We start from the raw sequence: 62,625 nt of genomic DNA on the forward strand, positions 1-62,625 counted from the left end.
GAAAACCGGCCTGGCCACGCCTTCCCAGAACCACCCTGGTCTGTCTCAACGCGTCGCAGTGGGGCCCTGAACCCCTCCAGACCAGCTCCCCCGACCCCACCTGGCCGTTCTGCGCTGGGACTTGGTGCCGGTTCCAGCCACTGCCCAGCCCTAGGCCGCTGGCCCTCCAGCCTGCCCTTCGGAGCTCACGGGCCGCATGCTATGTCCTGGCCATACCCTGACTCCCCCCCCCCCCCCCCCCCCCCGCCACCCAGCTCAGGGGCCACGTGCTTTGTCCTGGCCGTGACCCTGACTCCCACCCCTCCGTTTTTGGTGGCAGGGTTTGCAGGCCTGTCTTATCCCAGCTTCCCAGGTGACTCCGTTGGTCAAGAATCCACCTGTTAATGCAGGAGATCCTGGTTCGATCCCTGGGCCGGGAAGATCCCCTGGAGAAAGAAATGGCAGCCCACTCCAGTATTCTTGCCTGGGAAATCCCATGGATGGAGGAGCCTGGTGGGCTGCAGTCCATGTGGTCCCAAGAGTCAGACACAGCTGAGATTGAACCGTCAACTTATCCCGCAGAACAGAGCCTTCCACACCCTCTGCCGCCAGGCTACTGCGCTGTGGTTCTAGGTTGCTCCAGGCTCGTGAGGCCTGCTAACGAGGATGACTGCCCATGTGTCTCCCCACTGCTGGACATGAGCCTCAGGGCACATTCCCAGAGGGGGTCGAAGGTCCCAGGGGAAAGGGATGTCCCGTCACTTCAGATGCCGCTGGACCGGCCTGGGCTGCCCCCACGTGTGAGCGTGTGAGCCCAGCCTGTGCCCGCCTCTGGCCTGAGTGGTCTGCCTGGCAAGGCCACTTGCTTGGCATCGCCCTGGCATGAGTGTGCATGAGTACGCGTGTGCATGAGTGTGTGTGCGTGCGTGTGTGTGTGTGTGAGTATGCGTGTGCGTGAGTGTGCGTGTGTCCAAGCACATGAGTGTGCGTGTGCATGAGTGTGCGTGTGCGTGTGTATGCGTATGTGTGTGCGTGAGAATGCGTGTGCATGTGTGCGTGAGAATGCGTGTGCATGAGTGTGCGTTTGTATGAGTATGCATGTGCGTGAGTGTGCGTGAGAATGCGGGTGCCTGAGTGTGCGTGTGTCCGAGCGCATGAGTGTGCGTGTGCGTGCGAGTGCGTGTGCGTGCGCGTGCATGCGCGTGCGTGCGTGTGCGCGTGCGTGTGCGCGTGCGTGTGCGTGTGTGTGCGTGTGCGTGCGTGGCCTGTTCTCCCGCTGCCTGTTGACCATCGTCTGCATTTTGCACAGGCTCCTCTCCCCGCCTGGCTTGCTGGGCGTCCTTAAATGTTCCAGTGTTGGCACATCAGCCCCTAGGTGTGCCCCGCCCCGTCATTTTCACCTCGCCCGCTCAGTTTTACGGTGGGCAGGGATGCGAGTCTATGTCATCGAGCCTGTGTCTTTTATGTGTGTGGAGTTGCACGTCCTCGTGCCCCGTCTGTGAGGAGCTGGCCCGGGTTTCAGAGCTCAGTGCCCCTGTGGTTTCACTCGTCAGTGCTGGCGTTTGCTGCCTTGCAATTTCGTTTTGTAACGGGGGGCGGTGTGCAGCCCACGTCCCTGTTTCTATGTGACGCCCCCAGCTGTGTCCCTGTGTCTATTTATTTTCGGAAAGCCCACCGCTCCCCTACCTTCATCATATACTAAGTCTCCAGATGAGCTTGGAGATTCTGCTCCTGAATTTTCTATCAATGCAAGTCACGTTCATAATTTAAAATTTTCTAGGAACCATAGTAAAAAATAAATAAAGAGAGACAGGGGAGACTAGTTTTAATGTTTTTAATATTTATTTTTACTCATTTGGCTGCACCAGGTCCTGGTTGCCACCCATGGGATCTGGTTCCCTGACCAGGGATCGAACCCAGGCCCCCTGCGTTGGGAGCACAGAGTCTTAGCCTCTGGACCACCAGGGAAGTCCCTGACTGTAATATTTTCACCTGAATCTACCCAAACATCCCTTGCAGTGCGGTCGGTATAGGCACGTGGTACCGGTGCGTTGGCCGCTTTGGGTCGGGAGACGGCGGGTGCGGCTCTGCATCAGGACATCAGCCCCCAGGGCCAGCGGCAGCTGGGACACGCGCCAGCCTGGCCCCCCGCCCGTCCGCTCAGGGCTGCCCTTGCTGCAGCCACGATGCGGGGGCCCAGGGTGCGTGTGTCTGGCGGGCCTTCTCGCCGAGCCGGGGCTGCCTTCCCCAGAGAACAGTCTCCCCTCCAGTGGGAACTGTCCTGTGGGGGTAGCTGGCATTTGGGTGAGAAAGCAGCAGAAATCCCTGTCTGTTCGGGAACTTGTCCCAGGAGAATTTGTCTCTCTCGTTTTACTGATTGGAGGTCTGTTCATCTACCAGGGATCAGGAGACGATTCTTCACTGAATATGGAATTTTCTTCTGCTTCTACCAACCAGCTTTGACGTAGCTTCTTAGGAAATGACAAACTGTGAAAATGAAAATAGAAACCAGTGATATACCTTCTTATTGCTGCCTCATCTGCTGAGTGCCCGGCTCCTCCAGAGCGGGGATGTGGATTCTGGAGGAAACGGGGCTCTGTCTGTGCTGACATCTCTGGCCTCACGCTCAGGAGACTGTAATTGCTTTTCCGCAAACCTGGCTCTTTCTGTTTGCTCCGAGTCACTCTTTCCGCCCGAGGTCTGTCCTTCCCCGTGCGCCGTGCCCAGCCGAGCCGCAGACGGGCCTTCTGGGCGGGACTCTGTGCTCTGGGCCCAGCGTCAGCCTCGGGGGCCCAGTGCTTCCTGCCGGGATTCCAGACTCTGGCTGGCCACTGGGGCGACCACAGGGCTGGCCCTCAGTGCGAGGGGGGCTGGGAGCCCAGCAGGCGGGGCTGGGGACACCATTAGTCAGCCGTTAGTCAGCCCTCGCAGAACGGGCCCTGCAGGTTCTCACGGCATGCGGGGCAGGGCCGCAGCGTCTGCACAGGAGCCGGTCTGGGGCAGGGCTGCCCAGCCCTCCCTGCCCAGCGGACACCCCTGGCCAAGGGGGGCCACCAGCACTGTGGTTCCTGCCTCTTCCTCAGCTTGGCCTCCGAAGGCAGCCCTAACCCAACCCCAAGCCCAACCCTGAACCATAACCCTAACTCCTCAGCTCAGTTCAGTTCAGTCGCTCAGTCGTGTCTGACTCTTTGCGACCCCATGAATCGCAGCGCGCCAGGCCTCTCTGTCCATCACCAACTCCTGGAGTTCACTCAGACTCATGTCCATCGAGTCAGTGATGCCATCCAGCCATCTCATCCTCTGTTGTCCCCTTCTCCTCCTGCCCCCAATCCCTCCCAGCATCAGTCTTTTCCAGTGAGTCAACTCTTCTCATGAGGTGGCCAAAGTTCTGGAGTTTCAGCTTTAGCATCATTCCCTCCAAAGAACACCCAGGGCTGATCTCCTTTAGAATGGATCTCCTTGCATTCCAAGGGACTCTCAAGAGTCTTCTCCAACACCACAGTTCAAAAGCATCAATTCTTCAGCGCTCAGCCTTCTTCACAGTCCAACTCACACATCCATACATGACCACTGGAAAAACCACAGCCTTGACTAGATGGACCTTTGTTGGCAAAGTAATGTCTCTGCTTTTGAATATACTATCTAGGTTGGTCATAACTTTTCTTCCAAGGAGTAAACATCTTTTAATTTCATGGCTGCAGTCACCATCTGCAGTGATTTTGGAGCCCAAAATAAAGTCAGCCACTGTTTCCACTGTTTCCCCATCTATTTCCCATTAAGTGATGGGACCAGATGCCATGATCTTCGTTTTCTGAATGTTGAGCTTTAAGCCAACATTTTCACTCTCCTCTTTCACTTTCATCAAGAGGTTCTTTAGTTCCTCTTCACTTTCTGCCATAAGGGTGGTGTCATCTGCATATCTGAGGTTATTGATATTTCTCTGGGCAATCTTGATTCCAGCTTGTGTTTCTTCCAGTCCAGCGTTTCTCATGATGTACTCTGCATAGAAGTTAAATAAGCAGGGTGACAATATACAGCCTTGACATACTCCTTTTCCTATTTGGAACCAGTCTGTTGTTCCATGTCCAGTTCTAACTGTTGTTTCCTGACCTGCATATAGGTTTCTCAAGAGGCAGGTCAAGTGGTCTGGTATTCCCATCTCTTTCAGAATTTTCCACAGTTGATTGTGATCCACACAGCAAAGGCTTTGGCATAGTCAATAAAGCAGAAATAGATGTTTTTCTGGAACTCTCTTGCTTTTTCCATGATCCAGCAGATGTTGGGAATTTGATCTCTGGTTCCTCTGCCTTTTCTAAAACCAGCTTGAACATCAGGGAGTTCACGGTTCACGTATTGCTGAAGCATGGCTTGGAGAATTTTGAGCATTACTTTACTAGCGTGTGAGATGAGTGCAATTGTGTGGTAGTCTGAGCATTCTTTGGCATTGCCTTTCTTTGGGATTGGAATGAAAACTGACCTTTTCCAGTCCTGTGGCCACTGCTGAGTTTTCCAAACTTGCTGGCATATTGAGTGCAGCACTTTCACAGCATCCTCTTTCAGGATTTGAAACAGCTCCCCTGGAATTCCATCACCTCCACTAGCTTTGTTCATAGTGATGCTTTCTAAGGCCCACTTGACTTCACATTCCAGGATGTGTGGCTCTAGGTGAGTGATCACACCATCGTGATTATCCGGGTCGTGAAGATCTTTTTTGTACAGTTCTTCTGTGTATTCTTGCCACCTCTTCTTAATATCTTCTGCTCCTGTTAGGTCCAGACCATTTCTGTCCTTTATCGAGCCCATCTTTGCATGAAATGTTCCCTTGGTATCTCTAATTTTCTTGAAGAGATCTCTAGTCTTTCCCACTCTGTTGTTTTCCTCTATTTCTTTGCATTGATCGCTGAGGAAGGCTTTCTTATCTCTTCTTGCTATTCTTTGGAACTCTGCATTCAGATGCTTCTATCTTTCCTTTTCTCCTTTGCTTTTCGCTTCTCTTCTTTTCATAGCTATTTGTAAGGCCTAACCCTAACTCCTAGCCTGACCCTACAATCTAACACTAACCCCTAGCCTGACCCTAAACCCTAAACCCTAAACCCTAACCGTAACCCTAACCCTAACTCCTAGCCTGACCCTGAGTCCCGGGATGCTTCCAGAAAGCCCTCGTGTGGAGAACCCCTCCCGTCTCGCACTGAGCGGCAGTGCCTGGGTGTCCCACCGGGCGCCTTACGCTTGTGCCAGCCTGTGTGTGTCCTCTCGGGAGCTTCGTGCATGTGGAAGCACGTGTGTGTGTGCGGAAGTGCGTCTTCTCCGGGGCTGCCTTCCGCACACAGGCAGTGTCTGTGCCCACAGGCCGGCGGCTTTTTTTCAGTGTTATGATGATAAACCACATCGCGGGCTCTGCTCTCACAAGTGTCCCCCAGTTACGTTAACTCCAGGGGCTTCACACAGCTGATCCTAGAGCAAAACTGAGACTTTACACTGGACTGTTTTTATTACCCGTGTTCAGAGGAAGCTGCAGTAAGATGTTGCTAACACGGGCTTCCCAGGAGGCTCAGCCAGTCTCGGGTTCGCCTGCAATGCAAGAGACTCGGGTTCAGTCTCTGGGTCGGGACGATCCCCTTGGAGTAGGCACTGGCAACCCACTCCAGTATTCCCTCCCGGAGAATCCCATGGACACAGGAGCCTGGCGGGCTGCAGTCCGTGGGGTCGCCAAGAGGCAGACATGGCTGCGCGTGCGCGCACGTCGTGGCACAAAGGCCGCCCCTGCAGCCACTCCTCAACACCGGCCGGCGGCGCAGAGTCCGTGCACAGCGTTGTGCAGCCCTTCCCACCACGGCCTCCAGAACGTTCCGTCTCCCCAAGCTGACGCTCTACTCTCTCCCCGCCCCCACCCCGGCCCCCACCGTCCACTCCCGTCTGTGCAGCTGACGCCCCTGGGGCCTCGTGCAGCTTTGCCCTGGGCCTGCCCCCTCCACAGGCATCGGGTCCTCAGGACGCATCCTCGCCGCAGCTTCCTGGGTCAGGTGTCCTTCTTGCGGAGGCGCGCCGTGCTGACCTCGAGCCCACGGTGCTCCCTACGGCACCCGGAGGGCAAGAGGAGGGGCCGCTGAAGCTGTCGGAAGCCGACGCTGTGGCACTAAGGGGTGTGCCCAGGCACGCCCACCCTCATTCCACACACAGCGGCCACAGCCCTGCCCTGCTGCCTCCTCCCTCCCGGATGGAGAAGCCGGATGGTGAGCGCAGGTGATCAGATGCAGAGCGACCTCAGGGTCCAGTGCCTCCGCTCTCTGGACACCTAACTCCACAGGGGCGGAAACGTGTGTCCACACAGGGATTCGTCCCGACTGCTCATTCCAGCCTGTGGACGCAGACGGAAAGGGGAACCACCCACGCGGCATCAACGCACGGGCACACAACACATTGCCCACTCAGTCAATGCGGCGAAGTCCCGACACAGGCCGCGCGTGGCGGCCTCGAGAGCTGGACCTCAGAGAGGGCTACGTATTGTGTGATTCCACCTGTAGGCAACGTCCAGAGCGGGCAGATGTGCAGACCCGTGGTGACCAGGGCCCAGGGAGGGTGGTGCCCGCGAACGGGTTCCTTTGGGTGATAGAGGCCCGGCTTTGGAAGGTCTGAAGCTCTTGGAGTGGCACCCTGTGTGAGGGAGGCCCCCTGGCCTGTGAACTACGCCTCCATAGGACGCCTTCCTGTCATGCTTGTGGCAATGGCTCCTCAGCCCTGTGCACGCCCTGGAAACCTCTGAACGCACAGGCTAGGTGGTAAGTTGGGTGGTGATGAATTGTCTCAATAGAGCGCGCGGGCAGGGGCCTGGGGCGAGCTTGGTGTTTCCAAGGGAGGTGAGGCAGCCTGTTGGCTGGGGCTGGCGTGGGAGCCAGGGCTCAGCTCCCGGGTGGGGCCGTGTGTACTGCGAGGGTACAGCCTGAGGCCTGAACCACACGGGGTCGCAGGAGTCCCCCCTGCGGAGGTGAGGTCAGACCCAGGTCCGAGCCAGAGGGGCACAGAGCAGGTGGCCTTGGGTGGTGTCGTGGGCTGGGCTGTGTCCCCAGGTCCAAGTGTTGAAGCCCCAACCCCAGCACTCAGAATGTGACCGTGTTTGCAGGTGGGCTGAGCGAAAAAAGGTCACTAGGGTGGGGCCCCAACCCAACAGAACCCAGGACCTTTTGAGACAGGAGGTCGGGACGCAGACACACAGAGGTGAGGATGCGGGGAGATCATGGTGGACGCTCGCCAAGGAGACAGAAATGCCCCAGCCTCAGGCTTGCAGCACCCAGCCCATCAGGAAGGGGCTCCCGCCACTGAATCCCGGGGTGGGGGTGCTAGGTGCTGGGCTTCCGTGAGGAACCGTGGGCGCATTGCTGAAGCAGAGTCCGCGCTGGACGTGGAGCGAGAGGGGAGGGGCCCGCAACAGTGGCTCGGGATTCAGATCCGCTGGTAGGTGGGGACCCCGCACGTTAGACGGTAAACCGGGCTGGAGTGGAGTGGTCCGCTGGGGGCTGTCCAGGGACCCCCAAGACCGTCCCTAGCCGCTGCCAGGGGGGTTGAGGACCCAGCAGCCCTGGGCGGTCCCCAGCTACTTCCGCACCCCCTTCACAGGCTCCAGCACCAGGCACTGTCCGCACAGGCAAGTGAAAACAAAAACCAGAGGCGCCTGGGGCTGAGCAAGGACCCCGTGGTGGGAGCGGCCCGGAGGTCAGCCCCGAGGTTCCCAGAGCAGCTCCGCCATCGTCGAGATGACCCGCGGGGCCAGCAGTGTGCTGCAGGCGGCGCGGCCCCTCTGGGGAGGACCCTGCCCCTTGCCAGCCGCCAGCAGGGGCTCGGAAGGGTCTCCTTGGATCCATGGGTGGGGAAGCAGAGGCGGCCATGCAGGCAGGGAGAATGGAAATGGTGCCGGATTCTCCGAGCCCTGGAGTGGGGGCAGGGTGTCAACGCCCCAGACAGAGCCCCAAAACGCCTCCCGGTGCCCCACCCCAGCTGCCCTGACAGCACGCGTTGGGCTGGTCCGCAGTGGCCAGACTCTTGGGTGGCCCTGGCCCGGAGCGTACCCCCTCACTCGGCGCCCCCCCGAGCCTGAGACGTCGCCCTCGGCTCTGGTGTCCTCCCTAGAAACCCTGGCCAAGCCAAACATGCCGTGTGGGGCTCTGTCCTGACTCAGAGCCACGTGGCCACGGGCTGGGCTGGGCTCTCCTGTCCCTGAGCCTGGCCACATGCCCCGGATGCATCCCCGTGGGGCCCAGGCCATACCCAGTAAGAGGTCTCGGAGGCACCGGGGTCTATAGGTCCCACGCCCACCCCCACGCCCCACCACGCGCCTCGGACAGCCACTCCTCCCCGCTGTCCTGCAGGCCTCAGGGGACTCACCTCGACGGGGCCGTCCCCCACCCCCCGCCCTAGTCCACCCCCGGCCGCTGGCCGGAGACAGGTCAGCGTCCATCACCCAGGCTGTGAGCAGAGAGAGGACTGGCCAGGAAAGAGGAGTGCTTACAGGTTTTATTTTTTAAAGACAGGCCTGGGGAGTCTTCCAGCCACACCTTCTCCTGGAGCCGCGACGCCCCGTGAACGTGAGGGTGCTCACGCCGTCTCCAGCAGCGGATGACAGGACAGGGGACGCCGCACAACCTCCCCGGGGCTCGAGGCCCCTGTGTGGCCAGGATGTGGGCCAGCCCCCCAGATGTGGTGGGGAGAAGCCCCAGGGCTCAAGGGAGGCGTCCAGCCGGCAGCCTCAGAGGCAGGTGCTGAAATCACACGGCTGACCCAGCTGAGCCTTCCCGAGGTTCTGACCCACAGGAACCACGAGAGATTCAAGAATGACCACACTGATGTTGGACCATAAAGAAGGCTGAGCGCCGAAGAACTGATGCTTCTGAACTGTGGTGCTGGAGAAGACTCTTGAGAGTCCCTTGGACTGCAAGGAGATCCAACCAGTCCATCCTAAAGGAGATCAGTCCTGAATATTCATTGGAAGAACTGATGCTGAAGCTGAAGCTCCAATACTTTGGCCACCGGATGCGAAGAACTGACTCACTGGAAAAGACCCTGATGCTGGGAAAGACTGAAGGCGGGAGGAGAAGGGGACGACAGAAGATAAGGTAGCTGGATGGCATCAGCGACTCAATGGACGTGAGTTTGAGTGAACTGCGGGAGTTGGTGATGGACAGGGAGGCCTGGCGTGCTGCGGTTCGTGGCGTCTCAAAGAGTTGGACCCGACTGAGCGCCTGAGCTGAACTGAAACTGATGTGTTCAGTCACTAGGCTTCAAATTGTTCTGCAGCAACAGAGGGTCATTTCACAACAGACTGGAGTTCAGAACAAGATCCACAAGAAAGCTGAAACCTTCAGTTTCATCAGAGGTGTCACGGCAGTTCAGTGGGGAAGATTCAATTGTTTCCACAGATGGTGCTAGAACAATTGGGCAAACTTTGGTCTCTACCTGACACCAGACATGCAAATGAATTCACGACGGATCACAGTCCTGAAGACAGTGCTGAAAATACAAAGCTTAGTGAAGAGAGAGAGAGTATGGTCCATGGCCTTGGGGTGAGTAGGCCAAGATTTCTTGGAGAGAACAAAAGAAGCTTGAGGTAGAAAACGAAAAATCAGTAAATTGGGACTTACCCAAATTACAAACATCTGTTTCTTTTTATTTTATTTTATTATTATTATTATTTTTTTTTTTGCCACATGGGATTTCAGTTTCTGAACCAAGGATTGAACCCAGGTCTCCTGCACTGCAAGGCAGAATTTAAGCCACCAGGGAAGTCCCCTAACCAAGTTCAAAAGCACTTCAACAAGGAAGGAGCCAGCAAATGCTTTGGGAGCAAGTGGACGCCCACAAGCCATCAAAAACGTCGGCCAACCTCTTGTACCTTATATAAGAACGAGCTCAAAGTAAAATCATGGACTTAAATTTAAAACATAAAACTGAAACTTTACGGGGAAAAGAGAAGCGCTTCGGTGCCCAGAGCTCAGCAGCAAATGCTGAGACTTGGTGCGCCTCCCCGTGCTGCTGTGTGGCGCCCCGCAGGGCGCCCGCTGGGAGGACCGGGTTAGCCTTCAGCTGCGCATCCTGCCCAGGAGGCCAGGCCCAGCTGTCCACGGGGTGAGTGCTCTGGGGTGAGACGGTCCAGGACCCCTCAGGGAGTGCCGGCACCTCAGGGCGCTTGTGCAGAGTCATGGCTGCAAAAACCAGCCTTTGGCAAGAGCTCGCGGGACCGGAGGGAGTCCTGGCAATGCCTGCCCCCTGGTGGTCCCGCTCGGGGGCCCCGGGCCCGGCTCGCTCAGCCCAGCGGGTCAGCGGCCAGAAGTGCTCAGGCTGGGCTTTCCCCGACTCCAAGCCACTGCTGACGGAGGCGCGGGAGCTCCTGCTGCCCCCGACTAGAGGGGCCCAGCATGGGTCCCTTCAGTCGGCTGCCTGGGGCGGGCAGAGCTCTGCAGAGGAGCCCCCCGCGGCCTGTGGCCAGAACGAGGGGCAGGAAGGACTGAGCCGAGACCCCGGGGCCTTCCTGCCCTTCCTTGGATGCCCAAGGCTGGCCGCCCGCAGCCACGGCCACGCTGTTCACTCCCAGGGGGTTTCCTCACTCGTCCCTGGCCTGATGACCCCAGGACGGACATGGGGCTGGGATACCGCGGGGCGCGGGGCCCCAGCCTTTGGAACCCCAACACCCAGCCTTCCCTGGAGGGTAGAGGTGGTTATGGGGGAGGGCGAGCCTGGGTCTGGGTCACCGTGAAGCCCCAGACTTGCCTGCACTTGGTGAGGGGCCCTGGCCCTGGTCAGCAGCGCCCACTGGCTGAGTCACTGCAGTGCCGCAAGCCCCTCGCCCTCTGCGTTGCGGGCAGCTGTCCCCACGGCCCCCTTGCCGGCCTGTCTGGGCAGAGGGCACCCTGGGGTCCAGGGCGGGCGGGGCTGAGGCCCACAGCACAGGACAGCCACACCCCGACCCGGGCCGAGGCCTGCCTGCTGCCTCAGGGCCCTCGCTCAGGCCTTCCTTTGTCCTCCTGCCCTCTGAACCCTGCTTCCCGGTCTGTGCCCAGGCACGGTGCCCGCCCCCAGCAGGGCTGAGCAGGCGGGAGGCCCGCAAAGCACGCTGTGCCCCTCACCCTCAGGGTTTGGGGGTGGGGGAGGGTGACACCTTCCTGCACACCAGGAACCCCCTGGGAGAAGAGGACCCCCGGACCCCAGCCTGGGCACCCCCCACAACGGCCCCAGCATCACACTGACAAGCGGGGACCTCAGAGGGGGACAGTCCTGAGCCAGAAGCTGGCAGGCAACGCATGGCCGACGGGGCGGGATGCGGGAGGTGGCCGGGCAGTGGGGAAGGGGCGGGGCGCGGGGGTGCTCACCGTGGGGGCCTGAGCAGCGTGCCCCCATCCGTCGGCGCCGTGGGTCCTTCTCTTGGGCCAGCACTGAGCCTGACCAGGGCCTGCCCTGCAGGGTGGCCCCACACCCGGGCACAGACTGCATGAGTGAGTGACCCAGGGCACCACCCTCGGGCCAGTGGGGATGGGCTGCGGGAATCACAGCCCCTGTGTGCCGAGCGGGGATGGGGGGGTCTGTCCTGAGCCCCATGCTGTCACTGAGGACGGGGGCCCCAGCCTTGAAGGGTCTGAGGCTCTGAGCGGGCTGGGACGCAGGGAAGGGGGCGTCCTGCACGTCACGAAGGTGCTGTCGGTGGGTTAACTCCACTTTGAGCTGACTATGGTCCTTCTGTGTCCCCGTGAAGGGCACTGTGTTTCTTCTCCTCTCCCGGTGGCCCTTTCTTCAAAGAGGTGGTCTGACCCCCCAGGGGCCAGTGTGGCCCGCAGCCCAGAGATGGGGTGGCGATGGCCAAGCTGTGTCCAGCTCGGCCTCTGCCCTCGTCCCTGGCCTCAGACGGACCGAACGTTCTGGAGTGTGTTGCCAGTGGTCCCCAGTGCCCTGGACAGGCTGCCGTGTCTCGCATCCGACCCCTCCGGGCGTGGGGCTTATACAGAGGCACCAATGCCCACGTGGCCGCAGATGCCCACGCGTCTACGGTGACAGGAAGGACGATTCAGCAGCAGCTAAGTGTGGCCTCTGGAGAACTTCCGAAATAAAAACAGGTTTTTTTTGTTGTTTTTCTGAAAAGCGTCAAGCTATTTGTAGCCCAAGCTGGTTGAGCAGATTTTTCTGGGTGTAGCTTATTTTTTCACTCGTTACCTTCTTTTTCTTGTGAATTAGAAAGTAGCGTTCTTCCCACCAGGGAGCGTCTCACTGCCAGCCCTCCTGCTCCGGCGGTGGGGGCGGGCTCAGACCTGCTCCCCCCGGCCCAGGAGGCTGGGTTTTCCTTTAAAAAGGAAAATCATGGACTTAAATTTTCGCGACCTGTGGTGGGCAGGGGCCGTGGAAGGGTTGCACCAGGTGGTCAGTTGGCAGCACCCAGGCTGGAGAAACCGGAAGCGGCCCCCCTGCCACCCCACCTGGCAGAGCAGAAGGCGGGCCTGTGGATCACCGGCCGAAGCCTCCGCGCTTGCTCGGGCAGCGGAGCCGTGATCTGTGCCTCAGGGTCTCTCAGCTGGAGGGGCGGCCCTGCCTCTGTGGCAGGGTTCGGGGTGTCCCCTGGACTCAAGCACAGGTTGGAGGGGAGCAGACCCCACCCGCTTCCCGCCCCGCAGCCCGCGGCCACTCACCCCTGGGTATTCCACCAGGGGCCTGACCCGGGCCTGCCCTCGGGAGTCCTGGGGCGGCTCCAGGCCCTCTCGCCGTCAGCTCCAGGCGGGGTTTCCAGGCCCAAGACTGAGCTGCAGCCCACCTTTGCTGACCCCCACGCTCCCCTGGAGCACACTTAGAAGAGAAAAGAGCTGCCTCTGTGGTGTCCCACCCTCCCCATCTCTGTCTACAGGATTGTTCTAAAACCTGTCACCTGCCAAGCTGGGCCCTTCTGGCAGTCCAGTCCCCTCAGGGCCGAGTTCAAACTCCCTGACCAAGGGCTGCCTGGAGCCCCTCCCAGACACCCAGGACAGGGCAGATTAGCCCGTCCTCCGGATCTCAGGCTTGCCTGGGCCAGTTGGTGCTAACTTTTGAAGTGTCCGTTCTCACTGCCGGATGCAACCGCTTTGCTAAGCTCCAGGTGCCCTGAGATGGGGTTTCCACAGAGGCCCCCAGGGCAGCTGAAGGCTCAGAAGTCCTGCCTTGCACTCCAAGCGTCCCCTCTGGCCCCACGCCTTTACCCACAATCCCGAACTCCCTAAAGCTCTGAAAGAAAGGCTTTCAAACTCTGGTGACAAAGCCAATCCTAAAGCAATATATTCGTTCACCGTGGTCTCTATTTATTCCAGTTCACGGGAGCAGTTGTGTTTCACTGCCAAAATCTTAAAAAAAAGATTCAGTATTTTTTTTGGCGGCATGGCATGGGGGACCTTAGCTTCAAACCAGGGATGGAACCCGAGCCCCCTGCAGGGAAAGCACAGTGTCTCAACCTCGGGGCCACTGGGAAGGCCCTCAGCACAAGAACTTCAAGGCACAGCTCCAGGGCCCTGTGAGGCATGAGGTCATCTGGGAGCGGGTGCAAGTCCTGAATTCCAACGCTCTGGCCCCAGGGCCTGGGGCAGGGTGGGGAGTGGACTGACCCTACAGCTCGTGCTGGACCGGGTGGAGGCCCCGGGGGAGGGGACCCCGACCAGCCGGGCGACAGTGACGGCGCTGCCCCCTGACTTTCACACTGTGAGGGGCCACAGTCTGCCCAGGGCTGGCACTCAGAGATGGTGGAGCCCACAGGCCAGCAGAGGCCCCAGGGCGCAGGAGGGCGGGGCAGGGTGGGGCTCCCCCCTCCCCCGTGGAGGGGCCCTCACCTGGGGGGCTGCTGACCACAGGCCCGACGTCCCTCCCTGAGGGACTGAGAGCCCCAGACGTGCCTCCTGGGGGCGCTCCCGGGAAGTCCAGGCTGAGGGCCCCTGGGAGTGTCACTGGGAGCGTGGCAGTGATGGAGACACAGGAGAGGCCTGTCGAGGAGACCGGCCTGGGGAGACCTCAGCCTACGTGGGGTGCAGACCCTGCCCGCCTTCACAGTGCCCGGGGCCCCTCTCAGGGTGGTCTCAGCGGGCCCACCTGTGGGCGTGCAGGGCACAGGGTGCTGGGGTGGGCCTGGGGGTGCAGGGCTGAGGGTGGGTGCCAGGCCCCCTGTCCGGGATGGCAGCTCATCCTCACCCCTTACCCAGGATCCTGGAACTGGGGCAGCCGGCTGCCCGGGTGTGAGCGCTTGCAAAGCCGGGCACAGCCGCCAACAGCTGCAGGAGAGGAGCCGGGGCTGGCCGGGCGCCAGGCATCAGGCTTTCCGCGGACAGGGCAGGAGTGGGGCTCCGCAGGCCAAAGCCCCTGGCATCCATCCTGATGAGGTGGGGGGGGCATGCCCTGACCTCAGCTGCGCAGAGCCTACCCGCGGAGCGTAGTGGCGGAGCATGTATGAGGCCCGAGCCTCTGGGGGCGGGCTTTACGCGGGGGGGGCCACACCAAGGATGATCAGAGGTCAGGTGTGGACGGGGGTCCCACGACAGGGGAGGAGTCAGAGCCGGGGTCTGGGTAGGGGGCCGGGGATTGGGCAGGGACGGTGTTGGGGGGCCGGGGGCCCTGGGCAGGGAGGAGGGGGGTGAACAGCGGCCGCGGTCACGGGGCCGGGCGCAGTGCGGGTCTCGGGTGCCCCGGCGCCCGGCCGGCGGGAAGGGAGGGCGTCGGCCCAGGCCGCGGCGCGGGGCGGTGGGGGCGCCCGGGTCCCTCCCCCGCCGGCCGCGCCGGGTCGCGCGTGGGCGCGGCGGGCGCCGATTGGCTGGCGGGCGCGCGGGCGGGGCGGGCGGCGGCGCGGAGGGGCCGGTCACCCCGCAGCCCGGCCTTGGCCTCGGCTCGTCGCCGCCCCGCCCGCGCGCGCGTCCCCCCGGCGGCCACCATGAGCACAGGCCTGCGGTACAAGAGCAAGCTGGCGACCCCAGGTGAGCCCGGCGCCCGCCCGCCCGCGCGCGCGCGCGCCTTTGTCCCCGCCGCCCGCGCGCCTCTCATCGCGTGTCTTGGTCTCTCTCCCGCCCGCCGGCCCGCCCTGGACCCCGACCCGACCCCCGACCCGACCCGCGCCCGCAGAGGACAAGCAGGTACGCGTGCGCCGCCGCTCCCCCGGCCCGCTGCCGCCCATTGTGCCAACAGCGCCGCGGCGCCCGCGCGACCCCGCCCCCGCCCGCCGCCGTCCCGCCCTGTCGCGACAGCCGATCGTCAGCCCGGGCGCTGCGGGGCGGCGGGGGCGCCGTGCGCGGTCCTGGATCCCCACCCTGGCTTGCGCCGCGTGGGCCCCTGCCCGATGGGGGATGGGCCGGGTGCCCCCTCCCACTGGTCCGGCGCCGGTCTCTCCTTGTTGAACTGGCCCGAGACCGCGGGCGGGGGGGTCCTGAGGGAGCCCCTGGTCATGGAAGGCCAGGGGCGGGGGTAGGGGTCTGCGTCCAGCAGCCAGGGCCGACCCCGAGTGGCCCCACACGGACACGGCGGGCGGGCGGCTGCTCGGGCCACCCCACCCAGCGGCTCTGCATCCTCTTCCCGCTGAGAGATGTGAGTGGGCTGACCTGGGGCCTCTTCCCCAGACTGGGAGCCTCCAGGGCCTGGTCTGAGTCATCCCCCTGCCCAGCATGGGTCTTCAGACGTAGAGGGCACAAACTGATTCACCCAAGGGCTGGCCTGGACCCCCACCCTCCAGGTGCACAGGGCTGGACAGAAGGCTGCCTGGACACCCACTGCGAACCTGGCTGAGGTCAGGTTTAAACATCGAGGAGGCCCCGTGGAGGGGGGCGCATCGGGGGAGCTTGGGGCCCTGGGGCAGCCCCGCTGGCTGAGGTCTCTCTGCTCGAGCGCAGCCGTGTTTAGGGCAGAACAGGAAGGCTGACTTGGGCACCAGGGTGGCCTTGGCAGCCCTTGTCAGGGATGGGGGTTCACACCCTGGGTGGAGCCCCACAGTATTGGCCCAGGTGTGGCAGGTGGGCGGAGCGGCCTGGCAGGTGGGGCTGGGGCTGGGAGTTGCTGGCTGCGCCCTGGGCCGGGCGAGGCTCGTGGGGAGGGGCCTCTCATCTTCACCCTGCCAGCAAGGGGCTCCCTGGGGAGCCAGGGCCAGGAGCTGCCTGCCCATGCTGCGGGTCAAACAATGCAGGAGGCGCAGGGCCAGCCCGCCAGCCTGCCATTGTTCAGGGAGAGACGGGGCAAGCCCCGGGAGACCGGCCCCCTACTCCGGGGCCTGCGGGCACTTGGGGTTCCCTGCTGGGACTCCAGCCCCTCTGGGCTGGTGTCTGCCCCATCTGGAGCTCAGCTAGGACCGGCCTCACCCATGCCTGCCCCCGGGGCCTGAGGCAGAGGGTGTGATGTGGGTGGCATGTAGGGTCCCCCCAGGATTGGGGCCAGGAGCCAGGCTTTTGGGGCAGGGTCCCCGTGGGTCTTCACTGTTCCATTGTTGGCGTTCTGAGCCTCAGCCTGTCGCCCCTCCAGGCACTGGGGGGAGGGGGGACTCGATGGACCCCTCCGTGCCCACCATCTGAGGCACGGGGTGGGGGCTCTGGTGGTCCCCTGTGCGCCCACTGTCTCAGGCACGGGGTCGGGGGGGGCTCTGATGGTCCCCTGTGCGCCCACTGTCTCAGGCACAGGGTGGGGGGCTCTGGTGGTCCCCTGTGCGCCCACCGTCTCAGGCACGGGGTGGGGGGCTCTGGTGGTCTCCTATGTGCCCACCATCTCAGTCACGGGGTGGGGGCTCTGGTGGTCCCCTGTACCCTTCCCCACCGCAACCCCTCTCAGCGAAAGTGGTGGTTCCCCTGGCTCTGGCTCCCGTCCCCAGAGCCGATGGGGAGATTCTAAGAATGAAAACGCCTTGAGAGCGTCAGGCGCCAGGCGGTGGGGAGGAGGTGGGCGCGGCACTGAGTCCTCGGGAGTGTCTGTTGTGCCTCGAGGACCAGACAAAGCCGGCGGTAGGGCCCTCTCCTTGGGGACCCCCAGGGAATCCCCAGCCCTGTGCAGGTCAGGTGGGATGCGGGCCAGGCTGGCAGGGGCTGGGCTTGTCCCCTGTCCCGGGCCTCCGAGGCTGTTCCTTACCAGTGGGCAAACCAAGGCCGTCTGGGCAGTGCACCCGTCAGGCCCCAGGGTGTGGGGAGATGAGGCCAGGCCCGGCTCTGTCCTTGGAGGTGCCCCGGGCCCGAGAGGTTAGCTTGTCCACCCAGCAGGAACTGGGCCTAGGAGCCGCGTCTAAGGTGGCGCCCGGGGTTGGAGGCTGGGGGATACTCGTGCTGGAGACCCCCCACAGGTGCACGTGGCGGGTGATTTCTCGGAGCCAGGGCACGGGGCCGGGCTGTGGCCTGTGGCCCCCCCGCCGTCCTCTTGGATGAAAGGCGCCCCTGTTCCCAGCGGTGGACCCACCCCTCCTCCCCAGGTGCCAGCAGCCTCCAGGCCCCATGGCAGCAGCTCCAGCCTGGACTGGGGGACAGAGGCCCCTTAAGCAGGGAGCCAGGAAGGGAGGGCGGGTGAGGGTGTGGGGGCCTCCCGCCCCTACTGACAAGAGTTCAGAGCGCGTCCACCTCTTTGGAGGCCCAGCTCCTTCCCGTTGGTCTGGCCTGTTCAGATTCTGGTGGGGGCCTGCCGGGTGGGGGCGAGGCTGGGTTTGGCGGCTCAGGAGACCCCCGTGGTCCCTGGCATCGTAGCACAGGCAAGAGGGCAGAGCTGGCTGGAGCCCCCCAGGCTCCCTATTGCCCAATCCTGGGGGTGAGGGCAGTGTGGAAGCTCAGACAGAGTGCCCCCCCGCCCCCGGGGAAGGGGTCCGCTCCATCAGCCCCCCTCGGCTGGCAGCAGCTTTCTGGCCAGCAGGGCTGGCCGGCGGGTTTGGGGGGGCCACAGCTTCCGCGTTTGCAGAGGAGATGGGGGCCGGGCATCTAGGGCTGTGGCCGCCCCTCCGGCCCGACGCGGGCCTGGGTGGGGAGCCGGGCTCTGCCCTCGCAGGCTCCCCGCTGGTCTCAGGGGCCGCGGCGGTAAGCATTCTCCGGACACAGGCGGGGGCCAGGGCGCGCAGGGAGGGCTGCGTCTGTGGGGAGTTTCGGGGGGCCGGGCGGGAGCGCGCGGATGGGGCTCCCTCTGGCGGCGGGCGCGGCGGCGCGGACCCGCCGTGGACCGGCCCCCGCCGTGCAGTCGCGGGGCTGACGGCCCGAGCCGCGCTGCTCCGCGCGCAGCCGCCCGCCCGCCCGCCGAGCTGGGCCCAGCCCTCCTCCGCTCCGGTGGCTCCGCCCGCGCGGCCTCATTTCCAGGCGACCGTCTCCCGGAGACCGCGCGCTCCCGTCCGGCGTAGGGACCCGCTTGTGCCCGGGGCTGGCCGTCTGGGGCCGGACCCGCGGCTCGAGGGGGGCCTCGGGGTCGCGCATCGCGTGAGCGCCGTCCCGCCCCGGGCCCCGGTGCCCGCGTCCGTGCGCCCCCCGGGGCGAGAACACGCCTGGCGGCGGGCGGGCCTGACCCTCTGGGCCCCAGCGCGGCCCGCACGGTCCCAGGCTGGCGGGGATGGACTCGCTGGCAGCACCCCAAGACCGCCTGGTGGAGCCGCTGCTGTCGCCGCGGACCCAGGCCCAGAGGCGGCTCAAGGTGTGTGTGGATTGGGGCGCGGAAAGTGGGTCAGCGCACGCCCACCCCGGTGCCCGGACTGGGGATATGACAGGGGCTGCAGGGCCCTGGGGTCCTGGGCTAGGCGCTGGGCCTTGGGGAGGCCAGGGGCTGCTGTCTATAAATAGCCCCAGCTCCACCGTTGCTGCAGCCAGCCACCCCCGCGGCTGGATCGGGGCCAGATGGGGCCTCCCACCCCCTACTTTCGCAGAGGGGTGAGTATTCAGGTGGGGGCTTCTCCAGCTTCGGAGGGCCCTGGGCATGTCTGAGGGGTCCGGGTCCTGGTGCCCTCTGCCCCCCACCCAAGGACACCGGCCTCACTGGGTGTGCCTGTTGCCCCCGCTCCGGGCACAGATCCGTCTCTGTGAAGCCCTTGAGGGCACCATTACCCTTCACGCCCACCCGCCTCCCACCTCAGGGGGGTCCTTTGCCCACAGACCCTCGCCCGCTGCTGCTACTGAGATGCCCCTTCCCCGGGGGACCCTGCCCTGCTGCCTCCCTGGCCTGAGCGCGGTAGGGGCAGGGCCCGGGGCTGCCCAGGGAACCGGGGAGTGTCCCTGACCTGCCCTGCCCCCGCCAGGACGTCGACAAGCAGTACGTGGGCTTTGCCACACTGCCCAACCAGGTGCACCGCAAGTCTGTGAAGAAGGGCTTCGACTTCACGCTCATGGTGGCCGGTGAGTGGACCGGGCCCCAGGGCGGGCAGGGGCACGGGCAGCCATGCTGTCTGGAGCCTGGGACCTGACCTCCCCACTGCATCTGTGGGCAGGGGAGTCGGGCCTGGGGAAGTCCACGTTGGTCCACAGCCTCTTCCTGACGGACCTCTACAAGGAGCGGAAGCTGCTGAGTGCCGAGGGTGAGTGGGCCCCACGGCCCTGCTGGGTGACCCTTTCAAGGGCTCCTTCCAGGTCCAGCCCCGATCCTCTGTCCCTGAAGCGTGGGTCCAGACCACCGCCAGGCCACGTAACCTGGGAGCGTCTGGGGTGCCCGGGGGTAGGAGTCAGGGCCGCAGAGGCCACTCTAAACCGCCCCCCGCCCCCCGCCGCAGAACGCATCAGCCAGACGGTTGAGATTCTGAAGCACACGGTGGACATCGAAGAGAAGGGGGTGAAGCTGAAGCTCACCATCGTGGACACGCCGGGCTTCGGGGACGCCGTCAACAACTCTGAGTGGTGAGGAAGGCTTGCCTGGGCTGCCCCAGCCCCCGGCCCCCGGCCCGGCTGGCCTCACGTGCCCCTACCCCCAGCTGGAAGCCCGTCACTGACTACGTGGACCAGCAGTTCGAGCAGTACTTCCGGGACGAGAGCGGCCTCAACCGCAAGAACATCCAGGATAACCGCGTGCACTGCTGCCTGTACTTCATCTCCCTTTCGGGCACGGGTAGGTGGCCGCGCCGGGCCAGGCGGCCTGCCCGTGCCTCGGGCACCCCTCCCGCCACCCCCCGCCCCGCGAGCCCCTCACCCCGGCCCCCTCACAGGCTGCGGCCGGTGGACGTGGGCTTCATGAAGGCGCTGCATGAGAAGGTGAACATCGTGCCCCTCATCGCCAAGGCCGACTGTCTTGTCCCAGGGGAGATCCGGAAGCTGAAAGAGCGGGTGAGCCTGCGGGGGTGGGGGTCTGCGCAGGGCTTTGGGGGGGTGGGGGGAGACTGAGGCCGCCGGCCCCTCCCCTGACAGCCCTCGCTGGCTGCAGATCCGGGAAGAGATTGACAAGTTTGGGATCCACGTGTACCAGTTTCCTGAGTGCGACTCGGACGAGGATGAGGACTTCAAGCAGCAGGACCGGGAACTGAAGGTGAGCCTGCATCACTTGGGGGGACCCCAGAGGCCACTGTACAGCGGGTGCAGAAAAGTGCTGGGGCCCTGGTCTGACCTGGGGCGGGGGACGGGGCGGGGGGGACGTGAGACTTTCATCCAGGCTGTAGAGCCTTAGCCAGGGATGGCTCAGGTCCCTGCTGGCCAGTGTGGCTTGGGCCCCATGTGGTTCATGGATCATGGAGTGCTTGCCAGGATACAAGGGCACAGTCACTGGCCAGGCCCCACCCTGGCCCTGCACTCAGCCCCCTTCTCGTACCCCAGGCATGTGCATGCCCCAACTCACAGAGTCCTGAGCTCTGGGGGCAAGAGGTGGCTTTGAGTGGTGATGGAGAAGCCAAGCTGGGGACAAGTGGCCACTAGGCCAGGACCAGGGCAGGCCCTTCACCCCAAAGTCAGCAGGGGTATCACTAACAGCACAGGCTCTGCTCTGGGGAAGGAGGGGGAGGGGTACTAGGCAGGGAGGGTACATCTGATTGGGCACAGCCTGGCAAAAGCCCTCCATGTAAGCGGCACCAGCTCTGGCTTCAGCTGGCAACAGAGAGGCCCAAGGTGGGGATAACAGGTTCTTTTTGGGGAGAGGCTATTGTTGGGGACATGGAGGCTTACCCATGCCCCTCTTGGACCGCGGACCTCACACCCATGCTAACTGGGCTGAGCCCTTGCACCTGCTCCACCCCCCCCCCCCCCCGCCAGGAGAGCGCACCCTTCGCTGTTATCGGCAGCAACACGGTGGTGGAGGCCAAGGGACAGCGGGTCCGGGGGCGTCTGTACCCCTGGGGGATCGTGGAGGGTGAGTCCAGGCCTGGGGCACAGCCTTTGGGGGGGAAGGCTCCCCTGGACCGGTGGCCCACTCACCGGCCGCCCCCGCCCGCAGTGGAGAACCAGGCGCACTGCGACTTCGTGAAGCTTCGCAACATGCTAATCCGCACGCACATGCACGACCTCAAGGACGTGACCTGCGACGTGCACTACGAGAAACTACCGCGCGCAGTGCATCCAGCAGATGACCAGGTGCGCGGCCCCCCGCCCCGCCCCGCCCCGCCCCGCCCCGCCCCGCCCCGCCCCGCCCGCCCCGCCCCCCCCCGCCCCGCCCCGCCCCCGCCCCGCCCCCGCCCGGAGGTGCGAGAGCCCCAGGGCCGGCTGGTGTCGAGGGTCAGCCCGGCCTCCAGCAGCCTCGTCCCCGGTGTCCACCCTGCAGCAAGCTGACGCAGGACAGCCGCATGGAGAGCCCCATACCCATCCTGCCACTGCCCACGCCTGACGCCGAGACTGAAAAGCTCATCAGAATGAAAGATGAGGAGGTGGGCGGAGAGCAGGGGCGGAGCCATGGTGGGTGGGCGGGGAGAGGGGAGGGGCCAGGCTGGGTGGTGGAGCCAGGCTGGTGGGCGGGCAGTGGGGGCGGAGCCAGGCTGGGCGCGGGGCAGGCCCCGCCCTCCGCTCGCTCACACCGCCCCCTGCCGCTCCTGCCCCGCCCCCAGCTAAGGCGGATGCAAGAAATGCTGCAGAAGATGAAGCTGCAGATGCAGGACCAGTGACGGCCGCAGCCCACGCGCCATAACTGTGCTGCCGGCGTCCGGGCTGGCCCTTCCCACCCCTGGACCCCGACGGGCCTGGACTCGACACCGGATTCGTCTGGGTCACCCATAGGCCCGGACGCGACCCCCCACCCCGGAGTGGCCCAGACCTGGTTTTTTCCCGCTTGTTCTCAGAGACGCTGGGTCACAGCCCCCAGCCAACCCTAATTTATTGTCAGCATCGGCCCCTCCCCCCGTTTGTACCTGCTTCCCAGCGGCCTGGACGGTGGCACCCCCACATTCAGTCGTCTTTGGTTTTGAGGCGCTGGATCTGAGTTGGGTGGTGACTTCTGAGATCTGCCCCCAACCGGAAGGTCACTGAACTGACTCCAGGCCCTATTTACATGGGCGGGAGAACCAAGGCAGCGTGGGGGTGGGGGGCCGATCCCCGGGACCCTGGCCTGTTTCCCTACTCGGAGCCTCCCTTTGGGCCCCCGTGGGCCAGGGCCTTCTTACCCCTTCCGCCACTCACCAGGCACCTCTGCGCACAGGTTGGGAGCGGAAGTGATTAGGCTCCCTCCCGATCTAAGGAGGTCAGCTGGCTGCAGGGGACAGTAACGCGGCCGGGCTTCTCAGTGAATGCCCGCGCGCCTCCCCCGCAGCCCGGCCCGGCCCACCCTTTGCCCATCAGCGGCGGAAGGCCTGCTCTCCGCAGCAGCGCTGTCGCTCTGGGTCCCTGGTCCCCGTCCTTCCACCCGCATGATCCCTGGCCCCGAGCCCCGTTCCCCAGTGTGTCCCGTTGTGAATGCTGCACCCTGTCCTGGTGACAGGAGAACAATGTTGGTGAACGTCGAAGAGGGTGTCCGAATGGTCTGTGCGCCCCGGGAGCGAGGGGCCGGAAGCCCGGTCGGCCGGCGACCTGGCGATAGCGCTCTATCTGCGCCGGCGGCTCGGCCTCGGGGTTATTTCTGGCGGGGTGGCCGTGTTGTGGTCGGTTCGGCAGGCGCACCAGGGCCGGGGAGGGGCTGGGCGGCCTTATCGCCCTGTTCCGCGACCACCGCCCGGCGCTCCAGAGCTCGCCCGGTCGCCGACCTCTCGCCATGGGCTTCGGTGAGTCTGGGGTCTGCCCGGGCCGCGCGCTCCCCGAGGACATCTGGCGGGGAGGCTTTTGGTCCTCTGGGCTGCAGTCAGAGCGGTTCGGGCCAGACCCGGAGGACGCTTCCAGCAGGCGGGCGGGTGGCAAGGCTCGCGGGCGGTGGCGATGCCGCCCGGGACCCCGCGGGCCGGGCTCACTGCGGCGCTTGCCTTCCAGGGCCGCGCGGGGCGCTGAGCCTGCTGCTGCTGCTGCTCGCGCCGCCGGGCCGCTCGGCCGCGGGCTGTCCCGCCCCGTGTCGCTGCGCGGGGACGCTCGTGGACTGCGGGCGCCGCGGCCTGACGTGGGCCTCGCTGCCGGCCGCCTTCCCGCCAGACACGACCGAGCTGGTGCTGACCGGCAACAACCTGACGGCGCTGCCGCCCGGGCTGCTGGACGCGCTGCCGGTGCTCCGCGCCGCGCACCTGGGCGCCAACCCCTGGCGCTGCGACTGCCGCCTGGTGCCGCTGCGGGCCTGGCTGGCCGGCCGGCCCGAGCGAGAGCCCTACCGCGACCTGCGCTGCGCCGCGCCCCCCGCGCTGCGGGGCCGCCTGCTGCCCTACCTGGCGGAGGACGAGCTGCGCGCCGCCTGCCCGCCCAGCGCCCTCTGCCGCGCGGCGCTGGCGGCGCAGCTCCTGCTGCTCGGCCTCGGGCTCCTGCACGCGCTGCTGCTGGCGCTGCTGCTGTGCCGCCTGCGGGGCCTGCGCGCCCGCGCCACGCGCCGGAGGCCGCCGAGCGCGCCGCTGGCCGCCGAGCACGCGACCCCCGAGCCGAGCGACTGGCGCTGAACCGTGCGGCCAGGCCCCCTCCCCCGTCCTCACGATCTCCCAGACCTTCCTCCCCGGCGGCCCCGCGCAGGGGCCCGACTGCTGCGCCACCGCTGGCCACACGCACCCACGCCTGGGCCTGGACCGAGGAGCCCCCTACACTGTCTGCGCTGCCAATAAACCCTGCTCCCCACCCGACCGATGTGCGCCGTGTGCCGCGGAGTCCCTTCCCAAACCCAGGAAGAGCTGGGGGTGGGGGGTGTGGGGCGGGTCCCACATGGCAGCTCATACACCTCCATATCACCTCCTGCTGGGGGCACAGGCGCGAGCCAGTGAACTCGCCTGCCCCAGACTCTCCCCAAAGTTCAAGTGGGGAGGTGTGGAAGGGCTGGAAGGACAGCGCGCACCTGGGGAGTGGGGGTGAGGACAGCGTGGGGACAGTCGGAACCCCACAGGCGGTGCCTGTGCTGAAAGCACGTGCTCGGAGTGGAGGTTTCTGGGCACCAGGGCGGGTCTGCCAGGTGGCTCCAAGGAAGGTTCAGGGTGTGAGGTGCCCCAAAGCATCAGGAGTGCTTTGCACCAGGGATGGTGAGGGCAGCCAAGGGCTCCAGCAGGACCTTCCTGGGCATTTGAGTGAGAAGATCTGGAGAGCAGGTGAGGAGGGGTGAGCCTTATGAGCTGGGGTCCACAGAAGCTCCCTGCAGGCGTGAGGAGGCACGGGGGGGTTGCAGGGTCTCTGAATCATGTCCTCCACCTGGCTGCCACCTCCTGCAGGAAGGCACCCCTGACTGCTTCTCAGGCCCTGGTCTCCCCCATCCCAGGGCCTGGAAAATCCTGAGTACGTGCCCCAGTGTGGCTGAGGCTGCTAAGCTGGACCTGGTGGCCCCAGAGAGAGGGCGATGCTTTCCCCACTTCCGCTCTAGGTGTGGCCCCCACCTGTCTGGCCCTGTGAACAATGAAGGCTGCTGATGAGGAGCCTGGGGCCTGAGCCCCGGCTCCCGGGCCCAGGAAGGCCCCTGGCCCCGCTGACCCGGTCGGGGAGGCTGCCACTGACACGGTCTGTCTCAGCCTTTGTGGGACAAGACAGATGGCCCTCCGGCCGGGCCGATGCTATCTCGGGGCTGCCGGTGGGACGTGAGGTGGGAGCCACCCCCTCCTTTGTGGGCAGGTGCGTGGCATCCGGCCCATTGTGGGCTGCAGCTGACTGTCCGCTGTCCATCCAGGCTTATCACCAGATCTGGGACAACAGCCCCTTCTGCACAAAGAAATGACCCCTGCCCCCTAGGGAGTGGCCCGGAGCCCTGGTGGGGGTCAGAGGTAATAGTCATCGCGCAAGATACTCAAGTCACCCCCTAAACTCAGCCCCAGTACAGTCCAGGAACGGGGTGTCCCCCCTTCTTTCCACAGCAAGAAACCTGATTCCAAGGGGGGTCTCCCTGCTGGGCCCCAGAGCTTTCTCCGTAGCTGCCCTAGGGGCAGAGCTGAGACCAGGCCCCAAGGACCCCGTCTCCTCCTCTCTCAGGCCTCTGCGGGGCAAATGCAGGGCCTGGGGGGGCCCCATGCTAAGACAGGGAGGCCTCCCTGGGCTACGGGACAGGTCCCCGCAGGAACTGGGTGAGCCCAGTAGTGATCAGGAGCCCAGCCTTCCGCCAGCCGCGAGATAGTATGTACTGTGTGGCAGTTGAGGGAGAGGAGGAGGGAGGTGATGGGTGACACTAGGTGGTGGCAGGAAGTACATGTTTGTTGAGAGTCTTGCATTTGCGTAACTTAAAGTTGGACGAGCTCTTCCTAAGTCCTTAAAGTCACACTTATTAGAGAAAAACAATTATCATGTAATCTAAGAAAAACGGACCAAGAGGGCCTCTTGTTCTCAATTTCCTGAGCTGTCTGGCGTCTGAAGTGGGTTGAAGTTTTAAAAAGCTCCAATCAGAGCTATCGAGCCAGGGGAAGAGAAATCGATCCCCCCGCTCGCAGCTAATTACCCTCTCAGGCACAAAGGGGAGAGCAAGCATCTGCCATCGCCGGAAGGGTAGGAGCAGGACATATCCCCGTCGTGTTAACCTTCGCGCGGTGCACTCAGGCTCCGTCGGTACTATGGCAGCTGCCCTGGGCCCAAGTGTTGTGGCACGCCGAGAATTGCTGGGGGGGAGCAGCAGTCAGGCCATTGTTAATGCTCAGGAGTGAACAGCAGGATGGGCACGGCTGGAACTCTGGACGGGAGCCAAATTCCAATGCTGGGGCTGTCTGTCCTGCCCTCCCGTACGGCCCCACGTAGTCGAACCATACCGTCTCCCTTTCACGATTTGCCTGAACTCGTTAATACATCCGTCAGCTCGCCCCATGCGATAAATGCAACATGTCCCATAGGGCCTCTTTGGCAGTCTCCCAGCACCGTACCGGGGGTGCGAGGTGCAACGGCAAAGAGGGACCTCGTGCTCCCCTGCGACTGCTTCCTAACGATGCGGTGCCCGTGGAATTTGCCTCAGCCCGACAGCTCCCCATGAGAACCATGTGAGTGGTGCCGGTCAAATGGAAGCAATGGGCAAGTCATCAAAAGCTCTCCCGACCACCAAGCGCATCTCATCGCCTCCCTCCCGTTGCCTCCTTCTGGGCCTCCTCGCTGTCGTTCCCTTTGAACTTGCTCTTCTTCGCTCCATGCCATAGCGAGGATGCTAATTATCCACCGTGTGGCTCCAACGCCGCGAGCCCTGTTCCCCCGGTTTTTCGGCATCAAAGGCTGGCTAAAGGATGAGAGCATGTGTCACCGTGCTGTTCCAGCATTGGCAGTCGCCCTCTGGGCGGCTCAATGATCTGAATACTCTCTACCCAAGGTTGATCAGGTTCCCTTTATGGGACAGGGCGGACTCCTTAGCGGACTAGTGCCTTTAGGATGCCGTTTTTGATCCCCTCAAGTTTGCTGTGTCCGCAATGTGCCGGAGCTACTTCCCAGGAGAGTCGCCTTGGCGTCAACCACCTACCCGGAGGTCCAATTCCTCTATGAGGCCAAGGCACTCAGAACTGTCTTGTCGCCGCAAGTCTCTAGTCCTGAACCCAACACCTGGTCCGCAGCCTCTTCTCCTTGTGGTGTGAGTGGTGGGGCCACAAACTGTTGAATTGCGCGCAAGCATTCCACATATGGACGAGTAAGAACACCCTAGACCCTGAGAGAGCAAAGAACCCATGGGGAGCGCTCCTTCTGAAACTAAGATGGACTCCCTAGTGCGCCCAGGCAACCAGCAATGTCCTGCTTTTCCGTGGTACTTTACGTCTGCTGGCCTCGCTAAGACGCCTTTATGTCAATAGCTTCTCTTCCCCCTGGTACTAGGTAGAGAGACAAATACCACGAACGGCCCTTAACTGCTTCCCGCAATTGTCCATCTGGCCATCACCGTGGCCTCTGGCCTCCTCAGACATTACTGGATGGCCGCCACCCGACTATACTACTTGCATTGATCTTTATTTTATTATCGAGAGGGGATTGCCGTGCTTTTCTTTATTCTTCAAACGCTTTGGAAGAACTTTATTACATCTAGTTGGCCAACTTTCAAGCCTGTCGGACAGCTCACATGACGGGCGGGAGCCTCAATGCAGGCTGGTTTGTGTGGCCTACCTACGCGTGAGTTGGCATGGCACGCTCTTGAACTGTTTTGTAAGATTTTTTACGAAAGGGAAATTGGTCGCGCATGTACAGTTGGTGAGTGGATATGCTGCCCTAGTGGCGGCAAGGAGAGTCTGAGGCTTCGCTAATTCTGGGGCCATCTTGCACCGACGCGTACAAGATCGCCTCCTCAGGCTCGGGCGCCGTGCCGGCCCGACGCTCGCACATCCCTGGCGACTGAAGGACGCCCGAGGGGTGCCTAGAGGCGCTGAGTCCCTGCAAGGCACGCGGCGGCCCAGCCGGACACAGCCCCTGACCAGCGGCGCGGAACCTTCCTGCAATGGGCAGACGCCGCGGCCGGTCCTCCCCGGAGCGCGGCCTCAGCCCGGCAGCAGAGGGCGCTCGCGATCTGGCCGAATGGCCTGCGCGGGGCGCAGGAGCCCAGGGGCGCGGGGGACGGAGGGGCGCGCGGGATTGGAGGGGCCGGGGCCCAGGGGGTGGCGGCGGGGTTGAGGTAGGGCGGAGGGGCGCGGGGGAAGGAGGGGCGCGGGGGACGGAGGGGCGGCGGGGGGACGCAGGGCCGCGGGGGGACGCAGGGCCGCGGGGGGACGCAGGGCCGCGGGACGCAGAGCAGGGGCCGCGGGGGGACGCAGGGGCGCGGGGGGCACGGAGGGCGCGGGGGACGCAGGGGCGAGCGCGGGGGACGAGGGGCGCGGGGGGACGGCAGGGGCGCGGGGGGACGCAGGGGCGGGGGGGCGCAGGGGGGGGGACGGAGGGGCGCTGGGGAACGGAGGGGCGCGGGGGACGCAGGGGCGCGGGGGGACGCAGGGCCGCGGGACGCAGAGCAGGGCTGCGTGCGCTGGCTGGGGCGGCCTCGGGGTCCGCGGGGCGCTCCGGTCGGGGCGGGGCAGGGACGGGGCGCCCCCCGCCCCGCATCGACAGCCGGTCGCGGTCGCGGGAAGATAAGGCGCTTCTTCCGCCGGGCGGCAGCGGCCCGGGACTCAGCCCAGTGAGCCCGCGGCGCGGTGAGCACTTATTGAGTCCCTGCTGTGTGCGGCGGAGCGCGGACGGGCCGGCGGGGGCTGCGGGGGCGCACGGAGGGGGCCGTGAAAGGCTGGCCTCGCAGCCTGCCGGGCGCCCTGGGAGAGGGGCCCCTCCCGACCCGGCCGGCGGCGGAGCGCGGTCCCCGCGGCCTCTCCAGCCTGCGGAGGGGCCCGCCGCCCGCTGGGGACGAGCTCCGAGGGCCCCTCGGACGAGGCCCCGGGAAGGGCTGGGGCCAGGCCCTGGCCGTGCTGGGGGTGGGCCCGCTGCCCAGACGGAGCAACAACATTGGTGTGGGTGGCGGGGCCCTGGGGGCCCATAGCTCAGCGCACCGTCTGCGCCCACCCCCGGCGTTTCCGATGGAGGGCAGGCAGCGGGTGATAAATCACCAGAGCCCAGCCCCCCCACCGGGGCGGTCGTGGGGAAGGGGGGCTCCGTGTGACAGAGACGGGCCTAGAGCTGGGAGACGCCGGCCTCAGAGACAAAGCAGCTCCTGCCGCCCGCTGACCGCAGGGTCCCTTTGCCGACCCCCCACCCCGGGCGCCCCTCCAGACGCCTCTCCACCGGCCCATCTGGAAACCAGCTGAGAACCACCGCACCCCAGCCTGCTGACCCCCAACGAGGGGGAGGGGGGAGCAAGAGCAAGGCCTTGGCAGCCACAACTCCCTCCCCCGGGCGACCGTAAATCAGCGGGGGGCTCTTTCCAGCACCCCCCCAGGCTGAGGGGGTATGTGGGGTCCCTGGCCCTGGTGACTGGGCCCAGCCCTGGCTGTGTCCCTCTGTCCTTGAACTGTCCTTGGTAGATGCCCCCACCCAGCTCTCTGCAGCACAGTCACCAGTCCTGGGCTGTCTACACCCAGCACTGTCTACAATGGGCCTGTATATATCCGGTGCTGTCTGCACCAGGGCCGTGTACACCAGGTGCCGTCTACATTGGAGCTGCATACACCCAGTGCTGTCTACAGCCGGTGCTGTCTACGGCAGGGCTGTGTACACCCGGCGCTGTGTACACCCGGCGCTGTGCACCCGGTGCTGTCTACACCCAGGGCTGTGTACACCTGGCGCTGTCTACAGTGGGGCTGTGTACACCCGGTGCTGTCTACACTGGGGCTGTGTACACCCGGCGCTGTGTACACCTGGCGCTGTCTACACTGGGGCTGTGTACACCCGGTGCTGTCTACACCCGGCGCTGTCTACACCCAGGGCTGTGTACACCTGGCGCTGTCTACAGTGGGGCTGTATACACCCACAGTCTACACCTGGTGCTGTCTACACTGGGGCTGTGTACACCCGGCGCTGTGTACACCCGGCGCTGTCTACACCTGGTGCTGTCTACACCTGGCGCTGTCTACACCCGGCGCTGTCTACACTGGAGCTGTCTACACCCACTGTCTACACCTGGTGCTGTCTACAGCAAGGCTGTCTACACCCGGTGCTGTGTACACCCGGTGCTGTCTACACTGGGGCTGTATACACCCACTGTCTACACCTGGTGCTGTCTACACCCAGTGCTGTCTACAGCAAGGCTGTCTACACCCGGCGCTGTCTACACCCGGCGCTGTGTACAGTGGGGCTGTATACACCCATGGTCTACACCTGTTGCTGTCTACACCCGGCGCTGTCTACGGCAGGGCTGTGTACACCCCGTGCTGTGTATACCCGGTGCTGTGTACAGCCGGTGCTGTCTACACCTGGTACCTGGGCTGTGTAGCCTGTCTACACCTGGGCGCTACGGTGTTACACCGTGTACACCCAGCACTGTCTACGCTGGACGCACAGCCTCACTGCCCTCATCGTTTCTGTCTGCAGACAGGAAATGTCTGCAGGGAAGCATCCTATCACACCAGGAGACCCCTGGCTGGCCCGCAGGAACTGGGGGTCAGCGGCCTCCCCAGCGCAGCCTCCAGGGGTCCCCTCTGCCCCGGGGGGAAACGCTGTCTGTCCTCTCCATCTGGGTTTCCTGTCCCTGCCGAGCCAGCTGCTGAGGGCCAGCGAGACAGAGTGCTGAGAGATGGGCCAGGTGGGCCCCGCCACAGGTGTGAGCACCCTCTGGGGTCAGGATGCTCCTGGGACCTGCATGGGGAACCAGGGCCCAATCTTGGCAGTGCCCGCCCTGGGCGTCTGTCCTTCAGATGCCCCACCGGGTGCAGGCGGCAGAGATAAGGCCACCTGCACACAGGTAGGCCCGCAGACGTCCACCGTGACATCTTTCCGGGCTTGTCTGAAAGGGATGGGCGTGGGGACGGGGGCTTCCCTGTCTCAAAAGACCTTTGACGCTCTGGGAATTCTATGCCCGAGAGAGGCCCCGAGTGTCCTGGGGGCTGGCCTGGGCCTCGTCACGCAGACGGTCCCCTGGATGCTCAGAACCACCCCCCGAGCCCCGAGCTGGTGTGTGGAGGCGGGGACAGGGAGGGTCTCGGTCCGGAGGAGCGTGTGGGGGCGCCAGGTGTCCTGGTCTCAGCTTGGGGGAGGGGGGAGGGCCTCCCCCCTCATTCATTCCCGCTCATGTTCCCACTCGTGGGCACCCCTGCCCGGAGGCCGCCGGCAGCACAGGTCAGGCTGGGGTGCAGCGCCTTGGTCCTCAGACCTCCGCCCAGCGGGGAGCAGCCCCCCGGCTGCCCAGGGGCTGCCGTCTGTGCCTCGTGCCAGTGTCCCAGGCCCACAGGGACACTCACAGGTGGGCGGCTGGAGGGGCTCCCTGAGCTTTGCCTGCTGGCCTCCCCAGGGAGCGGGGGTGCAGGTCCCAGGGGAGGCAGAGGGTTCCCACGGTGCTCCCTCTCCCGCCCAGTGTGGCCTGGCCTGCCACGCCCACCCTGAGAGGGGGCTGCAGCCTGGGGCTGGGGGTCCTGGCAGCGTACACGTCACCCCGGCTGTCGTGCCCCCTTGGCCTCTGCAGGCCCCCGTGGGAGACGGTGCGTCTACGCAGACGTCTATTTTGATGTGGTTTGTGTTGGGGCGTTTGCTTTTCTCTGGGCTTTGTTTGTTTAAAGATGCTCTTGAAGAATTCCAGCCCGTCTGCAGGTCTTGAGGACCGGCTTCTGTCTGGGCAGGGCTGGGGGCAGGGCCCTGAGAGCCGCCTGTCCCAGCATGCCCGCCCGTGCCCCGTGCCCACTGGAGGGGCGCCCGCGGCAGACCCGGAGCAGGTGGGGCCTGTGACGCCACCACCGAGGGACGTTGCACCGGGAGGGCAGTGCGCCTCTGTGTGAGGAAAGCGGGGCCAACCTGTGTGTCGGGGCTCTGGGTCTGCTGGTGCTAAATGCTGTGTGTGTCCCTACCGTGTGGGGTCCTACTGTGTGGGGTCCTACTGTGTGGGGCCCTACCGTGTGGGGTCCTACTGTGTGTGTCCCTACCGTGTGGGGTCCTACCGTGTGCAGTCCTACCGCGTGGGGTCCTACCGTGTGCAGTCCTACCGCGTGGGGTCCTACCATGTGCGGTCCTACTGTGTCAGGCCCTACTGGGTGGGGTCCCTAGCGTGTCAGGTTCTGCTGTGCAGGGTCTCAACCTGCTCTGCAGGCCTATTCTCTGTGGGTCCCTGGTGTGGGAACTTCTTTGAGGGGCTCAGGGCTGCCTCTCTTTATTTGGGGTGACATGGCTCGGGCACTGTGACGTCTGGGTCATCCATCGGCCCCTCTCCCTGGGCTGAGGGTCTACCGGTGCCAGACTCTCCCCGGCCACAATCCCGAGCCTCTGCAGCGAGGCTGTCAGGAGGGGTGGCGTCGTGCATGGACAGCGGGGGCTGCGGACACCGCAGGCAGCCTTGCTGTGTGACGTGCCTGAGGCCTGGTCGGTCAGCAGCGATGCCGTCGGGAGCCCACGAGTCCTCCCCACCTGCTCCGGGGCCCCCGTGGCCCCTCCGAGTGCCCCCGGGTCTCCCGGGGCCCGTCTGTGTCTCAGGCTGCAGTGGCTGAACCTGCAGCGGTGTCAGCAGGTGACTGAGGTTGGTGGCGCTGGGCCTGGAGCCTGGCCCGCCCCCCAGGGCCCTGTGGACGAGGTGGCAGGCATGGCCATCTCCGGCGTGGCGGCCGGACTGTGAAGGGTCTTCCTGGGTTGTTTTCCTCAACTCCCTGAGCACCAGTGTCCAGGGTGTGTTCAGCAGCGGGAGGTGTGGTGCCCCCAGGCCTCCGAGACAGTGGAGCAGGTGGGCCTGGCGGGACAGAGGCAACCCGGCCTAGCCCCGTCCATCTCCCAGCCCCTGGGTGCCCTGCATCCTCTGGAATGGTCCGCCCTGCCTCTGCCTCTGTGTGCAGCGGCCCGTGGCCCCTCAGCCAAGACCCGCCTCGAGGGCACAGAGCCCGGCGGCCACCTCCCCACGAGGGAGCGTGTGTCGGGGGCAGGACGGTCCTCACGCCTCCAGTGGGTGCTCGTTCCACCGCCGGCCATGCCCCCGCGTGCCCTCAGCCGCTGCCACTCCCCACCCGCCCGTCTGTGTGTACACAGGCTTGTTTTCCCTGCCTCACGGGCCAGGGCTGTGCTCGTAAATCGTGCGGCCGATGACACATTTATCCCGCGGGCAGCCGGCGGTGTGAATTTATGGCTGCCCGTCCCTCCCGGCCGAGGTGGGACAGGGGCCCGGACACCGCATGGGCGGCCACCTCCGGGGGTGCCCCCAGGCCAGGCCGCTCAGGAGCCCGGCAGTGCGCAGGGTGGATGGGCTCTGTCGGGTGCAGGCTGGGTCGGGGGCTGCCAAAGTGCCCACCTCAGTCCCCCACCAGTGACCCAGGCAGGACGGAGGGGCCGTTCCCTTGGCCGTGGACTCAGCCCACTGCTGCCAGGCTGGTGGGAGGTGCGGCAGGCAGCGGGGACTCTCGGGGAGGGCGGGAACCCCATGGGACCCCCTCCTCCTGCCCCCAGTAAAGATGGGGAAACAGAGGCCCGCGGAGGCACAGGGCCTCAGGACCCAGATCCCACAGCGCAGGGGTCCAGGTGCAGCCCGCTCCCGCCCCGGACAGTCCCTGTCCTCACCAGTCTGTGGGCTGGGGGAGATCGCAGGAGCCGGGCCCCCTTGGGCTGCCGTGGGGGAGGGGCAGGGGGCTGTCTGTCTGTCCATCCATCCGTCGTCTGCGTGCGGGCCGGGCCTCCAGGGGACCTTCTGTGGGCTCTCGCGCTCACCGCCCTGGCCCCCAGCTCCCCCCTCCCGCCCGCCTGTCAGGATGAGCGATGGTGGTGGCCCCCCCCGCACCCCCCCACCCCAGCCGGCAGCCCCAGGCCGGTTCCCGCTCATTAGCTGCTGACACTGTTTGCTTTCCCGCCTGGGAGCCCACCCCGTCACAGGCCATTTCTCTCGGCGCCCCCCACCCCTGTGGGCCCGCCCGGGGGTCCAGGGTGCCGGGTAGGACCGGCCTTCAGCTCCCAGGGACGGACACACATGGCACAGCCCCGCCCCAGCCCCTCACCCGCACCCCCTCCCCTGTGGGCCGCACACAGTCAGGCTGCAGCGAGAGTGAGGCTGGTCTCGCGGGGACACTCGGGGGGCTCGTGGCGGTGCCAGCTCACACCCCTGCCCCCTCCCCTCTTGGCCACTGGCCCCCGCCTCTGTCTCGCCTCTGGTCTTGCCCACTGCTCCCCGGAGCAGCCCTGGAGCCCCCAGCCCCATAGAGAAGGTGCCTCTGTCCTCCCGGCAGCCCTGGCCCATGGTGTGTGGACCAGACGCTGTCTCTGATGTCGAGTCTCTGATGCCAAGGCTCTGGGGAGAAGGCAGGCGGAGGGGTGCCCTGCGCCCTGCGCCCGAGCTCCGAGCAGGGGAGGTGTCACGTGGACGTGGGGGCTTGGCACGGGCTCAGCTTGCAGGCAGGGCAGTGTGTGGGCACGGCAGGGGTGCCCGTCTCTCCTGCTGCAGGCCACCCGCTGCCCCCGAACCCGTCCACCCCTCCCCCACCCCACCCCCACCCCACGCAGAGTGGCCACAGCTGGGCGGCATCAAGGCCCGCAGGCCAGTGGCAGCCAGTCCTTCACTTAAAAATGTGTTTGTGATTTGGCGGCGGGGCAGATAACGGTGACGAATGGCCCGCCTGCCCCTCGGGGCCCCCAGCCCATCTGGTTTGACTTTGGCCCATCCCTGCCCTCGGGCACTGCCCTCCAGGGAGAGCCGGGCTGCGTGGGCAGCCCTCTGCAGACCCCGCCCCTCCGCCAGAGGGCCCCACGGGGCGGCCTTGCTGCCCACTGGGCGCTGGCCGGGGCCGTGGGGAGGCGGCACCCCGAGCAGGCTGTCCCCTCTGCCGACGCAGAGCCGTGGGCACCGGGCGGAGGGCGGTGGAGGGGCCTGTGGGGGCCGGCAGAGCCCACGGCCAGCGCATGTGGCCCTCGTCAGAGGGGGTTTCTGACAGGCCTGCCAAGCCTCTCGGGCCCCCAGACCATCGATTATCCCTGCACGGCGGCTTCCGGGTCCAGCCCCGGGCTCGGCTGGGGCAGCAAGGTCGGCAAGCCCCTGTGCCCTCGCCCTGCCCTTCCGCTTCTCTCTGGGCGCCTGGAGGTGGGCAGACAGGGTGGGGGGCCTGCTCGCCCCCTGGGAGCACCCTGTCCCAGCCCAGGCCCTCAGAGGTGGCTGCCCGTCTGGTCACGGTCCACTCGGTTGGTGCCGCCCAGGGACCCATGCTGCTGGGTGGCCCAGGGTGGGGCCCCGTCCTCAGTGGGACCAGGGCGGGCTTGGGGGTCCCCCCACTGTCTCAGGGGCCAGGGGTGGGGTGTGGGGAGGTCACTCCAGGCCCACGAGCAGAGTTGGGGGTCCATCTTCACCCTGGACGTGCAGCCTGGACCCCTTTGTCCCCAGGAGCTGTGTCCTCAGGGTGGCCAAGCCTGTGCTTGGGAGGGGGTGGCTGGGGGAGAGGTATGGCCGGAGGGAGAGGGCAGCGGCGGGGAGGGGACAGCCTGGGGAGGGGCCTGCAGGGGGAGGGCCGGGCGAGAGGGGCGGTGCTGCACCAGGACTCCAGCCCCCTCCCCCAGGCCAGCGAAACCCCGCTCCCTCAGTATCACATTGTTGAGAATTAACTTTGTTGAAATAAAAATTGGTCTTGGTATTAACTTGGCCTCCAGGATTTTCTCCGGGGCCCTGGGGGCTGCAGAGGGGTCAGACGTCCATTCCCAGAGCTGGTGCCGGCTTGAGTTTCAGGGGCGCGAACAACCTCCTCATCCTCTCCAGGCAGTAACTACCCCCCAACTCGGTTCCCGCAGCTGTAGGGGGAGCCGCTGAGGCCCCACCTCCTCTGGCCCTGCCCTGAGGCAAGACCACGCGGGCAGCAAGGATCTAGGGGTCGAGCCCTGGTCCCCTCCAATCCCTCCCCCTCCCTCATCTGTCTGCCTCCCTTGGCAGCCCTGCCTAACGTGCATGGGGCTCCTCCAGCTTGCAGTTCTGTGTGGCCTCAGTTTCTCCATCTGTAAAATGGGAGGCTTGGCCCGGCTTGGATACAGGAGGCCCTGCTAACAGATGGGCAGCCCGAGTGTAGAGCCAGCCCTTCTGGGAGGCACCCGCCCCCGCAAGTGGCTGCGGCCAGTCCTCTGGGGGGACGCGGTGGCGCCTTCACTGTGGTAGTGGGCACCCAGACCGTGTGTGGTGGTGGGGGTGAGGACAGAGACGTGGGGTCCCCCAGACCTGCTCCAGGGGAGGCAGGCAGAGGCAGGCGCCCCCTGCAGCTGCCAAAACGGCGTCTGTCTGCACCTGCGCAGGCCTGCCCAAGAGGCGCTGGGGGCCTTGCCCTGCACAGCGCCCCACTGCCTACCATGCCCCCCGGGGCCTGCCGCTGGTCCGGACGGGCTGTGTGGCCACGGGGAGGCTGAGCCCGGGGCCGCAGCAGGGACAGGGCAGGTCGGGAGGGCGGGCGGCAGTCTGTCACCCGCTGCCCCAGGAGTACCCTCTGGCCCAAGGGCAGGTCTGTGCCCGGGTCGCCAGCGGGTAGGCAAGAGGTCCCAGCTGGTGGCCCTCCTGCAGCCGCGTCCACCCAGGTCCTGAGCAGGGTTCTGGGGGGTGGGGTGCAGCCTGGGAACAGGCTGGGATGGGGGCCTGGGAATGGAGGCGGGGGCCCCGGGGGACGCTCGAGTGGGCCCAGCTGTTGCTGCCTGGCTCCAATTCCCGCTCCGTGCCGAGGCGGGTCCCCTGGGCCGAGGCCGGTGGTCTGCCGGGGCGGCTGGGGCGGGCGGGCCGTGGGGCCTGGGCCTTCCTCAGGCGGTGGTCCCTGGGGCGGCCGCAGGGGAGGCAGCCACCTTCACGCTGCTGCAGTCACCCCGGAGGACTCTCCTGTCCCCCCGCCTGCCGGGCCCCAGAGCCTGGCTCACCTGAGCGTCCAAGTCACCGGCTGCCTGTGTCCAGCCCCACCAGCCTGGCGCCAGCCCAGACCCTCCAATCTGCTCCTTCTGTGTGGGGAGCCCGACAACCGGAACCAGGCCCAGCCCAGAACTACTCATCCTTCAGGACCCCACATGAGCGCCCCTGTCTCTGGGAGCCGCCCGGATATGAGCCCAGCACCCACCTGGCGCCACCCTCTGTCCAAAGCTCCTCCCTCCTGGCCCTGGGGTGGGTCAGGCTCCATGGCTGAGAGGACAAGGCTGGTTCCGGGGCCCCTCTCCCCATCCAGCCCGTCCTTGGCTGCACCCTTCCTTGGGCCCTGCTGCAGGGAGTTTGTTCCAGGGGGACTGTGGGGCTGCTGGGACCCACACCTCCCCCAGTGAAGGGTTCTGAGGCTTAGAGGGGCCCCAGAGAGGCGGGGTTTGCTGTGGGCACCCTGGGGCCTTCCTCCGCAGGCCCTCCCCCCAACAGGCCTGATGCTCAGCTGGCTTCAGCCAAGGGCCTAACAGAGAGGCTGCTGGGGTGGGGCCTGGGGGATGCGGGGGGACCCTCTCACTCCTCAGTCCCTCCTGCCTGTCCGGTGGCCCCCAGGGAAGCCCGTGATGCGGGAACCTGATATTTTAAGACTTAAAGCAAATGTTTCTGGAACCCAAGCTGAGCTGAGGCGCCTGCCCAGGCCTTGTGGAGGGGGAACGGCCGCAGAGGAGGTCACCCCCGCCCACAAGCCAACCTTAGCCCCGCCCGGCCACAGTTCCCAGTGACGGGGGTCACTGAGCCTGGAGCCCCCTTGAGGGGCCAGAGTTAGGGCAGCTTCAGGACGTGGGGGGCTGGTATGGGCCCCCAGCCTGCTGGCCCCTCTCGCTGGCCTCCGGCGCCTTGTGAGGCCAGCCAGGAGCCCTGGATCCCCAAGGACTGGCATCTCCTGACCTGGAAGTGGGGGGTGCCCGCGGTCTGCCCTGCCTGCTCGCCGTCAGGGTCGTGGGCCCCTGGGCTGCTCTGACCCCTGGATAGAGCCCAGGGCTGAGGAACCCCAGGTTTCGTGGCCTGCGGGGCGGGGAGATCTGGGATGGATGGTGGTGGGGGCCTGGGTTGCAGGCATGAGAACAGGGCATGGGGGGGGTGGTGCGGAGCAGCCTGGGGCTTCCCCAGGGGCCCACTGGTTAAAGAACCTGCTTTGCAATGCAAGGGAACTGGGCGATTCAATCCCTTTCTTCTTAAGCTCAACACAAGAAGGGGCCCCCAGGGCCTGGATGCTGAGGGGTCCAGGCCCCAGGCCCTTTGAGCTCAGAGGAGCCATCTTCCTCTGAGCCCCCAGTGCCTGGAGCACCCGGGGGGTGAGGGTGGGACACTGCAGGGTGGAGGGCTCGGGCCCTGCTAGGGAGGACGGGTGTTAAGGGCCCTGGCTCTAAGGCGTGTTCGGGGTGCTGGTGCAGCTGGGCCCCCAGCCCTCCAGGCACCTGTACTGAGTGCTTGGTCTGGTCCCCGAGGGTGGGGCTCGGCCACACCCCTAACCCCGTGCCCTGGGGACCCACTGGGCATGGAAACGGCCCCAGGCCCGGCCCCACCCCCTCCCTGCTCTGTCAGCCTGCCCTCACTGCCAGGCCCGGACTCCTGCTGTGGGGCAGACGCACCGCCGCCTGCCTCGGTTTCCCCAGCTCGGGGGTGGAGAGTCCATGGTGATGAGCCCCAGGTATCCTGGGTGCTCAGGGCGAGATCTGGTTGGGCTGCCTGGAGGAAGGGTCGCCAGCTGTTCAGGGCTCCCACCTCTTACCAGGCCCAGCGGGCAGACCCTGCCTGACGGCCCCACCAGGCTGTGGCTGGGCGGCTGCGCCCACCAGGACCGAAGCCCACAGACCTGCCCCTCCCAGGAAGCCACTGGCTCCGGATGGTCAGAGCCGGTGCCCACCACCGCTCCAGGAGCCCCCAGGAGCGCTCAGATGCCACGTGGGTGGGAGGCCCCCAGTGGGAGCTCCACACTCCAGGGCCCTGAGGCACTGCCCCCTGCTTGCCGTCCCTGAGGGGCCAAGACCCAAACACCTGCTTTCCGCAGCTTGCCCGTTCTCCTGACCCCTGTAACCCGGAAGCCCCCTGGAGACGGGGCCCCCCGGACGGGAAGGGGGCGGGCGGGGCATGGGGACGCCCACGCGGTGGCCGTGGGGCTCAGGGCGGGTCTGCAGGTGAGGTGGGCGCGGACGGGAGGGGGAGGCGGGTGGGGCCTGGGGATGGCCTTGCCCCTGGGCCCACCCCTCCCCTTGCTGCTCGCCTGCGGGGGGCCCCTCCTGCCCCACCCCCTGTCCCCAGGCCCCCCGACCCGGCCGGGCTCCCAGGCTCCAAACCAGAAAAGCAAGACACACAGCAATCAAGCAGGGCCGGGCGCAGCCTCAGCTCCAGCGTGTGCGGCCACCCGCGCAGGCCCGGCCGTGGGGCTGCGTCCTGCCCTCCTGGGGCCCCGAGGGTCAGGGTGGACGGGTCACCCCTGGGGGTGCAGAATGCTGAGCCCCTGGTCGGCGCCCCCTGACCAGCTCCAGGGGATCCGCGGCTCGCCTGGCGCGGGGACGTGGTGCTGGGCTCAGGGCCTGGGGCCCAGGACGTCCTGAGGGGCTGGGGAGGGCAGTGGAGGGGTAGGCCCCTGCCTCCCCGGGAGCCCTGACCCCTGGGCATGGGGCCAGGACCTCCCCCCGCTGTCTGGAACAGCTCGAGGCTGGGGCAGGAGGTGAGGTCCGGAGGAGTCCAGCTCAGAAGAGCCTGGAGGAGGTGGGGGTTGGGCAGACACATGGGTGGGCCTGGGGTGGGGGGCACGGGAACCCTGCGGGCTCCGTGTGACCATGAGCAGCCGGGCGGGCAGTCTGCCACCGTGTGGGGCCAGAAGGTGCCCAGGCCCCAGGGGCAGAGCCCCGCACGCTGGGCCCTCATCCAGGGGCCTTCCTGGGGCCTGTCCCTCAGCTGTGGGGTGCGGGAGGAGAAGGCAGCGGCCGGCCAGCCCCAGGCAGCACAGGCCGGGCACCCAGCTGTCCCAGGAGGACACGCCGCCCCTCCGCAGCCTCTCCACCGGACGCTCACATGACCTGCGTTGGGCGGCCCGCCCGCAGGGCACCCTGCCTGTCAGGCTGACCTTCTCCCCACCAGCACCTGCTGGGGGCTGACGGAGGTCTCTATTCCCGGGCAGGCGCCGGCCCAGGTTATATTTAGGCTGTGGGCCGGGGGCAGTGGAGGGCGGGCTGCCGACCCCCTCCTGGGGCCCGGAGTGGGGCAGCGGGCTGGGCTGCCTGCCCGGGCTCTGCTAGTGGCTGTGCCGCTGCCCGCGGGCGCTCTGGCCGCTCCTGGCTGGGGGAGGCCCGGCGTGCCTCCCAGCTCCAGGGCTCGGCTGGCCACAAGGCCATTTCCCTCGGGACCCCCCACGGCCCCACCTGAGGGGACGTCCAGCCCTGGGCCCTTCCTGCAGCCCGGACTGAGCCGTCTTCCCTCCTGCCGCCTGCCTGGCAGGATGTTCCCGGGGAGGAAACGGCCCTGCGGAGCCCACCCCATCCATGCTGGAGCCCGGGGCCCCACTTCCTGCCCCAGGCCCAGCAGGAACAGACCAGACTCCCCAGCGCACGGGCCTGAGCACCCCAGCTCTGGCACCACCTGCTGGCACACAGCCTGCCTCCTGGGGCGGCTCTGACCTCAGTGGTCCCTGGCCCGGCCCTGGAGGCTGCCCGCTGCTTCAGACCATCTCCTTGGACACGGCGGAGGTTGGCCCGCCTGGCACACACAGGGCTGGCTCTGAACCAGTGGGCCTGCCTGGGTCCCAAGGGCATGAAGGAAAAGGTCATGACCCTGCCCTGTGGGCAGCCTCACCCTTGGGGGGAGGGCAGCTTGGCCCAGCCCTCTCTCTCTCTCTGCCCAGGACCCTCACGCCCCATCCGAAAGGGTTTCCTGCCCCTGCTGACCCCAGATCAGGGCAAGTCGCTGGGCCACCCTTCCCCCCTCCGCCCCAGGAAGCAACGCAGCTAGAGGTGCGGGGGCTTCGGGCTGGCTTGGAGGCGTCAAGGGCAGGGCTGGGGGCTCTGGAGGGAAGTGGGCGGCCCCAGCCCAGCCCACCCTGAGGTGCAGGAAACGGGGGTCTCAGAAACTTCCTCTTGGCCAGACGAGCTCCCGGTGGGCCAGGCGGCCGGGGGTCAGAGGCCCGGCACCAGCTGCCCCTTCCTCTCTGGCTGGTCATCAGCTGGGTGGCCTGGGCCACGGCAGGCTTCAGGCGGGGATCTGGGGGTCCCTTAGGCCCTGCAGGTGGCCTGCGATCAGCGCCGGAAGGTCCCTGGGCCGCCCAGGCTGGAGGCGTGTCAGCCAGGGTCTCTGCGAGGCCCTGCCCGCGGGTCACCATCAGAGGGAGTGGCCACCATCAGCTGTGCCTGGGAGGCCCCACCCTGGCCTGGCCTGTGGGCCCTCCTGTTGGAATCCCCAAGCCCTGGTTCCCCTGTCTGTAAGACGAGGTGACCATCCTGCCCGGACACAGACACAAGGGCTGCCAGGGACGCTGGAGCCGGACCGATGCGGGCAGACGCCCCGGGGCGTTGTGGGCAGCACCTGGACCCGGCCTAGTCTCACCCAGACACCCGGGCCCCTGCCAGCCCCCGTCGGCGTGCACGCCGCACCTTCCCTGAGCGGGCTCCAGGAGTGGGCGCCGGGCCCTGTGGCCATCCTCTGGCACACACAGAGGCTGACCACGGCCTTGGGGGGCTGGCCCAGCCAGGCCTCAGTGCAGAAGGCTGGGGAGGGGGCCCTGGTGCTCCCTGAGAGGCCACGAGGACCCTGCCAGCGGACACCTTGCCTTGTGCTGGGCACACGTTGGGGGACCACGGCTGGGCACTGACCGGCCTGGGACTCGGTCCGTCAGGTCTTCCGGCCCCGGAGGGTCTCAGGGTAGGGTGAGGCCAGCCCCCAGCTTGCAAGGATGTGTCTGTGTCCGCAGCCTTGCGGGCCCCCGCCCCTGGCCCACACATGACGGGCGGCCGTCCATCAGCACGGCCAGCCCCTCCAGCCATCAGTCAGCGGCTGCGGCTGCGGGAGCAGCGGCCTGTTTGCTTTGCCAGCTCTGGGTTGCTCCCTGGGGCGTGAGCCGGAGGAAATGGCCGTTCTGCCTGGGCGGGCGGTGGGCAGCTGGGGCCACCGTGAGCAGGGCCTCGTCCGCTCTGAGCCTCCGTCTCCCCCCCCGGCTCCAGGCGAGGGGTGCTGGGCTTCTCTGCCCGCGGCGGCCGTGGGCAGTCAGGTCGCTCACCCTGCCCTTGCCACTGGGTGGGGGCTCAGGTGTCAGCTGCCCCCAGGTGGGGGGTCCCCTGCTCAGAAATCCAAGAGGCCTGATGCTGGACGTCCACACTGGCTGCTGCAGCCGCTCTGGGCCTGGGTTCAGGCAGTAGGCCAACCGGCAGGGAGAGGGAGGGTGGGACGGGCTGGTCTGGAAGGGCCTAGGCAGCTCTCTGGAGATGTCCGCCAAGATCAGAGCCAGGAACACCGGGGCCATTTCAGAAGCGACCACGCGCGTGGGCCGGAGGCGGTGACATGCCGCACCAAGGGGGCGTCCAGACCACGCAGCCCCTCGGGGCGGCCGCCGTGGCCCAGCGGAGCGCTCGGGCCGGTGAGCAGTACCCGCGGCCAGCCGTCACACCTCACAACGACTCCCGAGGGCCCCGCAGGCCGAGCTGGGACGCGTCCGTCCCCGGGGCCGCCTGGGGCTGCCCGCACCCGCTGTCTACACCCTCCGCCCGGGCCTGGGTCTGCAGATGAGGGAGGCAGGCTCGGGAGGCCACAGCGCTGGGGCTGCACGCCACGGGCAGCCCTCTTGCAGAGAACACGCTGTGTCTGCGAAGCCAGAGGCCGAAAGCTGGAGTTGGGAGAGACCCCCCTCCAGACCCCATGCCCGCCCCGGCCATCCAGACGGGTCTCCTCCGGGAGCAGCGCCTCCCTCCCTCGTGCTCCTCCACTGTGCCCGGGGCGCCCACCCGCCCTGGGCAGCCTCCGCAGGACACCCCCTCCTTCTGTTGCTGGAGGCAAAGGTTGGGAAAGAATCTACAAAATTCCCTCCACGGTGAGGTGAGCATGACTAATAGCGTCCCATCCTGAGTGCGCAGGGAGGGCAAGGCGCTCGGGGCAGCCATGTCCGCGGCCACGTGAGGGGACGGCCAGGGTGCTGAGCCCGAGGTTCTGGGAGGGCAGGGCCTGGGGGCACGGAGCTGGGGGCACAGAGCTGGGCAAGGGGGACACAGGGCGGGGACCCCGCCAGGCAGGCACTCTGGAGGGGAGCAGGCCGGGGCCATGGTGCCCGCACGCCACGTGGGCTCAGCCAGGGCTGCCTCAGTCTCCCCAGGCGGCACCTCAGAGGTTCCCGCTGGCCCTGGGGCCCGGCCGATCCCAGCCGGGCCTGAGACAGCCTGGCGCCCGCTGACACCCCGCCCAGCGCGGGCGGCCCGTGCACTGGGTCCTGGCAGGCACCCCGGCGGGAGGAGCTGGTGAAAGCTCTCGTCTGTCTGTCTGTCTGCACAGCTGGTGCCAAGCACCCACTTCGCTGGATGGGGCATCCACCAGGCCCTGCCCGGGCCCTCGGGCTCAGGGTGCCCACCTTGCAGGCCCGCCCTGCCCCCTGCACCCGGACGAGGATCCCCGAGGGGCCCAATGACTTCGGTGAGGCCGGACGGCCCGAGTTGGAGGGCTTCAGGGGCGACCGCGGGAAGGGCCAGCCCTGGGGGCAGCCCAGAGCCTCCCAGCCTCGTGGGCCGCAGGGTCGGTTGTGCGGGGGGGAGCAGCCGCCTGAGCCTGCGGGAGTGGGCCCGTGCGCAGGGCCCCAGGCCGCCCCCTCCCCGCAGCTGTCTCCTGCCCCTCAGGCGCCCGCCGCCCCCGCCCACCCCGACTCCTATTTCACTGAGGAGATTACGACCACCTGGCGAGAGCCCCCTCCCCCCCTCGCCCAGCCTGCGGGCCCCTCGAGGTGCTCTCTGGGGGGCCCCCACCCCCACGTTCCCACGCACCCGGCCCGTGGCGCCATGAGCCCCGCCCCTGTGCTCACCCACAGAGCCCCGGCCCGCGGGCGGCCCCTCAGCGGGCTCTGTCCACATCCGGGGTCCTTTCTGCCCCCGCGCCTGCCGCGGCCCTGGGCCATTCTCGTGGGGTCCCAGGGGCTCGGCCGTGGGCCCCGTCCAGCCTGCCTGATGCCGCCTCAGACAAGACAGGAGGAATCTCGGCTCCCAAAACCACAGCTCTGAGCTGTTTGCTTTTGAGAAATTCCAACCTGGTTCAGCAAAGCTGCGGAGGAGGAAAGAGATTTGTCTGGCTGCGTCGGGGCGGGGCGGGGCCTGCAGACACGGGAGACCAGGGCCGCTGTGGACGCCTGGGCCGGGCAGGGAAGCCGGGTGGAGAGGACTCAAGTGGGCCTTGAGGGTAGAGCCAGGCGCCCCCTCCCCGAACCCCTGCCCGTCCCCAGGCCCACAGACGCAGTGGCCGCCCTACCACGGTCCCGGGGGGCCGGCCGTACCACTCGGGAGCCGGGGGAGCTGGCTCAGCACACACGTGGGCGCGCAGCTCTGCAGGCCTCTGGGGCAGAGACCCAGATGTGTGGGGAGCGCAGTGGCTGCAGGGTGGGGTGTGTGCCTAACCCTGCGTGACGCCGGGGCTGCACCATCCACCCCAGCTCGGCCAGCTCGAGAGGCCCGTTCCTTCAAAACGTTGACCACACCGTCTCCTGGGCGGGCCCGAGGCTGAGGGGCCTGGCTGCCCCTGCCGCCCCCCCCAGGCCCGGCCGCCCAAGGGTCCAGACCCCTCTGCCTTCACACAACTGCGCTGTGATAGCAGCTTCCCCGCCACCTGCACGGTGCCCCCCAGGAGGCCCAGTTGGCCTGCCTGCTGGCGTCAGCTCCCACGCACTGGGTGAGGGGAGCGTGAGGCGGCCTGCCAGGGGCGGTGGGCACAGCGCTCGGAAGCCAGGCCTCTGTGCCAGTTGAGCTTCTGGGCAAAAGGTTGCCCTGGGGGACGCAGAGGGGCTCAAGCTTGGAGCCGACCCTTCACCGACTCCCGCTGGGGCTGTCGCAGCGAGAACAGCTTGAATTTAAATTACCAACTGGATCTCGCATCTCATGAAAACGCCCAGCCTGACATATTCGGTTAGTCTAACTGCTCTAAGCTTCGAAACGTAGACTTGCAGCCCTAGGTCACGGCCCTGTGACCAGAGGTGCTGGGCCCAGCCTGGGGGGGTCACTGGCCATCACCTCTGGCCCTGCCCCAAGTCTTGCTTCCCGGAGCCCACCTGCCCACCAAGCCCGACTCAGGCCTGCGGCTTGAGCTGGGAGGCTGGCCTCCTGGGGACCTGCCTGGCAAGGTCCCCGCAGAGTGACCCGCTCCTGTCCCCGGCGTCCGGGGTATCATCCCTGCCATCGGACCTACCCTCAAGAAGGGTACAGTCTGAGGGGGTCACCTTCAGGAAATCATCCCGAAAGAGCAGGCTGAGACATTTGGACCTTCCTTCACCGCAGGGTGCCCGGGGCTCCACGCGGACCTCATCCACGCCGGTGAGGCTGAGGCCCCCGACTCACTGAGCTGAGCGCCCTGGACAGTGACGATTCTCCACGGGGGCCCCGTGGGGAACACACCTGCACACCCACGCTCCACACGAGCCCACGTGCGCGTGCCGGCCCAGGTCGGTGCGTACAGTGAGCACGCGCATCTGTGCGTGTGTTACGTGTGTGGCAAGTGTGCACGCAGTCAAGGTCCCCCACCCACCAGAGGGGCCTGCAGAGACGGTCTCAGGAGTCCAGCTCCCTGCCCCTCGCCCTCAGCAGAGACCCCCAGCGGGGCCTGTCCCTCCCCGCCCTGACCACGGAGGCGGAACCCTCGGGGCCTCAGGCTAGGTCCCCGGGGCCTCTGAGCCTCGTCTCTGCCTGACAGCGCCTGGGGTGGAGGGGCCGGTGTGGCAGTAGATGGACAGACAGATGGACAGCCAGCTCTCCAGGCAGCTGGGTCCTCCCGCCAAGTGGGCAGCTAAGTCAACAGGCCCAGAAATCGGAGAGGGCCCGGCCGTGGCCGTCTGTTTGCTTGTTCTCGGGGGTGGACTTCCAGCCTGTGGGGGGCCGGGGCCCAGCCCCTCCTCACTGTCTCCCCAGGTTCGTTATGTCCTCCTGGGCCTGGAAGGAGCACCCTCAGGGAGGGGGTGGAGGTGCAGCCAGCCGTGCAGACCCAGCCGACCCTCCCGGCACCGAGGGGCTGGGGGTCGCAGCGCTGTGAGCCTCCCCCTGTTGCCTAGTCCGTCCCCCGCCGTCTGCGTCCCCCACTCACTGCCCTGTGCTCATGCTGTAGTCACCCGCCCCCCAGGGGCCAGGAAGAGCTCCAGGTGATGCCTCAGAAGGGGTGCGGGCAGCCACAGGAGCTCAGCTCACCCCACTCAGACACCTGCAAGCCAGCCTTCACCAGCACCTCCTCGGATGCTCAGGCCTCGCATGTGACCCCAGTGTACACCTGGGGCTCAGGGCCCGTCACAGGGCACCCCAGACCTCAGGGTTAGGGCTCCCCACCCCAGGGGGCTGGCAGGGACATGTGCTTCAGCTGGGGGCACTCTGCGGGAAGGGCCTGGGGGCAGCTAGGGGCCAACAGAACCCCCCCACCCCTCCCTGGTCCCAGTGCAAGGAGCCGCCAGGCTGGCTGAGTGGCTGCTTCCTCCAAATGCAGGTGATGTCACAAGAGACCAGGTCGGTGGGGGCGGGGGCAGGGGGATGGGGCGGGATAGGGGGAGTGGATGGAGTGGGGGAGGGGATGGAGTTGGGGGGAAAGGGCGGGGGAGGGGCAGGGTGTGGGGGGAGGGTGGGTGCTGGGCAGGGAAGCCGCCTTCACCAGGGTGAGTGGTACAGCTTGCCCGCCAGCCTCTCCTCCCAGCCCCAGCCCCGCCCTGGGGCCTGAAGGTCTGCATCCCCCTCCCTGACCGCCGACCCGAGGCCTTGAGTTGGGTACATGGGAGCCCGGCTCAGACTGCGCCCGCATGCTACTCGAGCAGAGCCCAGAGTCCTCTCCCGCTCCTCCAGCCTCGGCCGCGCTAGGGGAGAAGGGGGCCTCCCTCCCGCCTCCGGGGCTCTGGGTCGCTGCCCACGAGGGCCACCCAGAGAGCCGCTTATTGGCATTGCAGCCGCAGCACCTTGGCTGGAGGGAGGCAGGTGGGATGTGCCCAAGGGCCAAGGTCCTGAGCACGCACTCGCGGGAGGGCGCGAGGGGAGGGGGAGGGGGCCACCCCAGCTCCAGCGAAGGTCGGTCCTCACTGGCCCCCGAGACCCCGCACCGCCCCAGCGGGGGACTGACTCTGCACTCTGCTCTGGGGTCGGCCTTCTTGCAGGGCCAGGGGAACTGCAGGCGTGGGGAACGTTCCAGCGAACCAGTCCTGAAACGGAGGAGCTGGGTGGAGGAAAGCGCGGCCAGCTCTTCTGGAACGCTGTGGCAGCCGCTGCCCCACTCTGCGCCCTGGCCCCTGGGCCCCGCGGCGGCCAGAGACCCAGGCGGGGTGGTGCAGGTGGAGCCCACCGTGTCTCCAGGAGCACTCAAGCACAGCGACACCCACAGGCCCGCCGGTCCTTCCAGGGCTGGACGCTCAGAGCGCCGGGCGGATGCCGTGGACGTGCCTGCTCGGTGGCAGGAGTGACGGGTGGACCCCGGTGTTACCGGCTCCCCTGGGGACCCACATGCGCTCTGGGGAGGAGCTGGGTGCCACCCAGAGGCCCCCGGCTGCCCCTCTCGAGCTGGGGACCGAGCCTCCCAGCTACGATGCTGAGGGTGAGGGTGAGTGCGGCTGGGGCTCGTCCCAGAGCAGCCCCGAGAAGCAGGGGGTGGCCGCCTGCTCCCTCCCGCCTCGGCTGCCCTTCTGGCGGGGGCTGGGGGTCCACGCGAGCCTTGCTTCTAGGGCCTGTAATGTGGTTTCATCCTGGTTCCATCCTGCTGACTGGCGTGGGGAAAGGTGGGTCCTATCTTCAGCCCGCGTCCCAGGTGGAGGGGCTCGTCGTGCCCTAAGCGGGCAGAACCCCCATCGGCTCTGGGCCCCGGTGGTGCCCAGCCCAACGCCCACCTCTCGCTCTCGGAGGCGTGGCCGGCAGGGGGAGCGAGGCAGAAAGGAACCACGCTAGTCCAGGTGAGGGAGCGCGGATGCAGCGTGCAGGGGGCACCTCAGGGCACGTGCTCTCGCTGGCTGGGCAGCGAGGGCATTGGGGTGGGCGCAGTGAAGGGTGGCGGGGGCCCGGGAGGGCCAGGCGAGCACACCCCTGAGGCTCGGGAGGCGGCAACTCCGAGGGGTCCGGTCCCCTTTGTTCTTCAGCCAGTCGTGTCCGACTCTTTGTGACCCCATGGACGGCAGCACGCCAGGCCTCCCTGTCCATCACCAGCTCCCGGAGCTTACTCAGACTTGTGTCCATCGAGTTGGTGGACATCCAGCCATCTCATCCTCTGTCGCCCCTTCTCCTCCTGCCCCTAGTCCCGCCTGGCGTCAGGGTCTTTGCTGATGAGCCGCCCTTCCCATCAGGGGCCAGAGTGCCGCAGCCTCCACAGCATCTCTGGCCCCTGCAGCTGCGTTCCCGCTGGCACTGCTGCTGCTTTCGGGGGCCTGTGTGGTGGGAGTGGGCAGCGCAATTGTGAGCTGCACGAGGGGCGCCCGGACCTCGCCCGTTGCGCTTTCCCCATCTGGCCTGGCCGCCCACGTCCCAGCTCAGGCACCAAGGGGTTAACGAGGGCCGAGAGGATCCCTCTCCCGTCTTCCACCTCGGGCTCCTCGCAGGGCCAGGGCCCTCAGGACAGAGCCCGGGAGGCTGACCCTGCAGCTCCAGAGGCTCTGGGGTTTTCACTTTCACTTCTGCTCCTTCCCCAACGCTGGCCTCTGCCTCGGATTCAGCACCTGCCCACTGCCTCCCGGCGTCCGCCCAGGTGTACAGGGGGGCTCCCTGGGTACACCAGACAGCACCACGGGCACCCACACACCCCAGGACCGCGCACAGCCCAGCCAGCCGCCCGCCAGCGCCCCTGGGGACGCCCTGCGCGCCCCTCTGGGTGCTGACCGCCAGCACACGCTCGCCTCCTGCAGCAGCACCCCCCTGCCAGCTGGTCTTCGACCTGGGATCCTGGAGGCCCCGGGCTGGCCCTGCTGCGGGGGGCGGCCGGCGGGGCTGGGGGGGGTAGGGGGCTCAAGCCTAGCTGCTCTTGCATCACCGGGCTCCCCGGGCCTGCTTCCGGGCCGCACAAATCACGGCCGCCGCCACCCTGAGGGAGGGCACCCCCTGGCAACATCACGCCTTCCCAGCTTGGTCCGTGGCGCTGCAGGGGCCGTCCGGGGGGAGGGGCGGGGCCCAGCGCTCACGAGGTCTCGGTTGCCCACCCCGGCACACAGCAGGGCCCGTGTGCTCACCGCCTCCACTCCAGGCCGCGCCAGTCCTGGACCTCAGGCCCGGGAGCCCCATGCTTCTAGCTGGAGCGGCTCCCAGCCCCCCCCCCCCCCGCACCCCGGTTCTGGGCCAGCACGCCCTCTACCCTGAGGGTCCAACAACCCCCAGAGAGGCCGCCGCCTCCCGCCCCATCCAGCCGAAGCTGCAGAGGCCTTGGAGAGAGGCCTGAGGGCCAGAGGCTCAGCCCAGGGCCCAAGCGAGTCCTGGGTCGCAGAGGCCTGGCACCCTGAAAGGGGGGCGTCTGGGCTGGGCAGCCATGGATGCCCCCAACTGGGCAGAGGCGGCCCCAGAGGCAGGAGGTGCGGGGAGGCGCAGGCCTCGTCAGGCTTAGCATCCGGGAAGCCTGGGCCTGCAGGCCCAAGTGGGCAGTCGGGCCTTCTAGGAGGGCAGGCCGGCCGCGGGGCGGGCGAGGGGCAGCGAGCAACCAGACCCGGCCTCGGCCTGAATTCCTCCGACGTGTCCTCGGCTCCCTCGGCCAGTCCAGGCTCCGCCCCTGGCCCTCCCTGCGCCCGGCCGGTGCTCGGGGAGGTCGGAGGAGCGGGCACTGCCCACCCTCCGGATGTATAAGCGTCCCGGCCAGGGGCGGGCGGCGCGCGGGTGCGCGTGACGCTCGGGTTCCCGGGCTAGGCGGCCTGGGCGGTGTCCCTCGGCTCAGGGTCCCCAGGCACGACCGTGAGCCGCCCACAGGGGCCCGGGAGCCGCCCGCGGGGCCAGGTCCCGTCCCTGGGCACCGAGGAAAGGACGACCCTGCAGCCCTGGGGCCTTCTGTCCGTGGCCACTGCCGGAGCCTGGACGGTCCTCTCCACGCCCAGGTGCAGGGGCAGCTGGGGAGGCGGGAGGAGCACAGGGCAGGGCCCGCCGGAACCCTGCGGCCGGGGCCTGGGGCCGGGGCCGCCTGCTGTAGCCTCCCCTTGGGGTGGTGGAAGCCGGTGGCTTCGCTGTACAGAGGAAGGCCAGGCCTCGGGGAGCCGCAGAAGGTCCAGGGGTGCTGGCCACAGAGGCCCCTGGGAGCTGAGGCGACGGGCCGGGAGCTTGAAATGCAGGAGGGCCCGCACCACCCCCTGGGGCTCTCCACCCGCCAGGGCCCCCTCGGCCCGGGGTGGGGGGCCGTGACGCCACGTCCCCTGGGCACGGGGCGCAGCGGTGAGTGGCACCGCGGGCTCCCGCCCCCGGGCCGTGGGCTGGGCCGGCCTCCGTGGGGCCGGGTGCATGCAGTCGGAGGCGGCGCCGGCCAGGCCGCCGGGCGCCTATGGACGCGCGGGGCCCGCTGTCTCCCCGGGCCAGCGCGTTCAGCATCGCCTCTCTGGTTGCAGCAGAGGCCGCAGAACGCACCACGCATCTGGCCCCTGGGTCCTCCGAGCCTGTGAAGCCGCTGGGATCCCCGGCCGGCATGCACTTCAGCACGGTCACCAGGGACATGGAAGGTGAGCCTCCCCACTGCGTCTGGGCAGACGTCCGCCAGACCCCTGCCCCTGGGGCCCAAGCGAAGAGGGCTGGCGGGATCGGGGGAGGGCGGGAAGGCAGCGCTGGCGGGGTGAGTGCCTGGCTTCCAGCCTGGACTCTGGGGGGCAGAGGAAGGGCGGCACCCTGCCCCAATCCTGTGCCCCCTTCGCCTGGAGACCCCGCTGCAGAGACCGGCGCAGCTGAGCCCAGAGCAGAAGAGGGCGTGGGAGGTCGGAGGGGGACAGGAGAGAGGGACCCGAGGGAGTCGGCAGCCGGGGATGGAGAGCTCGGAGAAGTGGGGGGACAGGAGGAGAGCCCCAGAGAGCCGGGAGACTCGGAGAAGCAGCGAGAGAAAGCAGGAGGGGACGGCGGGGGGAAAAGAGCTGGAGAAAAGGAGAGGAAAAGAGGACACCCGAGCGGGGAAAGACGGAGAGGAGACGAGGAGGGCCAGAACCAGAGAGAAGCGCAGGGAAGTCAGGAAAGTCAGGTCTTAAGAAAAGGAGTAGGTCCAAGGGAAGGAGTTCGGCCTTTAAAAAAGAGAGTTAAAGGCCACGAATAATAGAGAGACGCACAGAGAGGAGGGGGAGAGGCCTCCTAAAAGCGAAGGCAAAGCGCAGAGGGACCGGCCGGAAAAGAGGGAGAGGCGGAAAGTAAGACGGGAGTACAGACGCGAGGCAGACAGTGCAGGGGCGACGGAGGATGCGGCGGGGAGACGCGAGCGAGGGGAACAAAGGTGAGGCAGCGGCGGGCGGCGGCGGCCCGGGCGGGCAGCGCCGCGCGGGAGGCCGGCCGCCGGGCGCTCGCGCGCTCGCCCGCCGCCGGGGAGCCGGTCCGGGCGGTCGGGGGCCGGGCGGGGCGGGGGCGGGGAGGGGGCCGGGAGGCCATTGTCTCGGCGGGGGCGGGGGCGCGGGGCGGGGCGGGGCGGGGCGGCTCCGCGGGCGGCGGCGCGGGGCGGCGCGCGCCCGCCACTCGGCCCGGGGCGCGGGGCAGCGCTCACCTCGGCGGGGCGCGCGGCCCGCGGGCCATGATCTCCGCCGTGTCCAGCCCGTGGCTCACGCAGCTCTCGCACTTCTGCGACGTTGCAGCCTTCACGGCCAGCAGCCTGAGCGGCCTGGGGGCGGCAGGGGGCTTCCCGGGCGCCGCGTCGCCCGGCGCCGACCCGTTCGGCGCGCGCGAGCCCCCGCCGCCGCGCTACGAGCCGTGCTCCGCCGCCGCGCCGGGCGCCCCGGGCCCGCCGCACGCCTACCCGTTCGCGCCGGCCGCCGGGGCTGCCAGCAGCGCCGCGGAGCCCGAGGGCCCCGGGTCCAGCTGCGCGGCCGCCGCCAAGGCGCCGGTGAAGAAGAACGCGAAGGTGGCCAGCGTGAGCGTGCAGCTGGAGATGAAGGCGCTGTGGGACGAGTTCAACCAGCTGGGCACCGAGATGATTGTCACCAAGGCCGGCAGGTCAGCGCGCGCCTCCTTGGCCGTGGGCCGCCCCAGCCCGGAGGGGCCGGCGAGCGGGGCGGGGGCAAGGCCGGCTTCCCTGCTCCTGGTCCCGGCTCCCGCGACAGCCGCCCGGGGAACCGGCGGAGGGGTCAGGGGAGGCGCGTGGGGGCCGGGAGTCCACCCGCCTCCCCGGGACGCCCGCGGCCTGAGGCGGGGGCCGGCTCCGTTCTTCCGGGCCTCGCCAACAGGCGGATCCCGGTGGATCCCAACTTTTCAGAGGAGACTCCCGTCTCTGGTTCCCCAGTCCAGTCCACCCAGGCTAGTTGGAGGCGCCGCCGGGCAACGGGACAGTGGGTCGGAACCGCTCTGGGACAGTTAAGACCTCCCCGCTTGGGCTGTGTTATGGGGAGGCCGCCACCCCGTTTTCTCAGGCCTACGTCTCTGCTGACAGCGGGGCCTGGCTCTGCTGCTGGGGCCGCCGCCTTCCGTTGGCCTGTTTGTTTGAAGGGCCCGGAGAGAAGGGGAACAAGTTTTGCGATGCAGCCGATGTGACCGGCAGACAAAGGCGGGTGTCTAATGTACACAGGAGCCACCAGCTCTGCGTCCGCACGGCCTGGGAGGGCTCAGGGCCTGCTTGCAGAGCCCGCCCGGGGCTCCTCCTGCCCTGTCGCGGCGTCTTCCCCGGGGAGCCCGGGGCTTTCTGCAGGCTCTCCTGCCTGCCCTGGGCGCTCAGCCTCCCACCCAGCCCAGCCAGCACTCTGCAGCCCCCTCTGGCCTGCAGGGGCAGGGGGTAAGGGTGGCTTGTCCAGGAGAGCTGGCGTCAGCCCACCACCCGAGAGGAGGTGCCTGTAAGAGGCAGCGGCAGGACAGGCGGGTGGAGGCCGGGCGGCACGCTGTCCTCCCAGCCGGCAGCCGGCACCCGGGACTGGACCAGCCGGCGGCCATCGGCCTGAGCTGGGATTGCGTGCAGGACGAGTCGGAGCTTAGGGGACGGGGAGTTCAGGGGACCACCGCAAGAACAGAGGCCAGGCCAGCCTGGAGTAGCTGTGTCTGGGGAACTTGTCTGCGTCCTTGAGGAAGGTGGGGAGAACCCCAGGACCCGGCTAGAAGCCTCAGGGCCAGGGCTGTGGACTCCGCAGCTCAGCCTCTGGGGGGGAACCGGGGAAGCAGGCGCAGACTCAGCCGCAAGGCCGCCCGGGACTCCTGGAATCCCTGGGTTAGTCTGCCTTGCTTTCGCTTTGTTCGAGCCGGGAGCTTAAAGCGATGGCTTAGATCAGGCGGTGCGGGGCGGTCCTGCTGAGGGCCCAGGACCCCGGACTGCTGTTGCTGTGGCCCCCTGGGCTTACCCGGCCCCGGACAGCAGGATCTGTAGTCAGCTAGGTCGGGTCTGCGCGGGTGGAGGTTCAGTAAGAAGCTAGAAGCCGAGGTCAGGGCCTGCAGGCCCAGCTGGCACGCTGAGTTAGCTGTTTCTGTGTTTCTAACCAGAGTTGGGGGGGCGGGGGCAAGGGGCTGTCCCACTGTCCACTTGCCCTTGGTGGGGCAGGGGCCTTGTCAGGTCGGTCAGGCAGCCGGGTGAGGGGAGATATGACCAGGGCCCCGGCTGGCCGGCGGAGAGGAGGCTGCGTTCTGGGCCGCTGGAAGCGGGCGGCCTGCCCTCGCGGCCCGAGCTGACGGGGTCTCGCCGCCCCCAGGCGCATGTTCCCCACCTTCCAAGTGAAGCTGTTCGGCATGGACCCCATGGCTGACTACATGCTGCTCATGGACTTTGTGCCTGTGGACGACAAGCGATACCGGTGAGAGCCCGGCCCAGCCCGGCGGGCGTTCGTGACCGCTGGCCAACTCTCTGGTCCCGCCAGCCCCCAGCCCCACATCCCCGCCCCCAGGAGTTCTGGGGACTGGCCCTGGGGGGGGGCTCACACATGCTGGGGCTCCCCACCAGCCTTGTCCGTGTCCCTTCCCCCTCCCCCGGGACGCCGGCCCCGGAGCGGGCAGGAAAGGTGGGGTGGCCGGGAGAGATTACACAGGGCGGGCCTGGCCGCCTGGACAATTAACAGCAATTAATAAAGAGAGCCCGGTCCGCCCTGCGCCCTAGGCCCTGGCGGGCCAGATCCAGGTTCCCCCCTCCCCGCCGCACCGGCTGGCTGGCGACTCAGGAGGCTGCAGGCTGGCGGGACCCGCGTGCAGCGAATTGTGGCGCCAGGGCTGGCCGCCTCCCTGCTGGCGCTTCCTGCCGCCTGTTTCCTTGAGGCCCCCTGGGCAGCCCCCCGTCCGCCCGGGGAGCCTCGGGCACCTCGGGCTCCCTGGCCAAGGCCCTCACCCGGCGTGTCGTGGCCCCTGCCCCCCCGCGGCCCAGGTATGCCTTCCACAGCTCGTCCTGGCTGGTGGCCGGGAAGGCAGACCCCGCCACGCCGGGCCGTGTCCACTACCACCCTGACTCGCCGGCCAAGGGGGCCCAGTGGATGAAGCAGATCGTCTCCTTCGACAAGCTCAAGCTGACCAACAACCTGCTGGACGACAACGGTCATGTGAGTGCCCCCGGGCTACTGCCCCGTCCCCCGGCAGGCCGAGGGGGTCCCTGCTGACCCCGGCAGGCCGAGGGGGTCCCTGCTGACCCCGGCAGGCCGAGGGGGTCCCTGCTGACCCCGGCAGGCCGAGGGGGTCCCTGCTGACCCTGGCAGGCCGAGGGGGTCCCTGCTGACCCCCGGCAGGCTGAAGGGGTTCCTGCTGACCCGCGCCACGGCAGAGTGTGGATGACGGACGACGAGCCAGGGAGAGCCAGCCCTTGGGTCAGGGGCCTGGGCCTGGGAGAGAGGGCCACACTGGTCCCTTCACCCTACTGCTGGGCTTTTGCTGGAGGCAAAAGCCTGGAAAGGTTTTCCCTGGAAAGGATGGGGGGGCTTGGGGCGGAGCGGTGGGCAGCAGCCTTTGGAATCTGGCAGTGAGGTTCCTAAGAGGCCGGCCTCCTTGGGAGAGCGCAGGGCTGTGCCGGGTTGTCGGGAGGGAAGTGCGCTGCTCGTCTGGGCCCCTCTGAGCTGAGCTCGGACCTCACCGCCTCTCTTCCAGATCATTCTCAACTCCATGCACAGATACCAGCCGCGCTTCCACGTGGTCTACGTGGACCCACGCAAAGACAGCGAGAAGTACGCGGAGGAGAACTTCAAAACCTTCGTGTTTGAGGAGACGCGCTTCACCGCGGTCACCGCCTACCAGAACCACCGGGTGAGGCCCCGGGCAGCCCGTTCTGCACCCCTGGGAAGGGGTGATTCTCAGTGGCTGCCTGGGGAAACCCAGCCAGGATGGAGCCCACCCCCTGCCCCTGCGGCCTCAGAGCCGGCCCCCCCCCACCAGGGCCTCAGACCATCCCCCTCCCCTCTCTGTCCTGTCCGGACCAGCCTCCTATCAGGTTGACCCCTCAAGCAGCAACTATCACTGTGGCCTGAAAGTTTGTTTTCCAAACCATTCCGGAAGCTCCCACTGGGGGCCTGATGCGCGGTCTACCCAGATTCCTGGGGGGCCCTCCACTCCAGACCTCAGCGGGTGGGGGGTGGACCTAACTGCATCGCTAGCCCAGCCTGGGGGGCACTTGCGGGTGCTAAAGAGGGGGAGTTCCTCGGCCAGAAGGAGGGCTCCCCAGCCCCGGAGAGGTGCAGCGCCCTGCGGGGGAGGGAGCGGGTGTGCTCCAGCCTTTCTGGTGGAGAACGGGAATGGGGGAGGAGCAGAGGGGAGAGTGGCCGGCGCTCCTCGGCTCCGGGTAAGTCCCGCGGCCCCCAGGGCGAGCCCAGTGCCCGCTTCCCGCAGATCACGCAGCTCAAGATCGCCAGTAATCCCTTCGCCAAAGGCTTCCGAGACTGCGATCCCTGAGGACTGGTGAGTGTCCCCCAGGAGAGCGCGAGAACGCGGGCGCCCCGCTGGCCCCCCTGACCCCCGCCCGCCTCCCTCCCGCAGGCCCCGGAATCACCGGCCCGGCGCGCTGCCGCTCATGAGCGCGTTCGCCCGCTCGCGCAACCCCGTGGCCTCCCCCACGCAGCCCAACGGCGCGGAGAAAGGTAGGCCGGGGTCGTGGGATCCGGGCGGGCGGCCGCGCCCGGCCTCGCCCGCGCCGCAGGGGCGCTCGCGGCCTTCGCGGTTGCACAAGGACTGCGGCGGCCGGGCAAGCGCGCACTCGCCCGCCGGCCCGACGGCTGCGCCCGCCCGCCCACCCCGCCCCGCCCGCCGGCGGGCGCGGGCCCCTGGGGAGGGCCCGGAGCTGGGCAGGGGCACCGGGCGGGGACCCGCGCGCTCTCGCCGGCTTCACCGCGGCTCAGCCGTCGGCCCTCCCCGCAGACACGGCCGAGGCCCGGCGAGAGTTCGAGCGCGGACGCGGGCGGCCCGGCGGGGCTCGGGGACCCGGCGCACCCGCCGCAGCTGCTGGCGCGGGTGCTCAGCCCCGCGCTGCCCGGGCCCGGGGTCCCGCTGCCCGGCGCGCCCGCAGGCCGGCCCAGCCCCCCGCACCCCGAGCTGCGCCTGGAGGCGCCCGGCGCGTTGGAGCCACTGCACCACCACCCCTACAAGTACCCGGCCGCCGCCTACGACCGCTACCTCGGGGCCAAGAGCCGGCCGGCGCCCTACCCGCTGCCCGGCCTGCGTGGCCACGGCTTCCACGCGCACCCGCACGCGCCCCCCGCACGCGCACGCGCCCCCGCACCACCACCCGGCTGTGAGCCCCGCCGCCGCCGCCGCCGCCGCCGCCGCGGCCGCCGCCGCCGCCAGCATGTACTCGTCGGCCGGGGCCGCGCCGCCGGGCTCCTACGATTACTGCCCCAGATAGTGCGCGCGCCCGCCCGGGGCCCGGGCCACGCGGCCGCGGGGCCGCCCCCCCCCGCCAGCCCCAGGGCGGCCCGAGGACCCCGCTCCCCGGCCCTGGGACCCCCGGGGCGCGCAGCCAGCGCCGAAGTGTGCGCTGCGCGCGGGAAGGAAGTGGTATTTATTGTTCTCGGCGAGGCCGCGACGGCCCCGGCCCGGCTGGCCGCTGCAGCGTGGACGGCCCGAGAACCCCCGTCTGCAGGCGGTGTGGTGTAGATACTTGTAGATATCTGTAGATAAAGTGTAGATACCGCGCCGGCGCCGCCTTGATAAACGGTTTCGCCTCTTTCGGAAGGTGCCTGAGTGTCCGTTTCTTTGCGCCGCGTTACATCGCGCAGGGTGTCTGGGGAGGGCCGGACCCGGGGACTCGCGGGCTCCCCGGCCAGGCCGGCCGCGGGGCCGGGGGGTGCCCGCCTCGGCCCCCAGCCCCGCCCCCGGAGCCCGCGCGCGCCCCGCCCCGGCCCTCGGGTCCGCGCGCCCCGCCCCCCGCTCCCACCTCGCGGTCCCCGCGGCCCGAGCTCCTGGTCCCAGGTGTGCTTCCGGCCTCGGCCTCGCTGCTGACATTCCTGCCTTGGCGGCTGCCCCTCTGCCTGGGGCCCGGGCCCCGCCCCTGGCCCGTTTTCAGGACCGGTGCCTGTGCTGATTTTCCATGGAGGCTGGGATAACAGTCCTGTTGGAGCAGGATGGACACTGTCCTTTGGGGGCTGGGAAGGGAAGAAACCCTGGCTCTGATCCGGAAAGACGCGAGAGGCAGCGCTCCAGGCTGTCGCGGCCCGGGCCTGTGTTTTTCCCATCTGTTGACTCTCTCTGCTGCGAGGGTCCCCATGGGGTGGCCTGAGCAAGGACACAATGACAGTCGTCATGAGTCATCCTGAACCCTGCCTGGGAAGCGCTTTTCCCAGGCCAGGTGGCGTGGGACCTCTCCCCATCAGCGCCACACCGGACCTTTGATGCGGTCCCTTCCTGAGTCCAGGCAGGAAGAGCCGACAGCCGGTCAGCGTCCAGGCTGCTGGCCCGGCCGTGAGAAGGACGGGAAGTGCTGGTGGCCGGGGCCCCATCCCCCTTCCGGGCCTGACCCGCTGCGTCTGTGGGCCTGGGCCACCTCGGGGCACGGCTGGGCGTTTCTGATGTCTGCCCTCCGCCGACCCTTTCTCTCCAGACGTGGCCGGCAGGAGCCGTTCTCCCGTCTGTCTAGGCCGGGACGTGGTGATCACGGCTGCTGAGGAGCGAGCAGTGGAGCCAGGGCCCCCAGATCCTCAGGGCACCTGGCGCAGGGGCACCTGGCGCTGGCCGTGAAGACTCCTGAAGCGTCTGCCTGAGTGGCCAGCAGGCTCGGGGGACAGAGCTTCAGGAACACAGCCCTGGGCGCCAGCCCAGGGGCTCTGCCCTGGTGGACAGTGTGCCCCCAACCCCAGGTCTGCCTCTGAGCGAGCCAGCTGTGCCCCTGGCTTCCTCACTTGGGGCCATAAATCCAGCCAGCCCTCCTCATCCTGGGAGGAGAGGCACGCCGCGGTTTGCTCTGCCCAGCCGGTCTCCGCGTGGCGCTCTGGCCTCCCACGCCCCATCCAGACCAGGGAGAATCGCAGGTGCAGAAATCTCTGTTTTGGGTTTGTTCAGACGTGAAGTGAAGGCACGTGTTCCCTGGCGCCCAGCGTTGGCAGATGAGAGGCGCCTCCCGAGACCGCCCCCTCCCCAGACTAGAGGCAGGGTTGCTGTGCCCACCGCGGGGCGTGCCCATACCAAGCAGGACGGAATAAAGGTGGACGCCGGGCCCCCACCAGCCGTGTTCAAGAGCCGGGCACCCACGGCTGGGCTCCGCAGAGGCTCGCCCGCCCTGGGGCGTGACCCCAGCCCCCAGAGGTGTGTTTTCTTCCACTGCACCCGCGGATGAGTTGTTCTGGCTGAGACCTTGTCACAGGCTGGCTTCGAGCCGGAGGTCCCCGCCGGCCACTGCAGACCTATGTCCGGACTCATGTGAGGGGCGCTCACTTTTTCTCGGGTGGGTGCTGGGCTGTGCTGGGCCCCCCACGTTGCAGTCACCCTGCCTCTCATCCTGGGGCCGGGGGGAGGCCTGGCTCAGGTCCCCAGGCCTCTGAAGGGCACTTGGGCCTCTCGGTCACTCGTCCCCAGGCGCAGGCACCTCCCTGGAACAGGCCGTTTCCCCCCTCACCCCCTGGCCCCTGTTTCCCACTACAGCCCTTCTCTGGGAGGGGGCTGGGGTCCTCCTCGGGGGCTCCCTCCCACCTGTCGGACACCCCCAGCATCCTCCCTGTATCCCCGCTGGCCCAGAGACCCTGTTCCGGCCCCGTCTATGTCTCCAGGGCCAGGAAGGACCTCTCAGAGACCTGGTCCAGGGGCTCCGGACCCTTCAGGCCCGAAGTTCTTCGAACCTCGACGCCCACCGTGTGAAGGAAGTAAAGGCAGATGGGGAGGGAAGAGCCCCCGGAGCCCGAGCACGCGGCGTGTGGGGACCATGTCCCGGGGCGGGCGGCTCCCTGGTTCTGCCGCCTCCTGGGGTGTTTAGGAACCGCCCGCCCCGGCCCACAGTTGCGGTTCCAGTGACTCACCCGGCACCCCTTCTCCTGGGTCCCCAGAGGCCCGCTGTAGGAGCCCTGAGATGGCGCTGCCCTGACCCCACTGCGTGAGGACGCGAGGCAAGACCCTCTCAGTAGTGAAGCCCTCGGGGAGGTCCCTCTGGTGGCTGTGCTCTGGGTCGGGGGCTGGCAATGTGGCCTCCCAGGGAGGCCTCGGTGGTGCAGCCTCCGGACAACGGAGGTCTCTTGGGGTCCGAAGGCCCGTCCCTGGGGCCGGGGAGCGTGGGCAACATTGTGGGGGAACGTGAGGCAGGTCTGCTGCAGATGAAAGCCGTGTGCAGGCCGCTGGGGAAGATGGGCCCAGAGCTGCTTCGCGGACTGAAGCGGTGATCCCAGGGAGGCAGGAGAGTGGCCCAGCTGGGCTGGGTGCGGGGGCACCTGGGTCTGCAGCCGGGGCCTCGGTTTCCCTTCTGTATGACTGGGGAGGGGGTGCGTGGGGTGAGTCTGCGCCTCAATCTCCCGTGAGGTTCTGCGGGTCCCAGGGTGGAGCCTCCGACCAAGCCTGGCCCCGAGAGCGGCCTCCCAGGCGGGAGCAGCCGGGTGGGTGTGGGGCTGCTCTGCCCGCCGCGCGCTCTGTGTTCAGAGAAGCACCACTGGCGCCTCTGATGCAGTCCCCTTTCCTGCTTGTTGTTCTTCAAACCAGGTGGGCTTGCGAGAGGACACTGGGCTCTTGGAGTCTCCACTCAACTGGGGCCAGGTCTGCGTGTGGGAGTCGGCAGAACCAAAGGGGCTCTGATGAGCGCAGCCCACTTTGGGGAGCTTAGGTCTTAGTAGCAGTGATTAAACGATCTTCTTAATTATAAAGGGGAATGTTGACATCCCTTTTCCATCAGCTCTTGATCACAGGGAGCACACGCCCAACCCCTCCTCCCAGCCCCACCACCGTGCCCCGCCCCCGGCCGGGCCCGCGGACAGCCAGGCGCTCCTGTGGCACGGCCCTGGACACCAGCAGTCCTGAGGTGCCATCGCCAGTGTCTAGGGCCTCAGCCTGCCTCAGCGGCACCACTTGGAGCCTCGTTTTCTTGTGCTTGTGCGTGGTGGGCCGGGCCCCTGCTCTGCGGTGCCCTCTCTCCTGGAAGACACCCCCCCCGCCCCCGCACTGGCCCCTCCAGGACGCTGACCCGCCCGGCTCCTCCTCATCATCCTGGCCTCAACTCCTGTCCCTTTCGTCCTACCTCTGAACACAGCCTTTATCCCGGATGCACCGCACAGGTTCTTCCCCAGGACCTCCGTGAGCTTGTCACCCAGTGAGGGTGGTGGCGGCAGCCAGGACGATGGGGGCCTCGTGCAGGGCAGGGCCGGCACGCCTCCCCATGGCCTGGGATGCACTCGGGCCTTCCCCGAGCAGGCTGTGTGCCGCGGGCAGGCAGGCGGTCCATGGTGGGGAAGCCTAGTTCACTGGGCCCTCCCACATGCCTCAACCCTGGTATGCCCTGCGCCCACAGGCCACCTGGCCGTTGGGTCCTGGCTGCAGGAGCCCCACAGGCCGTGTGCCCTTGACCAGCCTGGTTCAGGTGATTGGGCACCCAGAGGCCACCTCCCCGCCCTAAGGCGGCGCTGCGGGCTCAGGGTCCCAGCTGTGTCTGCAGCATAAATGGGAGCTGCCAGGTGTGTGCAAGCGGCCTCCCTCCTGGTAACAGCGAGTGGGGCTTCTTAACTCGAGAAGGGAATCAGGCGGCTTCCCTGAGAGGCAGCTGGCCAGATCTGGGGGCTCTAGGGCGGCCATTCCCTGGGAGAGCCTGCGGGGCCCTGGGCTGCCAGCTGCACCCGTGCCCAAGAGCCTCTCAGTGAGGGGCGGACATGGCCGCAGGGGCCACAGGCCCCCAGGCTGTCCTCTGAGGAGGCCGACTCCCACCATCCACACTGGGGCCCTGCCCACCCCCACCCCCACCCCCACCCCCACCCCCACCTCACTCTCCACGCACCCGTATGGTACCCACTTACCCACCATCCACCCCCGACCCCCCGTAACCCCCCAACCCCTGCCCCTGTGGTCCTCACCCCTCTACCCACCCCCCTGTGGCCCTCTGTGCCCCCTTGTGCCAGCGAGAAGCCTCCGGCCATTGAAGGTGAAGCCCCATCTCCGTGGGGTGGCTGAGTGGGGGCCACGGGTCCCTCACAGGCTGCTGTCCCGTGCTGCCGGACCAGAGGCACTCCCGGAGAGCTGACCCCTCCTCGAGCAGGCGGATGGTCCTGGGGCTGGGGGTCCCAGCACGCTTCCTCTCCGTGGCCTGGACGGGCAGGCCCTGTGACTTCGGTGGCCAGCTGGGAGGGTGCCCTCAGCAAGAGGGCTGGGACGCTGTCGGCACCTGCTTGGGGAGAGCTGGGAGCTGTGCCCACCTGTGTTCTCCCGGGCCTGAGGCCGCGGGGGCTGGTCCTCCGCGCTGCAGGTGGGCTGCAGGCGGGGGCCTTGGCGTCCTGGCCGCCCAGCGTCGTGGATGCCGGGAAGGGGCCCGGTCTGGGGTGGGCTGGACACCCGTTCCCACGCCGACAGGGCAGGCTCACCCCGGGAAGCTGGCCCGGGCCTGCTCTCTGCTCCTGGGTCCCTCCAGTGGTCAGTGGCTGCCGTGCAAGTGTGCCACCCCCGGGAGCAAGCTCCCGGAAGACAGAGGTCCTGTCACACGCACACCCGGAAAGTAACTGAGGGTGAGCGCGGAGACCGGATCAGACCACAGCAAGGAGCAGCTCACACCCACGGGCGCTGTCGATGGCAGCAGCCAGCAGAAGACAGTGCTGGCGGGACGCAGAGCCGGGCAGCGGGCACAGCTGGTGGACAGAACCCCACGCCCGGTGTGGGCCCAGGAGGGCTGGGAGCGGGCCCCGAGCCCACACGTGTCCACCCAGGCTCAGGGCAGCCCCGCCCTCGAGCGGCGGGAGCCGCACCCCCACGGACGGCTCATCAGGGGTTGGAACGGCTCAGCCAATGAACGAACAGAAGACCCGGTCTGTCCACACGGAGGATGAAAAGGAAGGATGTCCTGGTGCCGCGAGGGCCACAGCACGGATGAGCCCCGAGGACCGGACGCCTGGCGAAGCGCCAGACACAGGACAGGCCCTGCACGAGGCCCCGGGGTCGTGAGGCTCCCAGGACGGAGTAGGTGGTGGGGGCCAGGGCGGGGGACGGGGACGGGGCAGAGCGCCAGCGTGGG

At 67.4% G+C, this 62,625-nt stretch overlaps 3 protein-coding genes across 3 annotated transcripts; all 3 read left to right on the forward strand.

Moving 5' to 3' along the window:
• Window positions 1–14,811: 14,811 nt before the first annotated feature.
• Window positions 14,812–22,786, forward strand: SEPT5 (septin 5). The gene is given in 14 exon segments (XM_018044868.1): window positions 14,812–14,933; window positions 15,079–15,089; window positions 19,184–19,280; window positions 19,373–19,459; window positions 19,652–19,775; window positions 19,850–19,965; window positions 19,968–19,983; window positions 20,081–20,198; window positions 20,296–20,397; window positions 21,114–21,210; window positions 21,295–21,395; window positions 21,397–21,431; window positions 21,619–21,721; window positions 21,899–22,786. Coding segments are annotated over 14 exon segments (1,107 nt in total). The 5' UTR covers window positions 14,812–14,890; the 3' UTR covers window positions 21,956–22,786.
• On the forward strand, window positions 22,552–24,023 carry GP1BB (glycoprotein Ib platelet beta subunit). Its single transcript, XM_018044867.1, has one exon. It carries the CDS (start codon window positions 22,574–22,576, stop codon window positions 23,852–23,854), a length of 1,281 nt encoding a protein of 426 aa, XP_017900356.1. The 5' UTR covers window positions 22,552–22,573; the 3' UTR covers window positions 23,855–24,023.
• A 26,355-nt stretch (window positions 24,024–50,378) lies between these two features.
• TBX1 (T-box 1) lies at window positions 50,379–57,286 on the forward strand. The gene is given in 11 exon segments (XM_018044871.1): window positions 50,379–50,596; window positions 51,701–52,058; window positions 53,732–53,833; window positions 54,394–54,565; window positions 55,104–55,259; window positions 55,839–55,895; window positions 55,897–55,907; window positions 55,986–56,086; window positions 56,364–56,395; window positions 56,397–56,681; window positions 56,683–57,286. Coding segments are annotated over 11 exon segments (1,614 nt in total). The 5' UTR covers window positions 50,379–50,421; the 3' UTR covers window positions 56,848–57,286.
• Window positions 57,287–62,625: the final 5,339 nt, after the last annotated feature.

This window comes from Capra hircus, unplaced genomic scaffold (genome assembly GCF_001704415.2).
Source record: "Capra hircus breed San Clemente unplaced genomic scaffold, ASM170441v1, whole genome shotgun sequence".
Classification (NCBI taxonomy): Eukaryota; Metazoa; Chordata; class Mammalia; order Artiodactyla; family Bovidae; genus Capra; species Capra hircus.

What these genes read in the sequence shown, in the direction of transcription:
- GP1BB (XM_018044867.1), top strand. Translation starts at nt 22,574, where the DNA reads ATGCCCGCGCGCCTCCCCCGCAGCCCGGCCCGGCCCACCCTTTGCCCA.